Source organism: Diplotaxodon limnothrissa, linkage group LG11 (assembly GCF_057381915.1).
Source record: "Diplotaxodon limnothrissa isolate DT_005_m linkage group LG11, D_limnothrissa_male_GT1.1, whole genome shotgun sequence".
In the NCBI taxonomy this organism is placed as follows: Eukaryota; Metazoa; Chordata; class Actinopteri; order Cichliformes; family Cichlidae; genus Diplotaxodon; species Diplotaxodon limnothrissa.
In genome coordinates, this window is record NC_140606.1 from 9,489,133 (window position 1) to 9,561,221 (window position 72,089).

At 40.8% G+C, this 72,089-nt stretch overlaps 4 protein-coding genes and 1 pseudogene across 4 annotated transcripts in view; 1 reads left to right on the forward strand and 4 right to left on the reverse strand.

Annotated features, from left to right (window-relative positions):
- Positions 1-3,668, reverse strand: part of LOC146622319 (sialic acid-binding Ig-like lectin 14) — a 5,632-nt gene extending 1,964 nt beyond the window's left edge. The window contains exons 1-4 of the mRNA XM_085365049.1: positions 3,620-3,668; positions 3,107-3,457; positions 1,830-2,120; positions 854-1,102 (exon numbers count right to left, since the gene is read on the reverse strand). Coding sequence (XP_085221175.1) covers positions 854-1,102; positions 1,830-2,120; positions 3,107-3,457; positions 3,620-3,668 — 940 coding nt within the window. The remainder of the gene's footprint in view (positions 1-853; positions 1,103-1,829; positions 2,121-3,106; positions 3,458-3,619) is intronic.
- Positions 3,669-20,233: 16,565 nt separating this feature from the next.
- LOC146622320 (sialoadhesin-like) lies at positions 20,234-22,814 on the reverse strand. Its single transcript, XM_085366803.1, has 5 exons — positions 22,800-22,814; positions 22,287-22,317; positions 21,848-22,060; positions 20,752-21,042; positions 20,234-20,304 (listed from the first exon to the last, which is right to left on the reverse strand). The coding sequence occupies exons 1-5, from the start codon at positions 22,812-22,814 to the stop codon at positions 20,234-20,236; spliced, it is 621 nt and encodes a 206-aa protein (XP_085222929.1).
- A 590-nt stretch (positions 22,815-23,404) lies between these two features.
- Positions 23,405-29,731, reverse strand: LOC146622321 (E3 SUMO-protein ligase KIAA1586-like; annotated as a pseudogene).
- An 18,409-nt stretch (positions 29,732-48,140) lies between these two features.
- Positions 48,141-48,425, forward strand: LOC146622322 (histone H1.3-like). Its single transcript, XM_085365094.1, has one exon. It carries the CDS (start codon positions 48,141-48,143, stop codon positions 48,423-48,425), a length of 285 nt encoding a protein of 94 aa, XP_085221220.1.
- Positions 48,426-60,321: 11,896 nt separating this feature from the next.
- LOC146622323 (myelin-associated glycoprotein-like) lies at positions 60,322-61,763 on the reverse strand. Its single transcript, XM_085365051.1, has 5 exons — positions 61,718-61,763; positions 61,228-61,623; positions 60,839-61,132; positions 60,557-60,656; positions 60,322-60,358 (listed from the first exon to the last, which is right to left on the reverse strand). The coding sequence occupies exons 1-5, from the start codon at positions 61,761-61,763 to the stop codon at positions 60,322-60,324; spliced, it is 873 nt and encodes a 290-aa protein (XP_085221177.1).
- Between the last annotated feature and the right edge of the window lie 10,326 nt (positions 61,764-72,089).

Sequence of the window (72,089 nt, forward strand, 5' to 3'; positions counted from 1 at the left end):
CTGTATCATCCATGTGCTCTCTGGCAAACTTCAGACGGGCCTGGACATGCACTGGCTTCAGCAGCGGAACACGTCTGGCACTGCGGGATTTGATTCCCTGCCGTTGTAGTGTGTTACTGATGGTGACCTTTGTTACTTTGGTCCCAGCTCTCTGCAGGTCATTCACCAGGTCCCCCCGTGTGGTTCTGGGATCTTTGCTCACCGTTCTCATGATCATTTTGACCCCACGGGATGAGATCTTGCGTGGAGCCCCAGATCGAGGGAGATTATCAGTGGTCTTGTATGTCTTCCATTTTCTGATGATTGCTCCCACAGTTGATTTTTTTCACACCAAGCTGCTTGCCTATTGTAGATTCACTCTTCCCAGTCTGGTGCAGGTCTACAATACTTTTCCTGGTGTCCTTCGAAAGCTCTTTGGTCTTGGCCATGGCGGAGTTTGGAGTCTGACTGTTTGAGGCTGTGGACAGGTGTCTTTTATACAGATGATGAGTTCAAACAGGTGCCATTCATACAGGTAACGAGTGGGGGACAGAAAAGCTTCTTACGGAAGACGTTACAGGTCTGTGAGAGCCAGAGATTTTCCTTGTTTGAGGTGACCAAATACTTATTTTCCACCCTAATTTACGAATAAATTCTTTACAAATCCTACCATGTGAATTCATGGATTTTTTTTTCACATTCTGTCTCTCACAGTTGAAGTGTACCTCTGGTGCAAATTACTGACCTCTGTCATCATTTTAAGTGGGGGAACTTGCACAATCGGTGGCTGACTAAATACTTTTTTGCCCCACTGTATGTTTGAATGAAAAGAAAAATCTCTTCTGTTGTTATATTTCTTGTATTGTTTACTTACATAACACATTGAGCTGCACGGTGCTTGATTTGACTCGTCCTTCCTCATTGACAGCAGTGCAGTACACGGCCTCTGAGTTTCTGGAGACATTTGACATTGTGTAGGTTTGCCCCTTATTCAGCAGAGCACCAGTTTCACTGTGCCACTCATAGCTGCTGACAGGGTTTGCATCACTGGAGCACTTCAGGTGTGCAGTCTCTCCCTCATTAACATCTGACTGGTACTCGACCTTCACATTCACTGGAGCATCTGCACAGAAACATTTAACCCTTAATGTTACTGTGCAGCATTTTAGTTTATTTTTCATACAATCAGGTCAAAGTTGAGCTTGTTTCAATATTTTGACGTGGTGTAGCAATAAAAGAAAACTTCAGAAACCAAAGAGATAAACATAAATGTTATGACAAAATATCAAAGCCAATGTTACATATCAACCAGAAACATTTTATGATTTTTTTCTGTTCAGATTTTTTAAAAAACATTTAATTTTCAGTCTCTTTGGTTTCATTATTACATTTTTTTGCCCCGATAAAAAAACAACAACTAAAACTTTATATAAAACTGTGTCCCATCTTTTAAAAAGTTCTCACTAAATTACAGCATTTACAATATTTAAGGGATTCTTTTTTAATAATAATGGATTGGATTTATATAGCGCTTTTCAAGGCACCCAAAGCGCTTTACAATGCCACTATTCATCCACTCTCACATTCACACACTGATGGAGGCAGCTACAGTTGTAGCCACAGCTGCCCTGGGGCAGACTGACAGAAGCGAGGCTCCCATATCACACCATCGGCCCCTCTGGCCAACACCAGTAGGCGGTAGGGTAAGGTGTCTTGCCCAAGGACACAAAGACCAGGACAGAGAGCCCAGGGATTGAACCGGCGACCTTCCGGTTACAGATGCGCTTCCCAACCCCCTGAGCGGTCGCCCCGTTTTTAACATCAACATGTTGTTAAAGCTGCACACTTACATTTTACTTTAATTGTCTTGGATGGTTCCCGCTGCTTTCCTCCGTGGTATGTAACTCTGCATCGTAAAGGTTTGTTGTTATCAGTGCGGTCTGAGCGAAAGGTCAGAGTAGATGTTGCTTTCCACTGGCCATTTTGAAGATTCTGTGTCTGAAAATGTTGCTCTCCAGAGTGACTCCAGTGGAAATCAGGTGGATTTGTGGGGCAGGAGTGAGACACAGAGCAGAATGCAGATACAGTTTGACCCTCCTTTACCTCTTCTTGCACAAAGAAATCAGTGGGATTTGGTTCACCTGTTTTAACGAGAACACATGAACATCATATAACTGCTGTAATGCAACACATGGCACTTGACGCATGTGGCAGTTGATGTCATGTTTTATAATGACTGGGCTTGTCTTTATTGATAAAACATGAATAAGAGTCCATTGAGGTGACCAACACAAAAAACATTAGCTTTTTCACAAAATCTAAGAAGGTAAAATGTGGGAAAAAAACATAAAAAAGATATTTCCTGCCTCATTTAGGTTGTTGTCTACGGAGCCCCGCAGGGGACATGGGAGAGAAAAAAATTAAGACGGACTTTTGCGAGATCTCGCAAAACAAACTCGGGATCTCGCAAAACTTTTAGCCGCATTCTTCGGACGCCGGCTCGAAGCCGACCGGGAGGTCGAGGCACGATGTGCCGGGAAAGCGGTGTTCCTCCCGGCTGTAGTGGGTCTCAACCTCCCGTTAGCTCGAAGCTAAGAATGCGGCTAAAACTTTTGCAAGATCTCGCAAAAGTTTTGCGAGATCCCGAGTTTGTTTTGCGAGATCTCGCAAAACTTTTGCGAGATCCCGAGATAGTTTTGCGAGATCTCGCAAAAGTCCGTCTTAATTTTTTTTTCTCCCATGTCCCCTGCGGGGCTCCGTAGTTGTCCACAGGAAAAAATAAATAATTTATTTATTTTGCTTAAAAATATAAGATTTAAAAAAAGTAGGGGCTTCATTTGGCATGATTTTCTTACTGTGTCTGCACTTTTCCCAACCAAATTATAATTTTTGTAAAAAAACAACAACAACAACTTGTTAACTGTGTGGTAACATCACACATCTGCTTAAAGAAATTTGATTAAGCCTATTTTAATACCAAAAATGAAGAACCTGAAAACATTTAAAATTAATTTATATTAATTGAGCACATATCTTTCTGAAAATAAAAAAAAGCCTAGAAATAAAGAAAGGCTTATGAGACCTACAAAATGTCATTTTTTACAGTATTAACTAAAATTTTACTTACCGATCATTGAAATAGAGACTTTGTTATCAGAGTAGGAAAACTTGTTTGGACCTTCTAGTTCAATCCTGAAAAAGAAAGGTCCGCCATCACTTTGCTGAAGATTTTCAATCATCAGAGAACAGTTTTTCTTGCTGAGGTCTCCCAGAAGTTTTGTTCGTCCCCTATACTTCTCCATAGTGTTAGACTCAGTTGGATGATAGATGACTTGGTCATCAATCCTCCAAATCCCTGTGAATGTATGGGCCGCTATATCTGGGTAGTTATAAGAGCAGGGGATCACCACACACGAGCCAAGGAGACCTTCCACTGAGGATGGCACATCAACTGTCCAGGATGATTCCGTTTGAGTGGCTGCAATAAATTGCACAATAAAATGGAGTGAAGTGAGGCGCAGAAACAGGACAATCGATAAGAGAAAGAACGCTTAAATGCATGAAACAAAATGCACATTCCCCTGAATTAGTTCTAGAATTTCTGAAAATAACTTCATACAAAACGCAGAACATATCATACCTTTGAAGCAAATGCACATGAAAAACACAAGCTGCTGTAAAGCATCCATCTCGTCTTCTAAAAAATAAAGACTGCATGGGTGCTTTCATTTCCTCCAGGGGAGAAGTGAAAGGTTTGGTTTCCTTCCTGCTTGTATTAGCCATTGCGTTCGCTTTACCCCAAAGTCCCATGCATGTATTATGGGGAAAGCTTGTTTTATTAATTTATCAATGGACTCTTCACTGGATTGATTATAAGTAGTTTCAACACATCTACAGAGCTATTTGTTAGTATAAGCTCAGTTTTCCCTTTGAGCGAACTTTGAACGACCCCCCCCCACACACACACACACACACACACAAAAAACTCACCAGTTGACCTAAAAAACAATAGACCACAAAGTATGAGACCAAAAAAGCAGCAAATGAGAGGCTTTACATAGCTGTTTAGTAGGCATGCTTACATTTTACAGACCATGTATGATATATGCAGTACAATGTATAGAAGCATCAGTAAAGCAATGTGTGTCAAATACTAACAGCAAATTACCAAAGCATCAAATTAAAACAGTACACTGTGTCGTGTGTTTAACTGGTTCTTACACAATCCCAGAAAGAAATAAAATTGTTTTGCTTTCATTTCACAAAAAAGGGTTAGTTTTAAATCGGCATGTTAGTCTCATTTCCTCTTCACACTTTGAGAGACGAGACAACTCATATACTTGTACCAGCAGCACCAAGGCTCCTTTTGTTTACTCATCACAACTAGGTTTCTTTTTTTTTATATTTTATTTTTTTTTAATAAGCAACCTACAGCGGGGAAAATAAGTATTTGACACATCAGCATTTTTATCAGTAAGGGGATTTCCAAGTGGACCATTGACACAACATTTCCACCAGATGTTGCCATCAAGCCAAATATTGACGTCATACAAACAAATCAGAACATATAAGTATACAAGTTAAACCACAATAAATAAAGTGAAATGACACAGGGAATAAGTATTGAATACATGGAGATAACAAGGGGCAAAATGACATAGAAAGCCAGGAGATCACCTGAAATCTGTCAGTATTGATAGAGAAATCCTGTCCCCTATCAGTACTAATTGATATCAGCTGCTTTAGTCCTAATTGATGGCCTATAAAGGCTCCTCATTACCCAGAAGGCACACAGGAAAGACTTCATGATGGGTAAAGGCAAAGAACTCTCTCAAGATCTTCGTAATCTTATCGTTGAAAAGCATTTTGATGGGAATGGTTATAGGTGCATTTCCAGAATGCTGAATGTTCCTGTGAGCACTGTGGGGGCCATTATCCGGAAATGGAAAGTGCATCAGTTCACCATAAACCTGCCACGATCAGGTGCTCCACGCAAGATCCCTGTCCGAGGAGTCCAAAGAATAATCAGGAGGGTTCTCCAAGAGCCAAGAACCACTCGGACAGAACTTCAGGAAGACCTTGCATCAGCAGGTACTGTTGTTTCAAAGAAAACTATAAGCAATGCACTGAACTGCCATGGCATCCATGCACGCTCACCACGCAAGACTCCATTGCTGAACAAAAAGCATGTCAAGGCTCGGTTAAAATTTGCGCAACAGCATTTGGAGAAGCCTGTGGATTATTGGACGACTATAGTATGGTCAGATGAAAGCAAAATTGAACTTTTTGGCAGTCATTCTACACACCATGTTTGGAGAAGAAATGGCACTGCTCACCACCCCAAGAACACCATACCAACAGTCAAGTTTGGGGGTGGAAGCATCATGGTTTGGGGCTGCTTTTCAGCAAGGGGTACTGGCAGACTTCATATTATTGAAGGCAGGATGAATGGAGAGATGTACCGGGACATTCTGGATAAAAATCTGCTGCCATCTACCAGGAAGCTAAAAATGAAAAGAGGGTGGACATTTCAGCAAGACAATGATCCCAAACACAAGGCCAAGGTAACAATGAAGTGGTTTCAAAGAAAGAAAATCAAGTTGCTTGAATGGCCCAGTCAATCACCTGACCTAAATCCCATAGAAAATCTATGGAGAGAACTGAAGATTAAAGTTCATAAAAGAGGCCCAAGGAACCTTCAAGATTTAAAGACCGTTTGTGTGGAAGAATGGGCCAGAATCACTCCTGAGCAATGCAGACGACTGGTCTATCCATACAAGAGGCGTCTAGAAGCTGTAATCACCAACAAAGGCTTTTCTACAAAGTATTGAATAAAGTGTGTTCAATACTTATTCCCTGTGTCATTTCACTTTATTTATTATGGTTTAACTTGTATACTTATATGTTCTGATTTGATTGTATGACTTCAATATTTGGCTTGATGGCAACATCTGGTGGAAATGTTGTGTCAATAGTCCACTTGGAAATCCCCTTACTGATAAAAATGCTGATGTGTCAAATACTTATTTTCCCCGCTGTATATGAACACAAATAAACCAAAATAAACAAATAATCAAAAATAAACAAACGGGTGTACCATCTAGTGTGTATACACACACACACACACACACACACACACACACATCCTTAAGCATACGTACACATAACTACATACATATGTATTCGCCTATACCCTCATACATACTGACATGAACATATATACACATAACAATTCAGAAATATGGCATACATAATTACAGAGATTCAAACAAGATCGGGTCTCCTTGACAAAATGTAATGTTTCCATTTAACCCAAATATCACTAAATATGTCAAATTGGAGTCTATTAATGAAGGTAATTCTTTCCATTTTAAACATCCCATATACAATCTCATACCAGTCATTTAGTGATGGGATTTTCACACTAAGCCATTTCTTGGTAATAGTCTTACGGGCAGCCAGACTCAGAATACCATACAACAGCTTGGACGTACATTCACCGAGTATAAATATCCAAACAAAAGTTCATCCCAATTAAAGGGAAGTTGCATACTAAAAATGATCTGTAACTCAGAATGAATCGATACCCAAAAAATGTTGATCAATGGGCAAGACCAAAACAGGTGGAAGTGTTTTATTCCTTGGGCCCCACAGTTTCTCCAGCAGCTAGAGTGATTAGAATAATGTTTACTTTGTGCAGGAGTAATAAAAAATCTACACAGACTCTTCCAACCAAAACATCTCCATATATTAGAACTAGAAATTCTCCACTGAAAAGCACACTGCTGATACCAAATGTCATTTGAAATTGCTGTATTTGTTTCGCTTTCCCATTTTTTTTTAATGTAGGTAGTATTCCGCTTCTTAACCTCTTGCATACCCTTATACAGTCTAGAAATCACCTTGAGGCCGGGATCTGCCTGGTAAGCCTTGACAAATATACTCAAAACAGGTAAAGAGAAAAGATCTGTTCTCTTAGGTATAAAGTTATGTAGGTGATGCCTAATTTGAAGAAACCTAAAAAAATCTGTTTTGCTTAACTGGTATTGATCTTTTACTGATTGGAAGTCCCTAAGAATTCCCTTATCGTAAAACATACAATATGCCATTAAGCCTTGTCCTGCCCATTTTTTATATCTTACATCTAACTTATTGGGTAAAAAATCAAAATCAAAAGCGCACCATCTTAAAATCCTAACCTCTTCATTCCAATCATTCTTATTAAGAAATTGTAACCAAAGTTTTAAAGGCAGGTTAATCCATTGGTTTCCTTGATTAATTTGTTTTTTAATGAGTGTCACATCCCCTAAGCTTGCCTGAATTGGAAAATCTCTTAAGGCCACTGTTTCTATTTCTATTTCTTTCCATCTCGCTTGGTAGTCTACATTACACCAACACACTAATATCCTCAATTGAGCTGAAATATAATAATCTTTCAAACATGGGAACCCCAACCCCCCTTTGTCTTTAGCCAACTGAATAGTTGATACTTAATCCGTGGTTTTTTCCCCTGCCATATGAACCTAGAGATTATTTTGTCCCATTCCTGAAATTGTTTATCAGTTATTTCAACTGGGAGTGTTTGGAACAGATAAAGCATCCTGGGCAAGATATTCATTTTAACTGTATCAATACGTGATTCAAAATTTTAAAATGGTAATAAATTCCATCTTTTAATATCCTCATTTATTTTATAACACAAAGGATTAAAGTTTGCATTATATATCTTAGAGAGATCTTTAGTAATATTTACTCCAAGATACTTCATCTGCTCCGACTCCCAGTTCAAATTGACTTTAGACTTAATTTCCTGATTTGGCTTATAATTGAAAGTTAATATCTGAGTCTTCGATATATTTAGTTTATAACCTAATAGTGAGCTATAGGTCTCCAGAAGAACAACAGCTTGGGGAAAGTGATGTTTGGATTTGTCAAGTAAATCAAAATATCATCAGCAAACAAGGAAATCTTATGCTCTCGACCCATGATCTTGACTCCAGTAATATTATTGCTTTGTATAACACTTTGACTCAGGGCCTCTATGAAAAGAGCAAAAAGTGAGGGACTTAAAGGGCTCATCACAACTAGGTTTCTTCTTGTGGAGCTGTTAGCGTTAAATGAATTGGCCGCATAGTCATTTATGGATCCTCCTTTAGAAAAAAGTATTTCACACATGTATGGATACACCTTGTTGCCACAAGAAGAGAAGGAAAGCTAAGAGTGTGGAATGTGTAATATGTATAATGTTATGTGCAATGTGTTATGATTGGCAGATGGACAGAAGGAGGTTAAATATACTGTGTGTGCAGGACACTAGTTGGAAGTGAAGCAAGGGCAGAAGTATTGGATGTTGATTTGATAGGTAGAGAAATAGAGTAGCAGTTCTGTTGATTGTATGCGAATACAGATGTTGCTGGAAATCAAAGATATGATATTGAATGCTGTCAGAGAGTATGACCCACGACTTGGATGTCAGTTTGAAGACAGGTGAATTACTAATTAAGTTAAAAGTTAAAAGAAGTGACTGCCCTTGTACATATACTAGTATTCTGTGTCCACTCTCCTCTGCTCTTCTCCCTCCACACCAGGGGTGTCGAACTCATTTTATATGTCGGGCCCATACAGCCCACTTTGAGCTGAAGTAGGACGGGCCAGTAAAACTCCAGTGTAAAGAAGTTACACATTTAACAGTTGTTCTAAATGATTTTAAAAAAGCTGCAGTAAGAAAAAGTTCTGTTAGCTCTGTTTGTTTGTTTTTTTAAAACTGCAATTGTAAAAAACTCAAATTTCTAAAGGGAAAAAACAAACAACACTGTGGTGTGAATAAGGCACGATGGGACCACAGATCCATGTTTTGAGCCATCTTTATTTAACATTTGCATCACACCACCACAACCCCACACCAACCCCTGAGTCCCTGTGTTTTAACACAGCGGGTGTGATTGCGGATGCCGTGCAGGTGCGTCCGCAAGGCACCGCAGACCACACCCCACCACAGACACAAAATGTTCTGTCTTTCACAAAGTTACATAGGTTTCATTGCTTTTGCAATTTCCCATATGGAAAAGATTTATATAAATCTTATAAAGTTTGTATCTGTCTTGTGTGAAACTTGTATGAAAAGCATACAAGAGTGAAAACAGATATAAGATCCCTTGAAAATTTTTATAAATGAAACTTGTATGTTTTGGATACTTACTAAAACAAAATATGAAAGTAATGAGAAAGTGGCCACTTTCAATGAGTAAATCATATAAGCCTTATATGATTAGGCCACATCTTATGCAAGTCTTTTATAAGATTTTACTATTTCTTTTCCATATGGGTTCCCATAATTTGTGAAAGGTAAAATTGTTGAATGTAATGTAGCAGTTGAATGAATAGCAGAATTGCAATACCGACCTTCTTGTCTGAGGTCACTTATTGAAAAAAAGAAAAAAAAAGGCAGCTGACAGCACTGTAAGCAACGATAGACTGGCATGTAAAAAGCAACTGATTATGGCAGAAAATATCAATTTTTGATGGCAAACTGATCTAGAAATGAGAAATAGAGCTGTGCACGAAGTGTGAATTTATCATGGAGGAAGCAAGACTGCCAAAGTAAGAGGGAAATCATGACAGTGTTTTTCAAACGTGGAGTATAGCTTTGGTCTTCTTTGGTTACTTTGATGACATGGTTATCTATGTTTCTTTATTCGCTCTCTGTCTCTGTGTTGTGTTTCTCATTTTATTTTGGCAGTCTTTGTCTCACATGCATTGTGTTCAGTATCACTTCCCCTGTCTCTTTTTGTCATGTTATCATTTGTTCATCACGTCTTCCCACCTGTTGCCAATCACCTCATTATCCTGTGTGTGTGTATTTAAGTCATCAGTTTCCCTCTGCTTTTTGTCATGTCATCCACTCTTGCTGTCTCTCCCTGGTTTATCCCAAGTTCCTAGTTTCAGTTCCCAGTTCTTAGTTTTTGTACATTTATACTTACAATGATTTTGTTGGAAGTCCAATCATAGCCTTGTGCTGGCCAGTTGCAGACACACTGGTGGTCCTTTGCTGGCACATGTGTGGATTACCGCTGGCAAACCTGGTCTGGGCCACCAAAGGGCCATCATTCTTTGCGGTATGTGGGCCATGTGCAAGTTGTGAGCAGCCACGGACCAGTTGCAGACACACTGCTGGCCCTGTTCTGGCCCAGAACAGTTTCAGCTCTGGCCCCAGATGTCAGCCTAATGTGTACCCTAATTAAGCCATGTAATAACAACATGTGCATAATAGTGCAAAAGTAACATGAGAAAACTCTGTTCAGACAGTGAATGGACTGATTCTTATATAGCATTTTTCAACTTTCCCAGATTACTCAAAGTGCTCTATACAACATGTCACATTCACCCAACCACACACTTTCTCTTAACTGAGTGCTTCCTAACTACATTCACGACATTCAGACTGGAGAAGCCAGGAATCGAACCACTAACCTTCCAATCAATAGATGAACTGCTCTACCGCCTAAGCTACAGCCACCTGCTGTAGGTGGTGACCAGCTTCCAGGGAGGTATGCAAACTACCAGGTAATTAGAGTGGTGATCTGAGAGACTACAAAGGTCACAAGAGAACAAGATAAGTTTAACATGGAACTAAGCACAAGAAGCAAAAGACCTGCTACAAACGTGTGGTTAGTTGACCACCTGGTGAAGAAGAAATGTTGCCACTGGTCTTGAATACTGCCTGTATATTGGCCTGGATCTCCAACAGGTGATTATAGCAGGTGTTAGACACAGTAAGCACAGAGAGAGACTTATTCACACTTACCCAACTGTGTCCCACTGTATCCCACTGGGAGGTTTGGGAGAGGCAAAATGGGTGGAAATTAAATGTGTGCATGGGGATATTTGCAAGTATTCTGTAGTGCCACTGCAAGTAAAGTTCAAGAGAAAATTATAGACTTACAGCTGTAATTAGCTCTTGCCTTACATACCAATTAATCCTGGGAATGGATTTGCCTGGGTTTAATATGTTACAGGTTTTTCTGATTGCTTAAGCACATTTTTTGTAACTATTGGCTAATTTTGCAAAACTCTTCACACAAATAAGAAAACCTGTCACCCAATCATCAAAACATTGTAGTTCTCTTGCAAAAGCAAACACAGCTAGATTAACTCTTCACACCTTCGTAAAAATGGTGTTTCCGTATCAAACAGTACACACAAGCCATCATCTACTAAGCACACAATGCGCCAACTGCACACTGATGATATGAATACAAAACACATCTGGCTTTTGCTTTCTCTGTGCACAAGGTAGGCTATGTCAGTTTGAGCTCATACTTCTGTCATAGATCCATAAGCATAGAGGGATCCAAACTTCAAGTACTGGTGTTTATTCAAACACATCAAAACAAACACAAGTGTTTATTTCCAAGTATAGGATTATTTGCAATCGCCATAATGACTATATGGGTTACTTGGTCTGCAGTGAACATGCTTCCTCTGCCCCCAGCATCTGGTCATCTAGCAATTCTGTAAAGTAACAATTTCAGTATTTTTACATCAATGGTATTGGTGTGTTTCTCATTGGCATATGGCAGTGCTACAAATCTTTGTGCGAAGTGACTGTACTAACCGATTCTCATTTCAAGATGTCCTTATGGTACTTGCTACAGTGTAGCGGCTCGAGTTAGGCTGGACCCGTTGGCCAGCTACCCTCAGGGTCATTCCACGGTTGATTACATGGTCCACTATTGTAGCTCTGATGTCATCAGCAATTCTATTTCTTACTCTTCCTACCCTTCCTCTCCCCCCTCCTCATCTTCCTCTCCCCCCTCCTCGTCTTCCTCTTGCTCCTCCTTGTCCTTGTCGTCCTCTTCATCCTACTTCTTCACCTCCACGTCCTCTTCCTCGGCCTCCTCTACTTCTCACTCTTTCTGCTCCCTCCATTGTACTCCGCACACACAGCTTACCTGTATTATAGTGCTTAGGCTGATTGCAAAGTGAACTAATTATCTAAAAAAGTTTTCACATGTGAAAGTGTGCCAGACAGTTGGCAAATTAGTGTTAATGATAGCCATACATGTGTATACTTTTGCTAGGAGTGTGTTGGAAATTTGGTAATTGAGTGTTGTGCAGTGAATTGTGCCTACAGTTTTGCAAAGTGTGTGTTACAAAATTGCAAACTGAGTGCAAAGCAGTTTTTGTGCTTTTAGTTTTGCAAACTCAGTGAGTGGTTTTGCTATAAGTCTTAATAGTTTTAGAGATTGTGCTATAGGAATCACAGTTAGGGTTTAAACATTCAGAAAAAACTGTAATGGGGTAATGTTTAGGGGTGCACTCTTGACTGGCATGTACATGGAGTGTCTGCGCTGTGCTTAGTGGTGATGTGACATCAGCAGACACTGACTCCGGGAAGAAGGAAATTCCATTGGTTCCGGTTACTCGCTCCATGAAAGATATTCCACTGTAGTGGACGATACTTTACGCCAGGGGTGTCAAACTCATTTTACATTGTGAAAAACAGAGGTTTTATTAGAGAAGTATTTTGCAACTTGACATAATTTAGGAAAAGATGTAAAATCTTTGGTATTGAATAGCAGAAATTAGGCTTGTCAGAGGTTGTTTTTTGGGGGGAAAAAAACAATGGCCGACAACACTGTGCACAACAGTAATACACATGCGAATAAGGCAGTAAATATAGATTTTTTTTTAATGGGAAACTGGTCTTGAAGCGCACCGAGAGAGAGAGAGAGAGAGAGAGAGAGAGAGAGCTGTGGTTTTCAGATGTGAAGCATCGTTTCGGTCTTTTTATGCTGCTGGTTCAGCTAATTTTAGTTGGGGAGAAACGAAACCTTGAGTTTCATCTCTGAGAGACAACACCAGCATTTTCATCTCTGTGGCATGTGAAGCATAGTTTTGTTTTTCTTTTGCTGCTGGTTCAGTAAATTTTGGTTGGGGAGATGTCAGCTTTAATTGTTTATTGCTTAATTACTTCATGTAGTATGAATGGCCATAAAGGATGTTTTTATCAGTAGAAAAAGCTGTAAAACGTATGAGAATACAATTAAAAGTTCGAAAATTATGCAAGTGCTTGTTTGTGGTGATGAAACAAGTTACAAATGGCTTCAAGTGCACGTTCAGGCCTGCGAGACTCCTTTAGACACTCAGACACTGAGCCATGGCTTTGCAGACATTCCTGCATTTCTGCCATTCAAAGGCACTTTGTATATAGTTACTTTTATGCAATATTCAATACTAAATACTTTATTTCATAAAGGCGTTATTTGAAAAAATATCTTTTGCCCTCCACAACAGAAAAAACCCAGTCTGCCTTTGCATATGATTGGCCGCATGCTGTGCCCATCAAAATAAAGTCCCACCCCTGTCTACCCAGCTTCTCAGCAGGACTGAAGATTCAGCTCCAACATAAACGATTAATAGTTGAATTGAAGACATGTGAAATTAGCTCAAGGGCTGGATGGGCCATACGTCTCACACCCCTGCTTTACACAAATGACTGCACCTCAACAGACCCATTCATCCATTGTCTGTCAAAATAGTCAAGTATGTGTGTCATGATGATCATCTGACTCATCAAGGATTGCAATGAGTCAGCAGACTGATGTAGGGTTGACCATCTGGCTCTGTGGTGCAGTTAAAACCAAGCCTAGTATGCTCAAAACTGTAGTGATGACAGTGGACTGTGGCCCTTCTCCATTATCCCGCCTCACTGTACTCAACAGCATTGTGTCTGCTGTGGAAACCTTCAGGTTTTTGTGATCTACACTCTTCCTGTCTGTCTTTTTTCCCATGTAGTAGTGAAAGCTTATCTTATCTTATCTTTTGACTAAAAATACAAACTTCAGAAAAACCCATTACAAGTATTGCAAAAGCACATTTAAGTGAAAACACACATTTTTTTATTCAGTGATTGTATATGATTACTCTGTGCACAGAACTCTCAACCCATGTGTTGCCCCAGCATTACTATCGACCACATGAGGCAGGTCACCACCCCAGCCACAAACTGAGGGCTCAGAATTGGTGACACTCTGCATGATAAGAGAGACATAGTGTTGGACCAAAAGTGACTCTATGGCCTACAAACTATGTCTAGATAGTACTGTAAGACAATTAAATGTTGTCACTTAAGAAATAGAGTATTTAACAAGTTCACCCTTTGACCTTCATCACCTCTAATGATCAATTATTCAAAATGTGTCCGCCTACAAGATTTGTTTTTGGATAAAGTTCAGTGTTATTGTCTGTGCCTTTTCATGTTTTCAGTTTGTAAGAAATAATTTTAATGGTGCAGATTCACTCTTGTGGAGTCTTTATAATCACATACAATTATTTTTTCTGGATATTCCTGATTTTTTCATTTGACTTTCTCCCAACCAATGTTACTAATTTCCTTTACTATTCTCATGCATGTCATCAAAAGGTTGTATGTTTTGTAATTAAAGAAAGGACTTTACCTTTGTCCTTATGTTAAGTAAATGTGCTCAGAGGAATGACAAAGAAAAACAGTAATGACCGAGAATTTTAAGAGTTGGCTTTGTTTCTTGTTAAAATAGAGTTGGGTCAGGGTTTTATTTATCAGTCATGCTGATCAGTTCCTTATTTTATTTATTTTTTCTTCAATAAAGCACATACATCTTGATCGATGACCAGAAGGAAAGGTTTGTTTGAGTGAGACAAAGTGGAACATGTTACTAATGATGAAGGCAACTTTACAAACGTTAAAAAATGAAACAAACAAACTATACAAATGTTTGCTTAGGTTTGTTCTGTCAACTAACCAAAGACAATTTTAAAAAAAAATCCCTGTGACAATGTTCTTACATGTTAAAATGGTTCGTGCACGATGACAAAAATAGAATCTTTTTTACTTCTGCTTCTTTTTCACACAAAAAACCCCCAGGCATCATCCATTTCAAATTTGTAAATTAGTCTCATTTCCTCTTTGTGAGCTCGGAGAAAAAACCACCATTGATGAGAGATACTATGACCAACACTTCATATACTTGTACTAGCATCACAGGGCCTGTTTGCCGTTACTTCATCATAATCCAATATCTTCTTGTTAACCTGTTTTGCTGATAGTATGGTTCACTGTGAATTTAGTGAATTTGTGGATCTTCCTTCCAAACAAAGGCAAGGTTAAGTGTTTCACATGTATTTGTTGCTCACTTGGAAATGTAGTTCATTGCAAGGGAATCTGTGAGTGAGTCTTATGTCTTCAACTTCTGTTCCCTGAAGGAGATAAATGCAGTGTTGGACATCATATCCCCCACATGTCCTGGCTGAAATTATGTCAACTCACATCCTTTAAGGCAGATGACCTCTAGTGTTGGGTGTATCAGATTCCCAAATAATAAGTTACTGTAACTGCATCACATTTAACAGTAATGCAGTAATGTAACGCATTAATGTACTAAATTCAGTAATTATATTAAGATTATACTTATGTTGTTACTTGCATTACAAAGTTTCTTCAGTTATCTGTATTCTGAGTGTATTGAAAGGAACTTTTGAGCACAACTTTTGAGGAGTGGCGATAAACATATTTTTAGTTTTATTGTACAAAAGTTGGATTTAAATCAGGGGAACACGGAGGATGGTCCAAAAAAAGTGATCTTGTTCTGGAAGAAGTCCCTTGTCGTGCAGGCGTTGTGTATTGTAACATTGTCCTGTTGAAAAACCCAGTTGTTGCCACACAAACGAGGGCCCTCAGTCACGAGGAATGCTCCCTGCAACATCTGGACATAGCCAGGGACTGTTTGACGCCCCTGCACCTCCTGAATCTCCATTGTTCCACTGAAGGAAAAAAGCACCCCAGTGCCAACTGCAGTGCAAGTACACCCTGGGGCTGCAGTTGGCACCAGTAAAGGCCTTAATTTGTGTCAAGAATAGTCCAGTGTCTTAACGGACAGACAGTTGGATCAGAACTGTACAAGAAACATTGTATGACCTAATTGAAACTGGAATTTATCTTGGTGTGCTGGGACTACTGTCTAAAGTTTATATTGTGAACTTATAATTAAATAACAATGCCTTTCAGGTAATTTTACTGGGTAACAGAAAAGTAATGTAACAAGTAGTCTAACAAATTATTTTGTGTAGCAAATAATTACCCAACATGCCAGATTACTTTTAAGAAAAGTAACAAATAATGTGTAATACATTCCTTATTTGAGAAACAACCCCAACGCTGATGACCTCCACATCATAGTCACCACGGTCATCCCTCAGTTAATAGCCAATCTTCTAACTGTGTGGGCCATCCCTCTCCACCGGGGAATAGAAATTACAGACATAACAATTTGGTACTTTGGTCAGTTCACTTGGGCAAACACATATAGTAGCTGTACTTTTCTAATCACACCCTCAGTCTGTAATGCAAAGTCTTAATCACTAAATATGGTGACATGTTTTTAGTTATCAGTATCGATTATAGCAATTGCCTTGTCCTAATTTACATAGGAAAATGACCTGGTAGTTTATCATAACCAAAAAAATGTTAGCCATATTGAATGTTTTAGGACTCTCATTACAGTCACAGGTGGTAAATATTGAATTTGTTTGTTTTGTTTGTCTGTGAAGATTCTCAGTCATCCAGGTCATCGTAGTCAAAGGAGGTTGCAAAGAAAAGCATCTGGACTTCTTTAAGTTACTTGAAGACGTTTCACCTCTCATCCGAGAAGCTTCTTCAGTTCTAAGGTCAAATGGTGGAGAGTCCCAGATATAAACCTAGTGGGAGTATCCCCCCACAGAGGGACAAAAGGACCCCCTGACATTCCTCTAATCGCCTGAGCCAAGGTGTGAAACAGGGTGTGGGTCCCAATCAGCCAGAGTTTCGGGTGAGCTCATTGTGAAACCTGGCCCCACCTTATCATGCGAATTCCCGAGGTCAGAGTGTGGGGAGGGATCTCAAAACTGGATTATAGATGGCAGACAGTTGGTGTCGTAATAATGTACACAAGGGGAGGGAACTTTGTTTTGTTTGTTTTGTCAACTGACCAGAGAAACCTCAAAAAAGACTCACCAGTCTTCAGCTGTCAATAAAGTAATATTAGACAACCCAATGAAAGCAATAAAAGGAAAATAGGAAGAGAGTACAAATTTTAAATCTTAATTTTAATCTATAACAACAAAGACTGGACCTCATATTGTATGTGACCATTGTTTGTGCAGAGCACTGGATTTCTTTTACTTACTTGCCAGCATGCAGTCAAATGACATGACTTGTTGCATGATTTCTTTTCACACTTCTTTTCACACTCAAAACTCCCTGAACCAGTATATTTTAAATAGATCAATTCTAAATAGGACTGGTCTCATTTCCTCTTCATAAATTCAGAGAGACAACTGCCTTCTGAAGAGAGATTGAACAAAGAAGCCTTCACAAAGCTGTACTAGCACCACATGGACTATTTGCTGTTACCCCTTCACTCATCACAACTGGATATCATCCTGTTGATCTGTTCTGTTGAATTCAAGCTGAATTCAGTTTGATAACTGTCATGGTCCCTGTGCCTGCCCAGCCGGCCTCACAAGGCTACACTTGTGTTTTTGCTTTTTCTCTCTCTCCCCTACCTCTCTGCCTGGGCGGAGCTCACAGCTGGCTCCCACCCTTGGCTCACACAGCTGTTGGCGATCAGCTGATGGCGATCAGCTGATTACCGATCTACTATTTGAGGCTGGGTCACAGATCCTCTCATCGCTGGATGATTGAGCTACTGACGTTAGTCTTTCTTTTGGTCTTATACCTTTACGCCCTACCTTCGTGATTTGTGAGTGATTTCTCCCTTCCCTATTCCAGTTTATCTTCCCGGACCTGTGACCTCCCTGCAGTACGGACGTGTGTGAGTCGGATGTAAGGACGTGAGCGAGCGTGAGAGAGAGAGAGAGAGAGAGAGCCTTCCCTTAATCCCCTGGAACCCTGGACTTTCCCCCGTCACTGTATATAGTATTGCACTGGTGTGTAAATAAATCGTGTTCTGATACGTCAACCTGCTCTGCGCTTGAGTCCCTGCTTTCAGTTTGTGACAATAACTCTTCTCCACACAGAAGGCATTACAGTTTTACTCAATCGCTTTGGCTCAGTTCTAACAGCAGAAAATTAATTCTCACTGGTCTTAATGAAGCTCTCAAATCACTAACATATTTCCTCACCCACATCAGACATTCTCATAGAAACAGCTACGATTTCGCTGCTACATATATTTTCCATTGTCTTGCATTTCTCACTTGCAGCTGACAACTCATTAAAAAAATTTGCACTTTTGTCAGTCACAGTTCAGATTGGTCACTTTTCTGAATACTGTCCAGCATTACTTTGGTGTTTTCAATCACATTACTTCAAACTTTTTGTTCAAATATCTATGAAAGAGGAAGCACAGTAGCACTCTATCAGGGGTTTTCTTGCAACAAATAGAAAATTGAGTCTTGTGTCACAGCTTCCCATCCAAATTTGCCTTTCAAGCACATCCCAAGGCCTCTTCAATGAGATCTGGTGACTGGAGACCTGATGAGTTGTGGTGTATCTAATCTAACAGGTGTATCTAATGAAGTTGTTGCTGAATATAGATGGAAATCCAGAGGCCAAAATGTCTAATTTTGTCATGCCCCCTAGGGTGGTTGAAAATGGATTAATGGATGGATGGAGATAAAAATGCAGTGTAATCCCACATTAAATTTGGACATGTGGTTACCCATATCTGTGAAGGTGTTAATGTTAATGCTGATGCAACATATTCATGTAGCACACACAAAGAACTCACAACATTCCTAACATACATTTTATGGATTATATTTCCACATATATTTCTATACTCTTAAAACATTAAGAGTTACGTGTTCTGTCATTCTCATAAAGACAAAAGGCACATCTTCTGTTGTTACTGTCTAATTAATAACAAAGTCAATAATAATCAAACACTTATAAAAACATATTCACTGGTCAACAAATATTGAAATGGTAAATTTTCAAAGCATATCACATCAAAGCAAAGCACAAATTGGCCTTTCCTACATATACTGTCTATGTTTTAAAAGAAATTTGAATTAAAGAAAATAGAAAAACTGGAATATAATACTTAAGTTCGACATGATAAAAATACACGGGAAAAAAGGCCATGTTGGATTTATTTGATTCCATAGTGGACATTGGTTGCACACAAATGTTTTGCTTTGGCAGAAACTTAAACACATGAGTTAAATCAACACAACGTATTCATATTCAATAAACCTGTGCATTTTGTGTTCAGAAAATGCGATTGAAGCATGTTTAGATGAAGTAAGTTGAGCTCTTGGAATATTTTTATCCTTCTCAATTTTGTCATTTTATTTCAACACTATTCAATAACCTTTACCCCAGTACTTGGTCACTTAAATACTACATGTTGTCTTCATTTTACATAATGTTCAACAAAGTCTAATCTGGTTTGCACCAGATTGTGGATTTGAACTCAGGACCTTCTTACTGTGAGGCCACAGTAGTAATAACCATGCCACCAATCCAGGCTTATCAAAAGTAGGAAAGCAATGATTTCAAGGCTTGATGCAGAATTGTCTTCACATTTTTATCCCTGACAGGTTAAACCACATTAAAAAAGTGTGTGTGTAGTTGTCTGCCTCTTATAACTTCAGTGATTTTGAAATCTCATGTGATCTTGTTAATTTTATGTGTCCAGCAACTAACCACTCTTACTAGATTGTATCATGCCATCTCAACAAAAACAAATTAAGTTGAATTTTGTACAGATCCTACATGATTTAATTTCGTTCAATATAGAAACATGAAACGTTTGTGTTCAAATTAAAAGGTAAACTTTTTGTAACGTAACAACCACCTAATTCACTTCTTTTGGTTTACCAAAAAAATAAAGGCGGCTGCTTGACTTGACTGAGATGGATTCCTTCCTCAAACCACGATCCAAAGCATGCAAAACTGAAATCCCGTGCAGTGTCGCGAAATTTAACATTGCTATATTATTGACTTACTTCACTCGAACATGATATGAACAATTTAATCTACCCTCTCTGCATATTATGTAGTTTCTACACTATATAGTTACACTTAATTTTAAAGCATGAGGCAATTGTGTTAAATACACGCAAGATGCTTACATAAATCCAAGAGCTGGCCAATACCTTTTTTTCAGTGCACGTACTTTCTATCCCTTATGAGAATGTTTTAATTTAGTCTTTCTAAATAGCATATGACATCATGTCTATGTAGATTCTCAGTCATCCAGGTCATAGTAGTCTAAGTCGCTTGCAGAGTAAGTGACTGAAAGTCCACTTGCTTCCTTTCCAAGTTCCTTATATAGTTTAACCCTGTCATGCATGACATGGTTAAAGAGGGTTATGACAACCTCAATCGGGATCTTCGAATTAAGTATGTTTATTTATCTTTAGGCATAGAAAGATGAATAAAAATATTTAAGACAAAAATCCTGATTGAGGTTGTCATCATTCATGCATGACAGGGTTAAATAACAAGAATTACAATGAAACATGTCATTCATCTACAGTAACATTAAACAACCAGTGGGTGTCAGGTTTGGAGTGACACATTAGTGTCCAATAGTGATTTATGTGCAAGTATACCATCAACACTGACACAAATACAAGGAAACAGCCTTTGAATAGCTGTCCACTGTAGTGACCACTATGCGTGAAAGGGATACGACACTGAATCTCATCTTTATATATATTTTTAAAAAATTACAGTGTTTGAATGATTTTTTTATCATCAGCATGTATTTATAATTAAATACTTACATTTTATTTTAATGATCTTGTATGTTTCCCGCTGCTTTCCACCATGGTATGTAACACTGCATTGTAAAGGTTTGTTATGATCAGAGCGGTTTGAGCGAAAGGTCAGAGTAGATGTTGAATTCCACTGGCCTTCATGAAGCTTCTGTGGTTGATCACGTTGCGCTCCAGAGTGACTCCAGTGGAAATCAGGTGGATATGTGGGGCAGGAGTGAGACACAGAGCAGGAAGCAGACACATTTTCACCCTCCTTTACCTCTCCTTTCATAGATAAACTGATGGGGTTTGGTTGATCTGTGTTAACAAGGTAAATCAGGAACATTATAATCACTTTAATGGGGACCACTTAATGTACTGTGAAACTGATGTTATATTTTATAAAGCTTTGAATTCTGGACATTCCTTTTTATGTTAATGATATGTATATAATTTCTTTATTTTTTAAATCATCCTTCTGAGCTTTCCAACACCCAACACTAGCAAATAAATATGGGGTGAAATAATAGGAAGTTTTTTTTTTTTTACTTTAATCCACAAAAAATGAATCAGATTTGGTTAAAAAAATAAAAATAAAAAATAAAATGAAAATGATGGGAACTTCACTTGGTACAATTTTGTCTTTTCATGTCTCCACGAGTTTTCCTGCTTTTTGAGCTTTAGGATGAAAAAATACACAATTACATAAACATGTCTGTATTAACTGAAAACCTTCGTTTTAAACTTACATAGTTATACACTTATGAATTGAGTCATAGAAACCAACACTGCTACATGATATTTGATATTAAAGTGATCTTGTAGGTTGAGTTGTCGTTTTGCACAAATGCGTTATTATTATTGACCTCTTATGACCTGGCGTTAACATATGTGGACATCACTTTTTTTGTCTAGTCCGCAATCTTATATTTTGCTCTCAAGGGCCAGATATCCTGTTCTCACAAACTACATCAGGTAAAACGATAATTCTTTGTTTTTAAATTTATCAGGTCCCAATCAGCCCAAATAGCAAAGAAAAAATAAAAATGCATGCCATGAAAGAGTTCAGGTCTTAGGAGGTTAAAGTGTTATTGAACTGTGCACACTATTTATTTATTTGTTCGTCTCCTATATTTCTCCAGAATTTTAGATTCAGTTGGATGATAGATGACACGCTCTCTTTCCGTGGTCTTCCAAATCCCTGTGAATATGTTGACTTTTTGGTCTTCTCCAGCTGGGTAGTCATAAGAGCATGGGATGACCACACATGAGCCACGGAGACCTTTAACTGAGGATGGCACATCAGCGGTCCTAGATGAGGCTTTTGTTTGAGTAACTGTAACAAATTATGCAACAAACAATGATTAAATGAAGTACAGAAACAGGACAATCAAGCAGAGAAGGAAAGTGTAAATGCATAAAACAAAATACAAATTCCTCACAAAAATTGCTTGAAAAATAAACAACATCGTAAGATTTTAAAAAGTAGACTTTTAGATTGAAGAGTTTTTGTGTTGTACAGCTTATCACTAAATATATACATTGTACAAACAGCATCATACCTTTGAAGCAAACGCATATGAAAAACAAAATCTACTCTAAAGGATTAATCTCTTCTTCTCTTTGCCGCATCTAAAAGAAAGTGACACAGATATGTTAGCGTGCTATTATTTCTTTGGGATGAGAAGTGACTTGTTAGTTTGCATTCAGCTTTATTATGTCTCAATATTGTTTCATATATGGTACAATGGGGAAGTCAATATGTATCAAAATGCATATATTTTCACCCATACCATTGTTTTATAAAAGGGGAGTTATCAGATTAACAGAAGAACAGATTAGAGGTCTGAAACAAGATAAAAATATAAATAAATACATAATTATTTTTGGTTCAATTCCACCATCAGGCCGGGGTCTTTCTGTGTGGAGTTTGCATGTTCTCCCTGTGTTTGCGTGGGTTCCCTCCAGGTACTCTGGCTTCATCCCACCATCCAAAGACATGCAACCTGTGGGGATAGGTTAATTTGATAATCCAAATTGCCACTAAGTGTGAATGTGCGAATGGTTGTCTGTACCTGTGTGTTGGCCATGCGACAGAAGGGCGACCTGTCCAGTGGGTACCCCGCCTCTCGCCCTATGACAGCTGGGATAGGCTCAGTGCTTTAAGTGGCCCAAAAGAGGTGCCGGTACTCTATTTTTTTTCTGCCTCCCCTGAGGTAACAACAACTATATTGAATGGGTTTTATATACAACAGTCAACAGACAACTTTATACAAAATAATAAATCATTTTATTAGTTTGTGGATTTGCTTGAGCTAGAAAGAGCTACTGAACATAAATAAAATGTGCAAAAAGGTATTGAAAATTTTTTTTAACAAAATGTACATAAAATAAATTATAAACTAATTTGTATTTTGCTTTCTCTTGAGTCCCTGCTGGTATCAGCAGCAGCACTTGCAAAGTGTACCTGCAGAGCTTGGTAGTTCTCCCATACATGCTTTCACTGTTCTCTCACTTGAAGCAACCCAACGCACTGATAAAACACGGCCTATCACAAGGAGACGTTGTCCAACATTGTGAGCACTCTCGGTTAACTCCCTTTGGTTTTTTGGTGATGCATGGTAGAGGGAGTAAAGCTGATCTAAGAATATTTTAAAGTGGTTGATTCCTCCTACCTCCTTCAAAACATCACAAACTGCCAGTTCCAGTCTGTGATTGGAACAATGCCAGACAAACAGGTAAGGGAATTTGGAACAAAGCTGCACAGCAACTCCTGTCTGTGAAGGTTCTCACAAACTTAACAATGTGGTGTATGCTGTACAGTGCAGCGAGGAATGCTCAGACCTCTACATTGGAGAGACCAAACAGCCACTTCACAAGCGCATGGCACAACACAGAAGAGCCACCTCCACAGGACAAGACTCAGCAGTCCATCTGCATCTTAAGGATAAAGGACACTCTTTCGAGGATGCCAATGTTCACATTTTGGACAGAGAGGACAGATGGTTTGAAAGAGGAGTGAAAGAAGCCATCTATGTCCACTGTGAGCGACCATCTTTGAACAGAGGCGGGGGTTTACGACACCAACTCTCTGCCATCTATAATCCAGTTTTGAGATCCCTTCCCAGACGCCTTAACGTCCACTCACATCCTGGGCCATCTGACCTCAGGAATTCGCATGATAAGGTGGGGCCAGGTTTCACAATGAACACACCCGAAACTCTGGCTGATTGGGACCCACACCCAGTCTCACACCTTGGCTCAGGCGATTAGAGGATCATCAGGGGGTCCTTTTGTCCCTCTGTGGGGGGTTTCTCCCACTAGGTTTATATCTGGGACTCTCCACCATTTGACCTTAGAACTGAAGAAGCTTCTCGGATGAGAGGTGAAACGTCTTCAAGCAACTTAAAGAAGTCCAGACGCTTTTCTTTGCAACCTCCTTTGGCAGCAACTCCTGCTTTCCTCCCAAGCATCACTGAGGCTCCATCACAAGCAAATGCCAACAAATGTTCCTGTAGGTAGTGAGGGTCAAAGCCATTATTATGAAGACATCCTAACAGTGCTTCAGTGATGTCCTTTGCTGTGGTCCCCTGCAGCTCAATCAGTTCAAAAAATATTGTGTCTGGATTTTCATTGGAAATAGCTGACCGCAGGCACACGACAAGCACAGACTTTCCACTTATTGTAGTGGATTCATCAATGAGCACACACAATTTTCTTTCATTCATCACTATGTCATTGACTACCTTCTTTTTCATTTCAGCTGCAATGTGATCCAGTATATTTGCACATGAGTTATTAGAGTGCAAAACTCTGCCCATCTTGACACCATTTAAGACTTGCAACTGGACATCTATTGGCATGTCTGTAAAGGGACGCCCATGCTTGCCAATCTTATAAGCTGTTCTAAACACATTGCAAGTTGAAGCGTAGTCAGCCTTTCTCATATCTTCAATGTGTTTTTGCATTGTATTTTGTGTTGCCTTCTCTTTTATTTCAACTGCTTTCTTGTGATAAATTGAGTCTCTGTGCTCTTTTATTTTCTTTCGTAGTGAGTTTTGTTGTGCAGCCTTGTCCCTTCCAAAAGACGAGATTAAGCACCCACTCCACTCCTGCGACACTCTCTGCCCTTGCTGCATGTCCACGCGAGCACAAACTTGACTACACACACTACAACCCAACTTTTGATTTCTGCTGATCAGCCACTTGTAATTTGTGGAGAAATACCGGACTTGTGCTTGGGACCAACATTCTGGCCACTCATGCTCGCTAACGCGGCTGTTGTCATCGGTAGAAATGGTGTCATTCTCGTCCTCGTCGTCGCAAAAAGTGCCGTCGTCCGCGGCTGCGGCACTAGTGCAGCTTTCATTAGCTTGCGTGTGACCTGCAGCGATATCATTCTGGCTTGGTGGGGGGTCAGCCAGCGAGTCCTCTGATTCTGACCATGTTCTTTTACTACTCACAGTCTGAAGCCAGGAGAGCATATTAAGTGTTCATTGTTTTTGTATTTTAGCCGAGCAGCTGTTTGCGCGTTTTACACACCCTCTCCGGACCACGTTGAGTTGTTGACATAACAACGGCAAAAGCGACGCATGCGCTTTTCACTTGTAAAACACATTGGTGTATGGGTAATGTAGGCTCTGCTCTCGGTGGGACGAATTAGGAAGCGTGCTTGTGAAGGGCGCTCTGAAAAGCGGCAGCGCAGCCAAACGATTATAACAGATGTGCAAATGAGAGTACCGGTACGCTAAAAGCACGTTCTGGGCGCATGGAGAGGTGGCGGTACTCTCAAGAGCTATATTTAGAAGTGGCGGTACTGAGTACCGGCGCGTACCGGCCCACTTAAAGCACTGATCCGAGGTGTTCCCTAACATCAGCTGTTAGGGAGCATTTTGACACAGTATCTCACAATGATAACATACATCTTTAATCAATCACAGATAGGCTTATTCAGGACATCATATGGGTATTCTGCAATTTGGTACATCTTTATGTTTATATATCGACTGGCATGTAGCCCATATGTAATATCACAGCAGGGCTGCTGTACATTGAATAACCAGCAGGTGTCAGTACTTCCAAATGAGCTGTTGAATGGGTCTTCATGTGATCTGGATTTTGGCAAAGCACAAAGGCAGATAACACGGCAAAAAAGGCAAAATGTCATGAGAATTGGACATATTCTTGGAAATGCTAACTAAAGAAATACACAGGAAACCACCAAACAGACAGGACAGACACCTATAGGGAGGTTGCAAAAAAGAAAGAAGGAAACTAAGGACTTAAATAATCATTAGTTAATCGGGAAGATAGAACACACCAGGCAACACAGTTGAATTAGATCATAATAACAAGACTAGGGCAACAGAATTGAAACACAATGCACGCAGGACAAGAGACTACCGAAAGAAGACAGGACACAAACAGAGATAGACCCAGATTCCAGATACATAAACTTAAACACAGAGGGAAGGAGTAAACACAGACATGTGAATAACAGGAAGACCAGACAACCATAGAGACAGGGCACAGAGTAGATACGGAGACATGACCAGGGCCAATGATGAAGATAACTAAATATTGCAAACTAAGGAGAGATCAGGATATAAAAAGATTATAGTTTCATGTTTAGTTTGTAGTCTGTAAACTAGACACAAACCAAAGGTAAGTCAACACCGAAACAAAGACTGACACTTCACAGACCCAGAGAAACCATACAGGGGATATGACAGACTGGAGAAACTGAAGGTAAACAAGCACAAAGATGCTGAAAACAGGACATGGAGAGAAGGACAGACTGGTCACAAAAAGAAGAACCAACATATAACAAGAAATCAAGAGCTATAACTATCAAACTCAGAGGCACTCAAACATAATATACTCAGGAACAAGAACATAAATACTTTCTGAATTTCAAGACAATTTATGATAAGTCCATAAAAAACTCAAAATACTGAGTGAAAGGCAGCAGCTGAGTATAAACAATGAAATACAATCAATTACAAAGAAGGGACAATGGCAGCAAATAAACTGAGGGGAATAAGATATGACCAGAGATTACAGAATAAATCAAGAATTGAAGTTAACCTTTACCTGGATTACTTAAGAACTTTATAAGTCACAGAATCAACAGTTTCCAAGAAGTTTGGTTTCTTAATTGCAGTTTGAGTGTGATTTAGAGAGTGGCTAGTAAAGATAAAAAAAACAAACAGAATGCAAAAAGTCATAGTTTGCTCATAATAATCATTAATAAATAGAACGCATCAAAAAACAGGCGCAGATTTTTACAGTCTTAGTTTCTGTTCTGGCAGGGGCTGTCTCTGGTGGTGCCCACATGGATGGCAACAACAGCATCTGATACACACACTGGATGGGAAAACCTGTTACACCACGCTGCTATGACACCCAGCCTAACGGAGGGTGGAGGCTGCTGGATATCATTGGAGCATTTTGTGGAGGGGCTTCCGGGAGGATTGGCAGACTGGGTCAGATGTCACTGGCCAGCGAATCCAAGGGCCAGATAGAATTGTAATCAGCCAGTGGGCACTATGTCTGCCACCTCTACGCCTTTGACCAATTGATAAAAAATGATGGTCAAGCGGCCTGCCCTTCTGTATTTTGTAAAGATTATAAGTAAGTTGATACATTTTTATAAGTTAACAGTTATATTGTAACTGATTATTGTCACCGTCCCTCTGTCCTTGCTGGCTGAACCTGCCATTTCTGTTTGTTTCCCTACATCCTAGAGCTCCCTGTCTCTCTCTCCCTTTTATGTGTGTTTCTGTGTTTGCCTGTGTCCTAGGTTTTGTACAGCGCTGGGGTCTGAGAGGTTCCCTCTCTGGAGACAGCCACACCTGCTGATGATCATACTCACCTGTTGCTGATGAACCGATCACAAGCGGTTGTTGATCAATGGTCATGACAATTTGCATATTAATGTTTGTGTTATTGAGTTATTGTGCAAACGTACTATTTATAACAGGAGTCTCAAACTGCAGTCCTCGAGGGCCGGTAGGGCTGCTCAATTAATCGAATTTTAATCACGATTACGATCTGGGCTTTCAACGATCATTAAAAATGACTGAGCCGATTATTAGCACCTCCCTCATGCTTTACTCTCGCGCTGCTCCGTGTGGCAAATCGAGCGCACCTCTCTGCATTTCGAACACGCTTCACAACAATTAAGAGAACCCGAGGGAAGCTCGGAAAGCTAAGCAGAAGTTATTTGGAGAGGAGAGTGCCGTTGATTGAAAAGAGAGGTAAAAAAAACAAAAAAAAAAAACTTCGGTGGTGTGGAAACATTATGGGTTCGCGGAGTCAGACGTGGATCAAGTAGACACAGTGTGTAAACTTTGCTACAGTGTCGTAGCTGCACCACAGAGTAACACTGCAAAGTTCACTAAACATAGATGTTTACATTTTTCATTTATTTCTTATATTCCAAACATTTGCACTGTTATCAGTATTTGCACACTATTTTATATTATTTTTTATCAATCAATCAAAGCTTTATTCGTCACATGCAGGTTGCCCTGCAGTGAAATGGGACTCCCCCCCCCCCGACCTTACACATATGTGCTATATGTGTAAGGTCGGGGGGGGGGGGGGGGGGGGGAGTCCCATTTCACATTACATGGGGATACAGGTCGGAGATCGGTAGAATCAGAGAAAAAAAACATTGAAATGTACACTACAGTGGGGAAAGTGCAAGAGGAAAAAAGAGACCCCTACTCATGCTGTGCTTCCATGGTAGGACAGCATGAGAACAGGAAACAAAAAAACTCCTTTGCACAAAAAGCACATAAATGTCCACAGCATCACATTGTGAAGACATGACAAGCCACAGGGGTGGGTGGGGGGTGAGGAGTAATCCGAAGTGAACGCAGCAGCCACCCTGCACAGCGCTACCATTCCAGCGCGGCACACAGCCCGCCGCGTTCCCTCGCAGGAAACAAGCATCGAAGGCGTTGGAAGGGGAGGGGGGATGAGTGAGTGCCTATCAGTGTAAGTGTGTGTGTGTGCGTGTCCATAGTTCAGCTGAGACAGTGTCCTTCGGCCTATCAGGCTAAGTAAACAGTCCTCCAGCCAATCCAGGTGTAAAGTCATTATTCAATACATTGTTATTGTTAACCCTTTAAAGCTGGTCAGAGTACACTGTAAAAAAAAAAAATTGTTGCGAAAACTTAAAAACTCAAGGCAACCCACTGCATTTACATTTTTAGGTTCTGATGGATAACATATAATTTCAAGTTTAGGAGAAAAGTTGCTTCAACTAATGTTTTTGTGTTTACAAGATTAATAACTGTGCTTTTTCTTAACTCATATTTTATTGTTTTTTATTGTGTATTTCCTTAAGTTTACACAAGGTATTAGCTTTAATTTTGGCAACATATTTCCTAAAGTTTACAAAATATATTTTTTATTGTTTTAACAATGTAATTCCTAAAGTTTACACAACATACTTTTTTTGTTTTGCCAATCAATTTCCTAAAGTCTAGAAAAAGTATCCTTTATAGTTTTCATAAGGTGCTCCCTGTTGTATTAATGAATGAATGTTGATTTTCAAATAACTTTATTGTGTTCAAACACAACTGCACCACTGACAATGTTTTGAGATGAGCCATTTTTAACATACCGACAACATTCAGCCACAAATAAAGTCCTTTTCCAAAAACAAAAACAAAAAAAGGCAAATTTTTGTAATAAATGTTACTCATCCCATTTTAAAGGTGTGGTATTGTCAGTCAGAATATCAAACCTATCTTGATTGATAGTCACTAACAAACAGATCAAAACATAAGATGGCAGGATGTGAACTCTTCTATCTGGTTTCCATACAGCAAACAAATGTGTACTTGAGTTCTTTTGGAAACTCCATGTTGAGCCCATAAAGTAGGCCAAACAGGTAGGCAAAGGCAGTGGGAAGGTCTGTCAGATCATCAAGAATAATGTCCTCTTCCAAAACAATGGCAGTGTTGACCCCTGTGGACTGCGAGTTGGGTCCCATGCAGTCCTCCAGAACAGTGAGGATGCCCACCGTAACACCGCGGGTTGCCCTCTCAACTGGATCTGTATCCTATGCAAAATTAACAACAGTACATATAAGTGTCTTGTAACACAGTAAGGGGAATTGTTGAAAAGAATATATCAATGGACCAATAGGCTCGACTATAGGAGCACAGGGGTGTGTTCAAATGAGACACAGAGACAAGAATGTAACTCAAAAGAACCGGCCAACTTTAGTGACATAAACCATAAGGTTGACAAGCACAGGTTAAAGACACTTTACAATGGTAGAAAGGAAACTTACAAAAATTAAAAGAAAAGTAAAACACAAACTACTAAAGCAATGACTTGGCCAAGTGTTATTTTTGGTTTTCAATGTTCGGGTTTCAATGCTCGGGTGCACCCTAGTAACCTGACTCCTTAACTCTTATAGAACAGATTACACAAATCCAATGTACATTCAAATGAAAATCTCACACTCTTTTCACATGTGGAGAATGTTCTACACAACAGCTCATTATTTAAAGTCCCAAATAAAAAATGTCCAAGGGGTAAAGTCCAAAAAATTCCCAGGGTGTGAAAGAAAATAGGGATGAGAGAATGTCAGTCAGTGGTCTTATGTATAACCAGCTGTGCGTGAAAGTGTGAGTGATACAGTCCTACCACACCGCAACGTGCAGCAGATCATCAAGTGGAAAAGAAGCGAATCTCAGTCTCTCTAAGTCCAGGTGGGAAGGCTCGCCATCTATTTCACCGGAGGAATCCACCTCAGGAACAATTCAGCATACAAAAAAAAACCTGACCTGTCAACAGACAGGGTCAGAAGAGCAATTCAAATATTAATTATGCTGTTCTAGCTATAATTCACAACTTAGGATTTTGTTTAAATCACATTCAACATAAATTTGCAATAAAAATACTCAATTTTGCAAAAATAAAACATTTCTCTTACACAAACTATGCATTAAACCAAGTAAAGTCAGTGCATATGCATATATGTCGCATATGCGACAATTATTAATCAAACAATTGAGATTAATTCAGTTTCTCAACAATAAAATGTGAAACAGACGTGAACTAACTGAGACATACAACATGTGCTCACCGATCTCAGCGCATCACGGCCGAAGACAATGGCATAGTGTCTCTCGGTCGGAAAATGCAGGGCTCTAAATAACGTAACAGGACATGTTTTCTCTTTAATAACCGTAATACGACATGAAGGAAAAATAAACATAAGTTGCGCTTCAAGTGTTACCTTACTTCTGGAAGCAGATTGAGATGAACTTCCAGGCAGTTGATAGCAACCAGAGCTAACAAAGGCTAACAGTTTAGCTCCACGCGGTACTTTTTAAAGTCACCAGAAAAATGCAGCATTTGCCTGCTTACTCACTGTGGCTACTTTTAACATGAAAGGTAGCTGATAACCAGTGAACTTATGTGCAACACAGTTGGTTGCAACTTATATCTAATACTTTTTTCCAGCTCAAAAGCTTCAGTCTCTCTTTTCTCCTGCCAGCGCGCGACTACCTCCACACATAGCAGCAAACACAGAGCACGTAGGTGGGACATACAGCGGCAGACTGCTCTCCCATTGGTCAAAACATACTGGGACCTGTGCATTTCGATTGGTTGGGCAGGCTGTCCATCTCTCCTCATATCAGTCCTTAAAGTGGTACCCTCATTATATGTGGGTTACACCGTAAACCAAAACTGAAGATTGAGAAGATTTGCATACTCACCAGACATGTTAAGAAGAGTTTGGTCTCGTCGTCGCGAACAAATATCGGTAACCCTTCCAAACTGATGGTTCGTCAATGCTGGACTATGTTTGAGACCTAAAACACAGAAATCAAATAAGACTCAGTCTCATTTATAAACCTACCATTTTGTTTTAAAAACACATTAAGTGTTGTTGCTAAAAATACAGCTTTAAGAAATAAGATGTTAAAATTAGTTATTCCAGATAATTGCTCATGGTTTTGTCAGGGTTTTTTTTTTAAGTAATTTTGATGCAAAACCAATGTAGCACACTTATGAATACATTTATAACAAAAAGTGGCACGAGAGTTGAACTGTCCGTCATGACCTGCCATCTGCCAAACACACAGCACTGCTTGTTATCTTATAATCCCATTCAGGAGGACACTTTTTTTGAAAACTAACAATTTTTATATCAATTTGGGAACTTCGGGTTCATGCACAAGTTTTGCAAACAAAGTTATATGGTACTATTTACCTAAAAATGCAGGCAAGGCCTCAGGCGTTTTTTATATAACCATTTAAATCTATTTACAGAACAATCAGGTGTTCTGCATCAAATAAGAAGGCACACAAATTATTTGTGCCAGTCCAAAAAAATAGTTTGTGTTCGGTATAAGACAGAAGAGAACAGCACAGGCCTAAACCCTGCAGGTCTGACAACAGGAGGTGTATCAGTCCGGTTTTCCATGTGGGAACAGCGTTTACACTGGAATCTGCTTTTGATGGCTTTTTTGGAGCAAATGTGACATTCAGCAGTATAACTGACACACAATACAAAACAATAACTACACTACACATTAACTCTAGCCTCTAAACACGCTAAACGTCACTAATGTCTCACATATGAAAACGCACGCTCTCTTTCTTTTGCTCGCCCACTTTCCGTCGCGGGTGTCACTCCTAAAACTACCCCTTCTCCCTAAACAACCAAGTGCCGCATGTTGCCATATCATTTTTTTTTGATTGGCTGACATGGTAAATTCTAACACCAATAGGGAAGGGGTGTTTTTTTGTTTTGTTTTTTTTTTACTCACAAGTGAAGAGTGTTTGGTAGCGCGGGCCGTAGAAAACGTCGTTTTTGCCGTTCTTCCCGCTATAAACACCACTGTTTTGTTCAAAAAACCCAAACAAACAAAAAAAAACAAAAACATTGTGTGTATTTTTTATCATAACTCTGGTTTTACGTGGCCTATCGACACAATTCAAAAACTGGTGTATAGTCTTTCAGGATCTTACAAAGCTTCAAACGACACATCGACTTTTAAATTAGTCGTCGATGATTTTGATAGTCGATGTAATCGTGACTAGTCGACTAATCGTGGCAGTCCTACCTGTTTATCCTGCATTACCTGTAGAGTAAATTCAGTATTTTGCAGCAAATTTTACAAGATAAAAAACATAATGTCAATTAATCAATTTATTGATAAGCACATTTAAAACAACACAGGTTGACCAAAGTGCTAGTTAAATTTTTTTTTAAAAAATTACAGGCCCGATATCTGATTTAAAAACATGAGGATTTACATGCAACCTTTAAATTTCCAGTTTATCAAATCCCACGGAGCAGTTCTTACCTTCAGGGAAACAAAGGCTACATTCACACTGCTGGTCTCAATGCTGAATTCCGATTTTTTGATCAAATCCGATTTTTTTTGTCTGCTTGTGACAGCAAACGCGCTCTTGTGTGAACCCTCAAAGCGGCCCACCTTCGCAAAAGAAGACGTCACACACAACGCGTTCTGTTTAGACCCAGTCCAAACAGTATTGTTTGACTGATGGCCCTTAATATAAAGACTTGTTTCGGACTTTACGTTTCCTAATTTAGCTTTAAGTTGTAAAGTAATTTTGTTATTTACATATGGCCTAATAATTATCCTTATTGCTGTTTTAGAGAGGTGCAGTGCTTCAAAGGATAGATTTCTGTCAGAATCTGCAGATTATACAGTAGGGCCTGCAAATAAAATGTTCACGTTTCTCCAATACTGTCTTCCCAAAAGTTTCACTAACATCCACAATGAATGGCCAGGAAGCGGTCACGGTGTCTTCAGCCGGCACTGATAATTGGTGTCTGTCTTGTGTCAGTGACGTAAAAGACGGATTTAATGCGACATGACCATTCAAACAGCAGTCGCTTTCTAAAACATCAGATTGGACCTCTCTAAGATGGCGCCGAGTATGGCAGCCTCGTCGCGAGCTCCCCCAAGCAACAGCTGTTTTCTGTGCTTAATTTTACTTTTCCTTTATTTTTTCACGACTAGCACATGTCTCCTTGTGTACGACCGACAAACCTTACTGGACATAAAAGACGGACTTTCTTATAACTTTCCGGAGTTCAAGTTTTGCAACACGGACCCTCCGTTCGCAGACCCCCCATTCATCTCACCTGAGACGCCTTTGTTCTCTGGCCCTGGAGGCCGCAAACGCCGACGCAGAGGGAGAAGATCTGGCGTTCTGGTTCGACTGAGACGGCGCACTAACAGACCACCGTTACCCAGTTTATTACTGGCTAATGTGCAGTCTCTGGAGAACAAGCTGTGCGAGCTTCGGGCACGGATCTCATTCCAGCGAGAGATGCGGGACTGCTGCGTGATCTGCCTCACAGAAACCTGGCTATCGGACAAGGTACCGGACTCCGCAATACAACTACCGGGGTTCTCTGTGCACCGCACGGACAGGTCACAGGATCTTACTGGGAAAAGCAGAGGCGGTGGTGTATGTTTCATGATCAACAACAGCTGGTGTGATTATGCGAACGTGCACCCGGTAAAATCCTTCTGCTCACCGGACCTGGAGTACCTGATGATTAAGTGCCGGCCATTCTGGCTACCGAGGGAATTTACAGCAGTGATTATTACGGCTGTTTACATTCCCCCACAAGCCGACACTGACCGAGCACTCAGGGAACTGTACAGCGCGATCAGCAGTGAGGAAACTGTACACCCAGAGGCAGCGTTTATCACAGCCGGAGACTTTAATAAGGGAAACCTGAAGAAAGTCTCACCCAAACTCCACCAACACATCCATTTTAACACTCGTGGAGACCGGCTACTCGACCACTGCTACACCTCTTTCCGGGATGCGAACAAAGCCCTCCCCCGCGCCCCATTCGGCCAATCAGATCACCGCTCCATCCTGCTCCTGCCCGCCTACAGGCAGAAGATGAAACAGGAAGCTCCAACCCGGAGGGCGGTGCACTGTTGGACGGACCAATCGGAGTCTACGCTGCGGGACTGTTTTGATCACGCGGACTGGGAAATGTTTCACGTGGCTGCTAGGGACATTGATGAGTACACAGACTCAGTCTGCGGATTCATCAGGAAATGCGTGGAAGATGTCGTCCCATCCAGAACAGTTAAATCCTTCCCAAATCAAAAACCCTGGATTAACGGAGATGTTCGCGCGGCACGGAACACCGCCTTTGCCTCCGCGAACACATCGGACTACAAACACGCACATTACCAACTCCGGAAGACGATCAAAGCAGCCAAACGTGAGTACAGGGACAGGGTGGAGCAACAGTTTGACAACCCTCAGAGTACAGTGGGGCAAAAAAGTATTTAGTCAGCCACCGATTGTGCAAGTTCCCCCACTTAAAATGATGACAGAGGTCAGTAATTTGCACCAGAGGTACACTTCAACTGTGAGAGACAGAATGTGAAAAAAAAATCCATGAATTCACATGGTAGGATTTGTAAAGAATTTATTCGTAAATTAGGGTGGAAAATAAGTATTTGGTCACCTCAAACAAGGAAAATCTCTGGCTCTCACAGACCTGTAACGTCTTCTGTAAGAAGCTTTTCTGTCCCCCACTCGTTACCTGTATGAATGGCACCTGTTTGAACTCATCATCTGTATAAAAGACACCTGTCCACAGCCTCAAACAGTCAGACTCCAAACTCCGCCATGGCCAAGACCAAAGAGCTTTCGAAGGACACCAGGAAAAGTATTGTAGACCTGCACCAGACTGGGAAGAGTGAATCTACAATAGGCAAGCAGCTTGGTGTGAAAAAAATCAACTGTGGGAGCAATCATCAGAAAATGGAAGACATACAAGACTAGGGCTGGGTATCGTCACTGATTTCTAGAATCGATTCAATTCCGATTCACAAGGTCCCGAATCAATTCGATCCACGATTCGATTTAATTCGATTCGATTCGATTCAATTTAAATCTGGGAAATTTTGACAGTCAGAAATATAATTCAGATCAGTACATTTACATATTTTTGTATCTATAAAAAGGAAGCTGACACTCGCAAGACTTTATCCAAGCTGTGAGCATCACAGCAGATGCCTTTGTGTCAAAGTAGCTGAAGATAAAACACAGAAAAACATGTAGGTGATTTTCCTGGCCTGGGATTTTATAAAAAATATTCTGCAGTACATCAAAAACGAAAGAAAACCATTAATTAATCAACATTACCTCTGACGTTACAGCGGTTTTATTAGAGACATGGCTAAGCATTTTGCATTTTGAATAATTTTAAAAAGTTTAAATTTGTTCAGTATTGAACAGCAGAAATGAGGTTTTCTTTTCGGAAGAATGTAAAAGGGAAAAAAACAGCGGCCGACAGCGCTGTAAGCAACAGTAGACTTGTGCGTAACAAGCAAGCGAATAATGAAGAAAGCGAAACTGTTCGAGAGAGAGAGGGGGGGGGGGGGGGGGTGGGGGGGAGAGAGGGGGAGGGAGAGAGGGAGAGAGAGAGAGCTGCGCATCGCAATGGAAGCAAAACAGTAAAAGAGGGAATTCATGACGATGTTTATGTGAAGCGTTTGGATCTTCTTTTGCTGCTGGTTCGGTCAATATTGTTTGGAGAGACATCAAACTAACAGCCTTAGAATCAGCGCATAAAGGGCGTGAACACAAAGCGCGGACCCGGATCAGCGAGCTGTCGGCTTTCACTTTCAGCCCCGACTGTGAGAAAGGCGACATCTAACTGATTCTGATCCGCGGGTCACGCCCTGTGTTTAAGTCTATGTGAAGAATCCCTGTACCTGCTCTCATTTACTGTTTGGTGGTTCTTGAAATTTTGTGAGATGTCACCAGAGATTCTGGCATTTCGGACACAATAAATTTATATTAAAAAATCGATTCAGGATTTTAATGAATCGATTTTACGTTATCCAAGCCAGAATCGATTTTAATCGATGAATCGATTATAAAAACCCACCCCTATACAAGACCACTGATAATCTCCCTCGATCTGGGGCTCCACGCAAGATCTCATCCCGTGGGGTCAAAATGATCATGAGAACGGTGAGCAAAGATCCCAGAACCACACGGGGGGACCTGGTGAATGACCTGCAGAGAGCTGGGACCAAAGTAACAAAGGTCACCATCAGTAACACACTACAACGGCAGGGAATCAAATCCCGCAGTGCCAGACGTGTTCTGCTGCTGAAGCCAGTGCATGTCCAGGCCCGTCTGAAGTTTGCCAGAGAGCACATGGATGATACAGCAGAGGATTGGGAGAATGTCATGTGGTCAGATGAAACCAAAGTAGAACTTTTTGGTATAAACTCAACTCGTCGTGTTTGGAGGAAGACGAATACTGAGTTGCATCCCAAGAACACCATACCTACTGTGAAGCATGGGGGTGGAAACATCATGCTATGGGGCTGTTTTTCTGCCAAGGGGACAGGACGACTGATCCGTGTTAAGGACAGAATGAATGGGGCCATGTATCGTGAGATTTTGAGCCAAAACCTCCTTCCATCAGTGAGAACTTTGAAGATGAAACGAGGCTGGGTCTTCCAACATGACAATGATCCAAAACACACCGCCCGGGCAACAAAGGAGTGGCTCCGTAAGAAGCATTTGAAAGTCCTGGAGTGGCCTTGCCAGTCTCCAGACCTCAACCCCATAGAAAATCTGTGGCGGGAGTTGAAAGTCCGTGTTGCTCGGCGACAGCCCCAAAACATCACTGCTCTCGAGAAGATCTGCATGGAGGAATGGGCCAAAATACCAGCTACTGTGTGTGCAAACCTGGTAAAGACCTATAGTAAACATTTGACCTCTGTTATTGCCAACAAAGGTTATGTTACAAAGTATTGAGTTGTATTTTTGTTATTGACCAAATACTTATTTTCCACCCTGATTTATGAATAAATTCTTTACAAATCCTACCATGTGGATTCATGGATTTTTTTTTTCACATTCTGTCTCTCACAGTTGAAGTGTACCTCTGGTGCAAATTACTGACCTCTGTCATCATTTTAGGTGGGGGAACTTGCACAATCGGTGGCTGACTAAATACTTTTTTGCCCCACTGTATGTGGCAGGGACTAAACACGATCGCAGACTTTAGAGGGAAAACCAGCACACCGCAGACCACGGCCTCTCTGTGTGAGGATCTAAACGTATCCTACGCTAGATTCGACACAGCGAACACCATGAGACCGGACAGTGTGCGCACCACGGATGACATCAGTGCGCACACTGTGTCTGAGGAGGATGTGCGGAAGTGCTTCAGGAAGGTGAACGCACGCAAAGCTACAGGTCTGGACGGGATTCCCGGCCGCGTCCTCAAGTCATGCGCGGCTCAGCTGGCTGGAGTGTTCACGCACATCTTCAACCTTTCCCTCTCTCTGTCTGTAGTCCCAGCCTGCTTCAAAATGGCCACCGTCATCCCTGTACCCAAATCCTCCACCATCTCCTCATTGAACGACTGGCGACCTGTAGCCCTGACCCCCATCGTGAGCAAATGCTTCGAGAAGCTGGTCAGGGACTTCATCTGCTCTGCACTACCCGACTTACTGGACCCTCTACAGTTCGCATACCGCCACAACAGGTCCACTGATGATGCCATAGCCCTGACACTACATACTGCCCTGTCACACCTGGAGAAGAGAGACACGTATGTGAGAATGCTGTTTGTAGATTACAGCTCAGCATTCAATACCATCGTTCCCTCGAAGCTGGACAGGAAACTGCAGGATCTAGGACTGAGCAGCTCCCTCTGCAGCTGGATCCTTAGCTTCCTGTCTGACAGACGCCAAGTGGTCAGAATGGGCAGCATCACCTCATCCCCCATCACACTGAACACTGGTGCTCCACAGGGGTGTGTACTGAGCCCTCTCCTGTACTCACTCTACACCTACGACTGCACAGCCACTAACAACTCCAACATCATTGTGAAGTTTGCGGACGACACTACAGTGGTGGGTCTTATCACCAACGGTGATGAGACGGCTTACAGGGAGGAGGTCAGCGCCCTGACCCACTGGTGTCAAGACAACCATCTCACCCTCAACGTCGCAAAGACAAAGGAGTTGATAGTGGACTTCTGGAGGTGCAGAGAGGTACACACCCCCATCACCATCAACGGCGCTGCTGTGGAGAGAGTGAGCAGCTTCCAGTTCCTTGGGGTACATCTGGCTGAGGATCTTACGTGGTCAGTACACATAAACAAAACAGTGAAGAAGGCGCAGCAGCGCCTCTTCTTTCTCAGGAGACTGAAAAGATTTGGCATGAGCCTTCGCATCCTCAGGACCTTCTATCACTGTGCCATTGAGAGCATCCTCACTGGATGCATCACCACCTGGTATGGCAACAGCACCGCCTACAACCGCAAAGCTCTCCAGAGAGTAGTGCGGTGCTCTGAATGGATAATTGGAGGTGAGCTTCCCTCCCTCCAAGACATCTACAGGAAGCGCTGCCTGAGGAAAGCGGGGAGGATCATCAAGGACTCCAGTCACCCCAGCCATAAACTGTTCAGACTACTTCCATCAGGAAGGAGGTTCTGCAGCATCCGGTCCCGTACCAGCAGACTGAGAGACAGCTTTTTCCATCAGGCCATCAGACTGCTGAACATGTCATAGACACCTCACCTCCACTACTGGAACTTCAACATTATGCACTACATACTGTACAGTAACGCCACTGTTTTGCACATGTCTCACTCTGTATATTTTTATATATTTTATTTATTGTTTACTCTATTTAATTTGTAAAATATGTGTATACACACACACACACGTAGAAAAACATTTAGTAGACACATCCAGAATTTTTATTTTTTTTTTACATATACTATTATATATTGTACATATATTTATTAGTTTCAGATTTAGCCATTCGTATATTTTGCCTGTTTATGTTATTGTATTTTGCACAACTCTGTTGCTTGTGAAGCTCGCACACAAGAATTTCACTCGCATGTACTATACCAGTGTACCTGCACATGTGATGTGACAATAAAAAAATAAAAAAAGTGAAAGTGAAGATATGCATCGGATTCAGTACCACATACGAAGGTACCGGGTCGGATTTGAAAATATCGGATTTGTGCTGTTCACACTGTCATACCATGGTCGGATATCAGTTGCATAGGGTCAAAAAAGTCATATTTGATGTGCTTTCACCGGCAGTGTGATCGTAGCCAGAGACAAAACAAAAAAAAAAAATGAATGGGACCAATTAACCACCAAGACAACTGTTAGAGTTTGTATTGTTGATTGTCATTTATGCTTAGAAATATTTAACCATAGATGCTTAGAAGTATATAATCATTTGTAGATTGAAAGAATGTCTCATCCTACACTCAGAAAAATAAAAGGTGCCAACTGGAACCAAAAGTGGTTCTTTAGACTGATGCCATAGAAGAACCTTTTTTGGTGCCACAAAGAACCTTTCAAACAATGGTTCTTTGAAGAACCATTTCTTTCAGTGGTTCATTGAAGAACCTTTAAAGGTGCCCCAAAGAACCATCAAGAAATGGTTCTTTGGGGCACCTTTAATGGTTTTTCAATGAACCTTTTTAAAAATGGTTCTTTAAAGAACCATTTTTAAAAAGGTCCTTCAAATGGTTCTTTAAAAGAACCATTTTAAAGAACCTTTTTTGAGTGGTTCTTTAAAAAACCATTTTAAATCTTTCAAAATAAAATGCATCATAAATTGAATTTGAGTAGGGTAAAAATAAATACGAGCACAGCATAGACATATATTAATGGTTTATTGTCATTTTGTAGTTACCAAAAGACAAAAAGGCATTTTAACCCTCAGCACAACATCACTACTAATACATGTCACATATTAGTGTTTTAAACAGTAATAATTTAATATATTTGCTATACTATAAATAAATATATATAAATACTATAGCTACAGATAACACAACAATACATTTATTGTTTAATTAATAAAACATCAGAAAGTGATAAAACACATTAGAAATAGCAATAGCTTCATAACAGACCAATAAATCAACACATTTTCATCAGCAGATGTTTGCATGTTCAGTAAAAATATTTCAACAACAAGTTTATGATTAAAATGATCAATGAACTTTAGCATTACGCTATGTAATGTACGTTTCATGTTGTACTCATGGTCTTTTGTTAGTCCAGTTTAGGATAATGTCCCTGACGTATGTTTCATATCAAATACAGGGAGTGCAGAATTATTAGGCAAATGAGTATTTTGTCCACATCATCCTCTTCATGCATGTTGTCTTACTCCAAGCTGTATAGGCTCGAAAGCCTACTACCAATTAAGCATATTAGGTGATGTGCATCTCTGTAATGAGAAGGGGTGTGGTCTAATGACATCAACACCCTATATCAGGTGTGCATAATTATTAGGCAACGTCCTTTCCTTTGGCAAAATGGGTCAAAAGAAGGACTTGACAGGCTCAGAAAAGTCAAAAATAGTGAGATATCTTGCAGAGGGATGCAGCAGTCTCAAAATTGCAAAGCTTCTGAAGCGTGATCATCGAACAATCAAGCGTTTCATTCAAAATAGTCAACAGGGTCGCAAGAAGCGTGTGGAAAAACCAAGGCGCAAAATAACTGCCCATGAACTGAGAAAAGTCAAGCGTGCAGCTGCCAAGATGCCACTTGCCACCAGTTTGGCCATATTTCAGAGCTGCAACATCACTGGAATGCCCAAAAGCACAAGGTGTGCAATACTCAGAGACATGGCCAAGGTAAGAAAGGCTGAAAGACGACCACCACTGAACAAGACACACAAGCTGAAACGTCAAGACTGGGCCAAGAAATATCTCAAGACCGATTTTTCTAAGGTTTTATGGACTGATGAAATGAGAGTGAGTCTTGATGGGCCAGATGGATGGGCCCGTGGCTGGATTGGTAAAGGGCAGAGAGCTCCAGTCCGACTCAGACGCCAGCAAGGTGGAGGTGGAGTACTGGTTTGGGCTGGTATCATCAAAGATGAGCTTGTGGGGCCTTTTCGGGTTGAGGATGGAGTCAAGCTCAACTCCCAGTCCTACTGCCAGTTTCTGGAAGACACCTTCTTCAAGCAGTGGTACAGGAAGAAGTCTGCATCCTTCAAGAAAAACATGATTTCCATGCAGGACAATGCTCCATCACACGCGTCCAAGTACTCCACAGCGTGGCTGGCAAGAAAGGGTATAAAAGAAGAAAAACTAATGACATGGCCTCCTTGTTCACCTGATCTGAACCCCATTGAGAACCTGTGGTCCATCATCAAATGTGAGATTTACAACACAGTACAGTACAGTACACCTCTCTGAACAGTGTCTGGGAGGCTGTGGTTGCTGCTGCACGCAATGTTGATGGTGAACAGATCAAAACACTGACAGAATCCATGGATGGCAGGCTTTTGAGTGTCCTTGCAAAGAAAGGTGGCTATATTGGTCGCTGATTTGTTTTTGTTTTGTTTTTGAATGTCAGAAATGTATATTTGTGAATGTGGAGATGTTATATTGGTTTCACTGGTAAAAATAAATAATTGAAATGGGTGTATATTTGTTTTTTGTTAAGTTGCCTAATAATTATGCACAGTAATAGTCACCTGCACACACAGATATCCCCCTAAAATAGCTAAAACTAAAATCAAACTAAAAACTACTTCCAAAAACATTCAGCTTTGATATTAATGAGTTTTTTGGGTTCATTGAGAACATGGTTGTTGTTCAATAATAAAATTATTCCTCAAAAATACAACTTGCCTAATAATTCTGCACTCCCTGTATATGTCATATCAAAACAAGCCCACACCTGCAGTTGTTTCAGTTTTTCACTGGTGTTTCCTGTCAGCTGGTCAACCTCACATCCATATCAGCCAACCAAATGACAAGTTCCTCCCTTTGTGCTTCAAATCCCTCCCACTCTGAGACAAGGAGCTGAAAGAGATAGAGAAAAGAGTAAATTATAAAGAAGAGAAAAGTGAAACCCTCCTCAGAAGGTCTGACTCGCATACCTGCAGTTGACCTGTGATGGACTCCAGTTTGGCGTTCACGTCATCCCTCGCCGATGCCAACAGCCGAGTCTGCAGGGTGCCCTGGAAGAGCTCAGTTAATGTTCGACTCCTCCTGGTCAGGCTCTCCAGCTGGATGAGCCGAGGTCTCCCCTCTCGCCGCTGCCTCTGAACACAGAAACACAAATTGCATCTGAAGCAGAAGGTGCAGATTTTTTTTGCTATTCTTTTCTAAATCCAGGCTAGATCACGTGGAGGTATTTGGAAAACTTTTTTGGCCAGCGGACAACTGTTGTCTTGCAGAAAGTCAAATCAAACATATGCGATACACAATCAATTCACAAGAACACATAAAAAAATAAGTCCAGTTCTTGCCTGATTTCAAGTGAAATCTGCATCAAAACAGGGTGACAGAAGTAAAACGAGAGCACAAAGCCTCACTTTTTACAAGCCTGCTATTACAGTTCTCCTCTATGCAGACGACTTTCCTGTTTTCAAGGCACAACTTGGATCTGCTGTACGAATCTTATGGATACACACTAAATGAAACAATAGTGTGCATGACTCCAGATTCTGATCCCTCATCCTAATATGGTCCCAACATAGCAACAGCAAGAAAGCAAATGTTGAGGCTTCAAAATACAAAGTCCATAAACCAATGGCTGACATGGGTTTTATCATAAGGGTGATAAATATACAGATTTCAGTCTGTCTTAGAGATTTGATGTTCATTTACCTGCAGATGCACTATACGTACCTGCTCCATGGTTTTTCACAACATTTTGCACATCACTATTTAATACAGGAAGTAGGTGAACTAAAACAAGTCATCGTTCTTTGTGAGAGGACCATATTAATGAAACCAACCTCAATGACATCATAGGGATCCCTAAAGATGCTCCTGCTGCTTTTCTTCCTCCTCATCCTAAGCTTCCTTCTCCTTGTCCTCGCCTTCCATCCAATTGTAATTCAACCTAATTGTGTTTCTCCCCCTCCTCTTCCTCATTTTGTTGGAGCTGTGAACACAATTAATGTGAATCTGGATTAATTTGTGCAAACAAGAAAAATCTACAGCTTTTTGGTCAGAGGTGCTCTTGTGATTTAAGCCGGGTAGAGTAGATTTATGTGTTGATGCTACCTGCTTCAGCTCTGGCTGCTGAGTGATATTTACACCCTGGCTGGATTACAAACTTTAACCATGTGCTGAACTTTGGCCCGGCGTTGATACCTCTTGTTAGTATAACGACCTCTTCTTAGCTTGTATGTATGATGTATGATGGTGGATAAATGAAATATACAAAAAAATTAACTATATTACAAAAGAACATCTACCTTGGAAACATCAAATGACCGGAGCATAACTTGTCAACTAGTCCGAAACTAAGTTATGCAGGAACAGTCAAAGACACACCTTCTCATGTCACATTTCTATTCATTTCTATATAATTCGATTAGACAATAAAGAGTCATCTAATCTAATTATTCATTCAAAACACTTATGCATAGCTGTATTTTATACAGCTCATACAGAATTCAAAGTACAGGTTCATGTGAGTATTTAATGTACGGCTCAGATCTACAGAATTTCAAGAGTTTCTAGAGCAGACACAGAGCTCACGTCATAACAGGCTTCAGGCGCCATTTTAGTGACTTTAACAATATATTAAATTTTAATTTCGGTCTAGCTGACATTAGGTTATGTACGCAGCACGCAATTGAACCACATATTTTAGAAGCCAAAGGTTCAAATTAGCTGGGAGCAGCTTCACTTAATTATAACAGTGGTTTTGTTAGGAAAACAGTTGGATACTAAATTGCGTTGACCTCAACGGCTAACGTATCTAGCTAACCGCTACTGTTAGCACAACATTAACAGCAAGCTACAATGACGAGTAACAAAAACAAAACAGTAATAAGGTTTTAATGAAAATGTTTTACCTTTTCTAACAGTCCCAGAATCCACAGCTTCAAAGTCCAGCAGGTACTGAAGACTGTTATCCGTTTCGCTGTCACCGTCCGTGAGTTTTTTTTCCCGAAGGTCAAGGCCCGCCGCTCGCACACTCTGTCTGCGCATGCGCATCCCAACGACTGACCCCCTCCGTCCGCTCCCGGGAGGTTATAGTATGACGTGTTCTGACGTCTCTCTCTCTCTCCCTGTCATTTATTTGGCTCGAAACACATATTAACAAATTGATCAGTGATGAACAACTACTCAGATCATTTACCTAAGCAGTGTGCTTTGTCAAAACGAAGTCTGTGTCCATTACACTGACATTCTGTTCTGCAGTTGTTATTTACTTGTATTTTATAATTTGACTTTACATACTGCTGGGTGGTTTGTAAAGTTTATTATTATCATTATGCTATATTTTCAAAAATATATAATAATCTCAAAAGTAATGCCTTGGAGTAGAAAATAGTAATGCTTTATTAAAATTTAAAACTAAAGTACAGTATTTGAATGTGTGTATTGTGTCTATTGTTTGCAATTATTTCTAACTTTTATTTGAATATTCAGTTTCCTACCATCTTCTCTTAAAGGGTAATTGCCAGGTATCCCGCCCTTCCCCTTCGCACACACATGCACACAAAGAAAACACACAGTATAATTCACAGCCTCATTATAGTGAATAAATATTTATGACATTTACACCATCAAACTTAGATTTGATAAAGAACCTTTTGTTCTTTAAAGAACTATTTGTAATAGCTGAAGAACCATCCACAAAATAAAAAGGTTCTTTGACGTATGATGGTTCTTTAAAGAACCATGAAGACATCTGAAGAACCATTTAAGAACCATAATTTTTCTGAGTGTAAGAGGTCTGTAACAACTCTGTGTGGCATGAAGAGGGGGTGAGTTCACTCCCCTAAAGAGGAGAGATCGTATCTTCCTTTGCTGATTTATGGTATAGTAAACACACGTATATCTGTTTAAGTATAAGAGCCTTTTGTTTAGATAAATGAACTGCTGGACTTCCTTACTGTGTTATCTAGGATGAGGGGGGTCTACCCTCTTCCTGACCAAGGATGTTTGCTTGTGTGCTTTTATGACCCTTTGATCAGCAGTACCCCCCCCCCCCCCCCCCCCACACACACACAGGCAAGGTACTCTTTGTGTGAATGTAGACGTCATATGTTAATGAACCTATGCATATTCATGTAACCTCAATAAAAGGACAGTGGTACGGGAGAACGGACGAGAACAACTGGGGTCAAGCGAAGGAACGGTGCCTGTCCGGTTCTCTCCCGTGCACGAGAAACATGAAGAAGCTTGCCTACTTGTGTCTTGCTTTGCAGTGTAATTATATTGTCTTCAACGTTCCAGCGGATAGATTCAAGCTACAAACCTATCATTAATTGGTCCTTCGAGAGCCGGAGCCCTGGAGTCGACATTCACCGAGGGGAGAAGAGGCACGCTGAAAGACTGACGTCAGCCAGGAAGTTCCTGTGGATTCGCTGTCTGTCTTTTCTCCTCGATGAATGGCGATCGGCGGGATTCGAGGCTATACTACACGCTAAGCAACACCAAGTAAGTTTAAGTCTTTGCCGCTGTGTGCAGCAAAGCACGCATCCACTGTGTGAGGTTGCGTTGAAAGTCTTTATCACTGTGTGCGATAAAGCACGTGCGTCCGGTGAGTGTCCGGTTTTGAAATCGCCCTGGGTGTGTGTCCCGAGCGTCCCTTCATTGGGTTTTGTCGCGCGACTGGGTGAGCGTCCCACAACTGGGTCAGGGTCCCGAGCGGTCCGGTGTGAGTCCGGAGTAGGCCTATTTTGTGTTATTGTCATCTTCGTCCTCGTCTCGTTGTTGTTGTTGTTGTGTGAGTGTGTGCGGAGCAGAACACGTGGTCTGTGACACCGACTGTTGTTGTTATCATGGGTTTCTAAGCAACCAAGAGTGAGTTGGAGGGAGACAGACGTTTGTGCTGGACTTTGCTCCTGGCAGCTGACACAAAATGTTAACTCTTTAGCTTGCCCTGATCGACAACAGCCTGTGTGCCAGACCATAGACGTAATTGAGGTGGATAGTTGTTAAAAGTAATCTACATTAAGCTTGTGGTTGCTTAAATTCAGTACAATGACATATGAGGAGAAGTGATATAGGTAAATATTTAAACTAATGAAGTGCATAGAGGCACTTGACCTGTGAGGAAGACTGTCGTCTTATTATGAGCCATTGTTGAAATATACAGCACGCCTGTGAAAACAACTAATATGCTGCAACTACTGTGTGATGTTGCATTGCAGTTTTCTTTTCCTGAGCTGATGAGCAGGCTACACATTATCAGATCGAGAGCTGTCTGAGAACTACTCAAAGAGAGGAAAACAGAGCTATGACTCGTGTGTGTGTGTGTGTGTGTGTGTGTGTAGCATCAGCATCATGTTTTTGTTTATTTGTTTTGTTGGGTTGAAAATAATTAAATAAACGTGTGATCATGCCTATGGATCACCATGGCACATATCTCCAGCCATATGGTTTATTTATGCAGATGAAAAAGTGAGTGTGAATGTGTCTGACATCACAGTGTTTTTGTGCACTGTGCAAAAGTAATTGCCTTTGATTGTGAGTGAGAGCGGTGATTTTGCGGATCACAAGCTATTATAAAGAAAAAAAAAGAGTGAAAAAGAGACAAATTACATTGTAGACAAAGAAAAATAATCACAGGAAAAAGGTTTTTGTGTTGATCAGCCGAAAAACAACTACAATGTCATTTTCTGCTTTTAAGAAAGGATTGTTCACAAAAACACAGAGAGAGAGAGAGAGAGAGATGTGTGTTGATTAAGCAGTGATGATGATAATGAACATGTCTTAGTTTGTCACTTTCAGGTCAAAAGCCGACCTGTATCAATTTTCCACAAGCAGCGGTCGGACGAAAATTTAAACAATAGTTGTTAAACAATAGTTTAATAATTGGAAACGTTCAAGCCAAGTTTCTGGCTGACTTATTTATAGCACGATCTGTCTCAAAACTCTCACTCTTACCTGAAGAAAAACCTGATCAGCAGCGGCAGTATCGGAGCAGAGGCTGCAGAAGCAACCTAACAAAGCACAAGAGAAGAAGAAAAGCAAACCCATCTTCCTATCTGATTGGATGAATTCCACGGAGGGGCGAGCAAGATGGCGGCGTGAAGAGGAGTTTTTGTTTGAACTCTTAGAACGAGACATTTATTTGACGTCTTTCTGGCTTTCGGGACCTTTTGGAGATCAGCGCGCTAAGCTTGCTGGATCTGAGGCCAGGTTCGGCGGCGGCAGCATGTCAACATGTTCAGAAAGGACTGAGTGACTCGGCAAGCCACATGCGGCTAGCATGCTGGCTAGCGACCATAGCTACATGAAAGAAATGGACCCTGAATGATGCGCTCAACGTGCCGGCTGTGTCGGAAAAGCTCCATCATAAACACGCCCTGTGCAGAGGTCCAAGCCGAAGAAGGTCGGCCCCAGCGTGAGCGAGCTGATCGTGAAAGCCATGGCCGCTTTCAAGGAGCGCAACGGCGTGTCCGCGGCCGGTCTCAAGCAGGCTCTGGCTGCCGCAGGCTACGATGTGGACAAGAACAAAGCCCGTGTCAAGACCGCCTTCAAGAGCCTGGTGGCGAAGGGCACTCTGGTGCAGACCAAGGGCACCGGGGCCTCCGGATCTTTCAAGATGAACAAGGCTACTGAGACCAAAGCCAAGAAACCGGCAGGACCTGCTAGAAGTCGCCCAAGAAGGCAGCAGCAGCAGAACTTCAGCAACCGCATCAGAGGACAATAGAATGAGAGTGGTGAGAACACAAATTTTGTTATTAAATGTGGGAAATCAAAATTTGGGTTAGCAAACCTGGGGAAAAGAAAACTGACTGCTTAAGTTGGAAAATTGTGAAGGAGTCTGAAACATATACAAACATATACAGAATCACACAGAACAGGCATTAACCCTACTAACACAAACACAAGAGAGCTTATGAAGATTAGACAACATCTTCAGCATGTGAGTCTGTTTATCATCTTGTCCAAGTCACTTAGTGTGATGCAAAGACCAGTGGACTCATAGCACATTGGTTAAGAAATGATCAAATAATAGTAGAGAAATGTGTAGGAAAGGCAGAGAACATGCTCTGCTGGATATGCAGCTCCACAGACATGCATTAAACCTGCCTAAAAACACAAACACACATGCAATGAAAATTAGCTTGTTATCTTTCATCAGTGTTAAAATAGTGTCAATTTAGCAGACATCCATCCATCCATCCATCTTCATCCGCTTTGTCCGGGGCCGGGTCGCGGGGGCAGCAGCCTAAGCAAAGAGGCCCAGACCTCCCTCTCCCCAGCCACCTCCTCCAGCTTGTCCGGGGGAATACCAAGGCGTTCCCAGGCCAGCCAAGAGATATAATCTCTCCAGCGTGTCCTGGGTCTGCCCCGGGGCCTCCTCCCGGTGGGACATGCCTGGAACACCTCACCCAGGAGGCGCCCGGGGGGCATCCTTGTCAGATGCCCGAACCACCTCAGCTGGCTCCTTTCGATGTGGAGCAGCAGCTGCTCTACTCTGAGCCCCTCCCGGATGGCCGAACTTCTCACCCTATCTCTAAGGGAGAGGCCAGCCACCCTTCGGAGGAAGCTCATTTCCGCCGCTTGTATCCGCGATCTCGTTCTTTCGGTCACTACCCACAGCTCGTGGCCATAGGTGAGGGTAGGGACGTAGATCGACCGGTAAATTGAGAGCTTCGCTTTTACACTCAGCTCCCTCTTCACCACGACGGACCGGTGCAGCGTCCGCATTACTGCAGCTGCAGCCCCAATCCGTCTGTCGATCTCCGGCTCCCTTCTCCCATCACTCGCGAACAAGACCCCGAGATACTTGAACTCCTCCACTTGTGGCAGGAACTCATCCCCGACCCGGAGTGGGCACTCCACCCTTTTCCGGCTGAGAACCATGGCCTCAGATTTGGAGGTGCTGATCCTCATTCCCGCTGCTTCACACTCGGCTGCGAACCGTTCCAGTGTGAGCTGGAGGCCTTCACCCGATGAAGCCAACAGAACCACATCATCTGCAAAAATCAGAGATGAGATTCTGAGGCCACCAAAGCGAAAGCCCTCCGCCACTTGGCTACGCCTAGAAATCCTGTCCATAAAAATTATGAACAGAACCGGAGACAAAGGGCAGCCCTGGCGAAGCCCATCACCCACCGGGAACAAGTCCGACTTATTGCCGGCAATGCGAACCAAGCTCTTGCAACGGTTGTATAGGGATCGAATGGCCCGTAGCAATGGACCAGACACCCCATATTCCCGCAACACCTCCCACAGGACACCCCGAGGGACACGGTCGAATGCCTTCTCCAAGTCCACAAAACACATGTAGACTGGTTGGGCAAACTCCCATGCACCCTCAAGTATCCTGGAGAGGATAAAGAGCTGGTCCAGTGTTCCGCGACCAGGACGAAAACCGCATTGTTCCTCCTGTATCCGAGGTTCGACTAACGGACGAACTCTCCTTTCCAGCACCCTGGCATAGACTTTCCCAGGGAGGCTGAGGAGTGTGATCCCCCTGTAGTTGGAACACACCCTCCGGTCCCCTTTCTTAAAGATGGGGACCACCACCCCGGTCTACCAGTCCACAGGTACTGCCCCTGATCTCCACGCAACATTGCAGAGGCGTGTCAACCAGGAGAGCCCTACAACGTCCAGAGCCTTCAGGAACTCGGGGCGGACCTCATCAACACCAGGGGCTCTGCCACCAAGGAGTTGTTTAACTGCCTCAGTGACCTCGCCCCCGGAAATTGGCGGGCCATTCCCCTCATCCCCAGACTCTGCTTCCTCCTCGGAAGACGTATCAGTGGGATTAAGGAGGTCCTCGAAGTATTCCTTCCACCGCCTGACAATTTTCTCAGTCGACGTCAGCAGCGCTCCGCCAGCACTATACACAGAATTTAGCAGACACTTGTTATCAAATACTGAATTTATCCAAGAAAAAAAAATTGACTCTCTAGGTTGCAGGACAACAATTTAAACTTTTGTGGAAAAAAGAAAAAAGATCCTGGTTTGACCAACCAGAGATCAGACAATAAATTTAGTTGTTGATATAGTAAATTGGGAGAAGCTTCCTGCTTGATTGAGCAGCATAAGTAATTTACTGTATGAGGGAAATTGTCTTTTGTGATACTATTTTGAACATGCATTTCTGTTGTCCTGTCAACTTAGTGGGTTAATAGCCGATATGCAAATTATTTGATTGGTTTTTAGATTAATGAAAGGTGACTGAATTCTTGCACAGGTGACTGAATTCTAGCACGAGTGAATGGGATGTGTTGGAGTTTGTTAGAGTGGAGACTCTAAAACACTGAGTTTCCTGTTTTGATGTGCGAGTGAATCCTGTATTTAGATACACAACTCTGAATACGTCAGAACAAACGTCTTTTGTGAAGTGCATGACAGCATGTCACATGTTTTATGATGAAGGGAAAAGGAAAATTGAATAAAATAGATCTGTGGCCTAAATGAGTGAAGAGCACAGACCTGGTGATTAAACTCATAGTTATGTGGTGTGGTGTGTTGTGCAGCTGATGGTTGGTTTGGAGTGAATCTAGCTGATGATTCTTCTCCTGTTGTGAAGTTGATGAGGAGTTTGTGTCATGACTTAACAAGGCCTTTTTATTTTGATACTTTCACAGTGCACTGAGAGTTTGGTTTGATAATCTTTGTTATTTTTCATTTTTATCTTTTGAACAGGCACTGATTTTGTTTGTCTATTTCTTTTCTTTAAGCAGATCTGCACGTCAGAAATTAAAAGTGCTATTTTCTCCACATTAAAATGGGTTCTGGAGAAAGCTACTTATTTGGGACAATTATTAAATGAGTGTCCCAGCCTAAAAAAGGATTCAGCTATGTAATCCGACCTAAAGTTCCTCTTTTTCTTTTTGAGATGACGTCATTTTGCTGGAAGTGGAAACTAAATGCGACGACAGGTTCCACTATCAGCAAAGAAAGAAAGAATGAATGCATGAATGAATGGAAATAAAAAAGAAAGCTGACTGACTGGTAAAAGAAGCTGTGAGAAATTGTATACATCTGCGCAGTGCTAACATTTGCATTTTCTTTTCTACAGCATTACAGTTCTTCATGTGGTTTGATCACATGATTTATACCAGGACAACTGGTTGATGTTTTTCCTATTACAGGATTTTTGGGTTTATGTGTGAGGAAAACTGTGTTTACCGGTTATGAGTGGTGATGCTGTTACATTGTGTTTTTGGGAAAATGTGACGGTTACTTTGATGATATGAATAACATATTTTCCACAGCAATGGATGGTTGATTTTATGGTGTTTTTATGGCACCTCTGGAACCCGTTGACCTGTGTCTGACCTCCGTCTGACCACAGTCAATGTGTATTGCTAATGTTTGTTTCTTTGGGAATGCTGTGGAGGATTCAGCTGAAACGGACAAGTGACATGAGTAAAACAAATGAGAGATTACGGTATTTATGGAATAGTTTATTATGGGCTCATTTGCTGGCCACTTTTGGACCCATAATAATATATGAGTGGAGTGACTTTGCTTAAGAGAAGTCACTGATTACATTAATGTTAACTGAGCACATGGGATGATCCATGTTTGAGGCGAATTATGGTAATGATAGTGATTTAATGATTTGAGAAAACCTGCACATGACACTTGTCTTGCCCGTGCTGAATGCTTATTACTCTTTTGATATAATTGTTTATAAGTGTGAAGGTTGATTTTATTTCCAGATCTTGTGTATGCAGGCTCCTGGTGGAGCCAGTTTTTAAGACGGGGATCCAGGTTTGGTGAGTTGACGCATGGTTGTCCATGCGTCAAGAGGTGGGGTCCAGAATTAATATTAAACAATGTTTACTATTATTGTTGCAGTGATTTGTGTGATTAGCTGTTTATTTACAAGTATTAAATCTATGCAAGTGGTGCATCCATGTTCAGATGAGGCTTTGATGGCCTATAAGTGGAGTTCACTGAACTAAAGAATGTGGTTTGATGATTGTTGACATGCTCTCCAAATAGAAGTCTTTCTGAAATACAGGTGCAGCAGTGAGAAGCAGAAACATTCCAGGCATAGCCCAGGCAGTGGTTGAGGTCAAAGGTCAAGCTGGTTGGGGCCCATCATGAAATCAGCTGAACTAGGAGGAAGGCAGAGAAGCTGAGTGTTTTGAGACAGATCAAGCAGGCCCAAAATCAGGACTATGCATGACGAGAAGGAGTGCCTGAGAGGATCGTCCACAAGATGGGAGCTGAGGCCCGGAGAGAGACTTCAGGAGGATCAGAAATCATCTTTAGCACAGCAGACATGACACAGAGAGCTGTGCTACTGAGCTCCAGGAGATTTTAAATAAAATGAAAGATTCAATATTGACGCTGAGGAAGACAACTAAGGTGTACGACGTGCTCTGCCTTAAACCTTCAGCAGCATTGGAACATGAAAACTCGAAGGATGAGGGAGCGTGCCAAGCTCCATCGACAGCGCAGAAGGAGTTCGAGGATGACATCATGATTCTGTGAAAAGCACAGGAACCAGAAGCTATGGTGGTGATGACAGCAGTTTCCTATGAACATCACCTAATGCTGTACCACTGTACTGTGAATACGATGATACCCCGAAGACTGCTGGGATCATAACAGCAGTAAGACAACCCTGCACCCTTTCCACAGAGGGGTTTTTCTGCAGAGCGTGGACAATTAAGGAGTCATAAATATCCCCCCTCACAGAACGAAGGCGTTTTCAAAAACACCCGTGTACGTGTGGACGTAGCCTCAGTCTCTGACTGGAAGCGCTAATTCGTCATTCGGCTTTTGTCAGACTAAAGTAACTGTTAAAACTGTTTGAAAAGCTAAGCTATACAACAAGGAGAGATTGAGAATTTCCTTTTAGTTCTCAGTTTATTTGATATTGACAAAAGTTAGTCAGTTTTGTCTGTTCTTCTGTAACACAAACTAAGATTTATTTTTAGAATTAATATTTTGTTTCTAAGTGGAATTGACAATTTAGTAGTCTGTTTCGTTTGTTCTATTTTGAAACTTAAACGCTTTAGCGGCTGCCTTTTGTGTAGTTTGCAATATTTGCCTTTATTTATCTGAAAAAGTCTCATGTTCCTTAAGTACATCTACCCTGTTGAACTTATTATGGGAAATAAATAATATAATAAATAAATAAAAACAAGCTGCTGATTATTTCACATTTTACTTGTGAGCAACGGCACATTTAAATCTTACAAATATAGTTATTTGGCTTATATCGTGATAGATATCGTTATCGCCTGAAATGAAAAAAACATATCGTGATATGAAAAAATCTCATATCGCCCAGCTCTAATTGAAACTGTCAGACATGAGGTATTCATAACTGGGAACTTTTCTAGCATAAAGGTCAAAAACGGGGGAATGTTAGAGTTTGTATTGTTGATTGTCATTTATGCTTAGAAATATTTAACCATAGATGCTTAGAAGTATATAATCATTTGTAGATTGAAAGAATGTCTCATCCTAAGAGGTCTGTAACAACTCTGTGTGGCATGGAGAGGGGGTGAGTTCACTCCCCTACAGAGGAGAGATCGTATCTTCCTTTGCTGATTTATGTACTCTTAGGTACTCTTTGTGTGAATGTAGACGTCATATGTTAATGAACCTATGCATATTCATGTAACCTCAATAAAAGGACAGTGGTACGGGAGAACGGACGAGAGCAACTGGGGTCAAGCGAAGGAACGGTGCCTGTCCGGTTCTCTCCCGTGCATGAGAAACATGAAGAAGCTTGCCTACTTGTGTCTTGCTTTGCAGTGTAATTATATTGTCTTCAACGTTCCAGCGGATAGATTCAAGCTACAAACCTATCAACAACCTAAAATAGAAATACTGATGAACTAAAAGCACAAGCAAACTGAAGTAGGAAATATAACACAAACAACATAATAATGAATAAAAAAGACTCAAAACTATTAACAAAAAACACTGTGTAAACCACCCAGGGACCATAGCGCACACATAGTTTGTGTGCTTTCGGATGTTTGTTGCATTTGAAATTACCTGCAACTTAAACATCCTTTAACTTTAACGTCCCTTTATGCTTGCTACTCTTTTGTAGCTCAAATTCAAATTTTATTTGTGACATTCACAATAATACACACAGTCCGACATGCAGTGAAATGCTTATTGCTGTGCAAGTCCCGAGAAGAAATAACTTCAATGATACTGAAAACAAACAAACAAAAAGCGACTTTAACCCCTGACTATGGTGCACGGTTTTGCCTTTTTGATCTCTTTTTATGCGACATCTCTGGTAATTAATAAACGAACAGGACTGTGTATCATGTGTTATTGTTTAGGCTTAAATCGGCTCACAGGCACGTGAATAATTCCCTAAACCTTTCTCTCCACCTTCTTCCTGTTGAGAATAGATTCTTAATGTACATCAAAGGTAAAGAGAATATAGTTTGTGATTGCTTGCAACATTATAATATTGCGGTTAATGAGTGTAAGAATACAAAATAGCAAAAAAGGCCTGGGATGGGAACAAAGAACTGAGGTACAGGGCAGAAGGACAATCAACCCCCACCCCCAGGACAGTAGCAAGAGTTACTGAGGGTGAGGAGCAGACAAAGGGCAAACGGGCACTACCTTAAAAGGAGATGGGGGTCAGGGTGTCAGCACCCTTGGCCACTGTACTAGTGTATTTCCATTGTGGGGGTGTTTACTGTAGGGGGGAGGAGACCAGAGGTTATAACTGTACTGTTGTGTGGAGTTCTTTAGATCAGCCTTTAGCATAGGACTGCATAGGAATGCAGTGTGCTGATCTCCAGATGCATCTGTAAGAATAATGGGTAATAAAAGGATTGTGTAAAACATGGAAACATCTCAGGGTGATCTCTACCAGGACCAAAAGAATCGCATAGACCGGCGTTGTCTCGACATTCCAAATGAATCTTTTTATCTACAAGCTGTGTGAGAAATTTGATTTGTTCATCATCTCCGACTCTTTCAGGAGGATTTTCAATCCTTCCAGCTGGAACCACCCACTTCACTGGAATACTAGAAAGAAGCACAGCTGTCTTACTAACATACAAAAACATGATCAGGATAAGATGGTGGATGAAAAAAAATCCTTCACTGGAAATGGGACAGGGCCGTTTCTAACTTTTTTGAGGCCCTGTGCAAGATTTTGTTTGGCTGCCCCTATTTTATAACATTATACAGGGAGGTTACAACTCTTAAAGATGATCTGTGGTGATGCATCAGCGAGGTACACTTTAAAAAGAAAAAGAGCTGGATATGTGAATCTAAAATTCAAATAAACATTTTTCATGTTCATCCAGCTATTCAGTCAATTCAGTGTCCTGCTATTTGTAGTTTAATTTTTTAAATGAGATGTTTGTTATCGTATTGCATAAGTATTCCTCACACATCAATCAGATGCTACACAGTATAATTCTACTGACGACAGGACATGGAGACGACAGACTGGAGACAAAAAGAAGAACTAACATATAAAAAGAAATCAAGAGCTATAACTAACAAACTCATGGGTACTTAACCATAATATACTCAGGAACGAGAACATAAATAATTTCTGAATTTAAAGACTATTTATGATAAGTACATAACAAATTCAAAATACTGAGTCAAAGGCAGCAGCCGAGTATAAACAATGAGTTAAAATCAATTAGAAAGGACAATGGGAGCAAATGAATGGACGGAAGTACAGAAAGACCAAAGATTACAGAATAAATCAGGAAATTAAGTCACCCTCTACCTAGAGGATTTAATAAAGTCACAGAATCAAAAATGTCCAAGAAGTTTGGTTTCTTAATTGCAGTTAGAGTGTGAATAAGAGTCTTTGAGTTTCAAGTATAGTTTTCCATTACTCACGACTCTGTTAAGACTACAGATAATCTCTAAATACATCAGATTTTTATAGTAATCTCACTTCCTCTGCACAAGTTGACACACACAGACTTATAGCGAGACAAACAATTGTCTCTGTCTTGTGCTGTAGTGGCATCACAGGGCTTGTTTTCAGTAACCCTTCCCTGTCTTCTATAGAAGAGCCAGTCCAATTGCCATTTACAAATCACAAAATATAAGAGAGATGCATAACAAACAAGTCATTCAAACATTTCATGGTTATTAGTATATTGTGTTTTAAATATCTTTAATGCATTAACCAATGATAAATGAACCTTTGTGACATGTGAAGATGAAATCTTAAAATAAATGGAAACTTTCTTTAAATCATGGTTAAGAGTTACGTTGGGTGAGTGCTGAGTATTTGTATATGTGTGCATGAGGGTGGGAATGCATGTTTGTGTCTGTGTGTGCCTGTTTGTCTGTGTCTATATGTCAGGTCGGGTCTTAGATTCCACCTTTCTGGGAACTCCCAGGCCCTCCAAAGTATGGAGGCCTATCTCCCCTCACCACACTCCCTGCCGGTGACTGATGCCCTCGGGGGTCGGTGCGTTGGTGGTTCTTGGTGTCCAGGGCTGGGTGCTCAGGTATGTACCAGCTCACTCCCGGTGGCTACTTCAGCCAAGTAGCCACCGAGAGGGCCTCTTCCAGGGCGTAGAGGCCCCTTGGGCCTCTGGGCCTGCGGCTCGGTTCACTCTAGCACGCCAGTGCAGCCCCCTCTGGCTTCTGCTCTGTGACTACTGGGTGACCACTCGTCTGAGGTTCTCCTCAGCTCTTCCCAGGAGGGTGGCACGGATGCCCCTCTGGTGGTCCTCCTTGGGCTCTCGCACTCTGGGGCCTCTGGATATCTGGAACCTGGATCTCCTCCATACCTGCTTCATGCCCTGGGGGACGGGGCTATGGCCCTCTACACCCTCTAGCAGACCGTTACATGGGGAAACCTTTTGAATACAAGCGCGCTGATCCACACAGGTGTGCACACAGGTGTTCACTGTTCATAGACATAAACTACACCTTTCTTGGCTGCTACTTCAAAGCACATTGTGCGCTGTCTGTCCTGCGTGCTGCACAACAACATTCAATATTTAGTATTTACTGCTGTTTACACTTAGCTAGATTAATGCGATGGTGTTGTGTTTAGTATGTTGCTTTGTTTTGGTTTTTTTTGCTTGTTTTCTCTTCTTTTTCTCTCAACAGTTGATCCAGGAGATTGTTTTTTCTTTCTCTTTTTAAGTTTCTCACTGTCCCTCTTCCCTTCTGTTTTTCTTTTCCTTCATCTTTCTTTCTCCTTTTCCTATCCCCCAGTCATATCTGTCCTGTCTGTAACAACTGAAAATAAAATAAAATAAATAATAACAACAAAGGTCGATCAAATGGACCAATACGGCAAGGCCGTGATGATCCATTTGGCAAAGTAAATCCCTTGGGTATCCTTGTTGATCTTCAGACAACAATTCTGACGGCTAAAGAACCAAATGGGACAGGCAAAAAAAAAAAACAAAAAACAAGAGTTATACACATGCCTATGAGAAGACCAGGGCCCGTATCCCTAAAGCTTCTGAGAATCCTCTCAGAGAGCTCCTAACTTAACCTAAAAATTCCTTGCCAGGAGTTTTAGCTTAGAAGTGATTCCAGAACATTTTCAGTGAACTCTGAGCAAGGAATGGATGGAAAATCCTATCTTAGTGAGGAGGTGTGGTTGACCCCGTTGCTAGGTATGAGTCATCATTTCAAAAGCCGTGATTGGTTGATCCTACAAGTTTGATGGAAATGAGCTTTTGGTGATAACGAGCAAAGGATGTACCCTCAAATCAATAAACATAATTATACACTCTAATCTTATGCTGACTGTAATTGTAAATAATATTTCACATTCAAGAAAATATCTGGAAAATGAATAGTAAGCTGTAGGGGTTATAGCCTAACATTAGAATCTAAAATATGTGAAAACTTAAACTCATTACACCCTGTTCAAATAATGATTCGTGTCTTATTTGCTCATATTAATATCCTAGCTGGCATATTTTGTACTTTCACTCCCATATGGACCCTGTTGAAAACAAGATGGCCTATCTCAAGGGGCTGTCCTTAATGAAGTAGAAATCACAACGTTACAAGTCCAGTGTGGTCTTAACGAGGGTAACACGGCTCAGCTTTTAGCAATGTCTGTGATTGCAGACCCAAGTCATCACTGCTGCATTGTTGCATTTTCCCGGTTGCCAAATACCTCAGGGTTGTGATTACTTTCGTCTCTGGTGTAATAGTGTTGTGGCGTCGAGTTGGTGAAGTAATTGCATCTCTAAGGAGATCCACCACAAACATGATTCCTGCACGATCCAATCTGTAGCTTCTCAATAATTCCCTGTCATCCAGTGTTTGCAGGACATCTCTCCTGCCTCTTCTGTTGGCCATTTTGTGCAGCTGCTTAGGGGAACTCCTAAGCCACTAAAAGTCCTCTTCCCTGCTCTTAGCAGATCTTGCCTTAGGAGCCCTTTTAAGCGTTAGGAATCTTGAGGAATAGCTTTTATATTAACTGGGATTGTCGTGTCACTTTTAGGGGAAATTCTAAGAAAACGTCATGACTCTGAGAATTTTCTTAGAATTTGGCCGCTAGGAGCCACTTTTTGCACAAAGATTCTTTAGGGATACGGGCCCAGGTTTCTTGTTATTTGAGGTCTTCCTCAATTTAACAGTAACATGCAACACACACTGTATTCATATTGTATTTGATCTGAATGAAAAAGGTACTTTACTCACTGTTGAATATTATGTAATTGTAAATTAAATGTAAATTGTACTGAAGGTCTTTATTGTTTAAGCAATAAATTCAGTCTCTGGATAAATGAAGATTTATTGTTCAAAAAGAGTCTTACAGTACTGATACATCTGTTTAGAAAACAGGAAGTGGTGGGCTTACATTACTTAACATTTCTGGCATAAAGCAAAAATGATAGCACATCCTTTCAAGCATGAAAACAAAGAGAAAGCATCACACTAGTTAATGAAAAAGGGTAGAAGCTAATTGTTGAAGAAAAAGCTGTTCCTGTCTTCCTTTTTTCTTATAGCTTTTTATATTATATTTTTGTTTTGTTTTTTAAACATTTTTCTTATTATTCATTTATTTTTACTGAAGCTGATATGCAAATGGGAAGAAGAATGTAACCATTTGACTTTGGTCCCCTTCTTGATTTCATGTCATTGCCTGAAAAGTAAGAAAATACATGTTTGAAGTATATATGTGCGATTTTAAGCAAAGAACAAAATACAGAAACAGAAGGGAACAGGGCTGTTTTGTTTCTGTCCTTTGATCCAGTCGGAGCCTTCAAAGATGTGTGGGAAAACAAACATGAAACACAAGGAACTTTCAAAAAGTGAAAAACAACTAAAAAGAAAAACAAAATGCATAATGTGTCTCTAACTCTACATCAGTTTCTAAGACTTTTCGAAAATATTAAATTTTAAATTTAATATCAAAACAACCAACAAAAATCTGCCCTGTTGCTTGAAATGACTGTGAGACCATTGAGGCATTTGTGCACGGAAAGTTAGCGGTGAAGTCAGTGGAGAGCCAAAAACTCAAAAGCCTTTAATCAGAAGGACTTAGAGTAATTTAATTAGAAATGTAATCTTGAAGATGTGTGTGGATGTAAAATTCCAAATATTTTGCATTTAAAAAATCAAAACATGCATGCGCATTTAATGCTCCAAACTGTAAAAACAAAAGAAAAGAAACATTTTTTTTCTCACCTCCGAGATAACCTGGAAAGCCTGTTCCACATGCTGTGATAAATGAAAACAATCATTATATTGTTATCATATATGATGACAGACTCAGAAACCAACTGCATCTGATCCAAAATATTTTTCTACTTACGTTCCGTATATATATATATTAAAGAGAGTACTGTAGAACTGATGAGAGGAAAAATGTCTCCTCCTTGTTAACAGAAAGCTTGATTCTCTATAAAAAAGACTCACTTGTATTTTTTTTCCATGAAAATCCAGAAGATGCCAAAGAGCAGAGCTGTACCAATCCCCACTACAGCAGGAATGATGATGTGATTACAGTTCTCAATACCTGGAAATAGACAGAGTTGGTATTTGCTTGGGTTTTTGTTTTTGTTTTTTTGCTATTGCTTCTTTAGAATACAGACAACATTCATCTAAACATACTTTTAATAGTGATATTAACATTTTCTTAATCATGCAAAGTTAAGGGTTAAAAAATATATTGGAAGTAAACTACTGAAAGGATCTCACGTTTTACATGGAGTGTGAAAGTTTCAGGTGATTTCAGCCCTCCATTAAATTCAGCAGTGCAGGTTATCTCTCTGTTGTCATCCTTCTCCTCAGGAATAACTGTCAGGATGGACTGTGTCTCCCAGTTTCCATGTTTAATATCTTTATGATGCACAATGACCTTTGTACTATCCATATTCCATGTGAGTTTAGGAACATGAGTGGGGCAGGTGTGGATGACTGAACAGGTGACAATGTAGGGCTCTCCTTGAGTGGCTGTCTTTGGTTGGATCAATGTAGGCTTTGGAGGCTCAGCTGAAAATGAAAAAGTCAGACATAAAGTAAGAGGCAAAATGATTTAACAGAAAACTGGTATAGATGTTTGAAGTCATGGAAAGTTGGTGACATACTGATCATGTCCAACTCAACGCAGTCTTCAACAAAGGAGAACTTGTCCTTGGTGGGGTCATTGTTTTCTGTTCGCACTAGTTCAACCCGGAAACAGAAAGGGCCATTGTCATGAATTCTAATTTGAGTTATTTCTAAGGTGCAGTTGTTCTGGCCCAGATCTCCCACAAGCCTTGTTCGGTCCCTAAAGCTGTCCTTAATCAGTGTAGGATCCTCATGATAGATGTTGCTTTTTTTGTCATTTTTTTCATGCCAGATTCCTCTGAGTCTGGAGGAGGGCAGGTTTCCTCCAGTATGGGAGAATGAACATGGTACCACAACACAGGATCCAACCTGTGTATAAATGCTTTTTACAACCGTGGCCTTCCATTCATCACTGGACACGGAGCTACAGATGACTGAAAGATAATTTTTAAAATAACAAGGAAATTATTTAATTATACACATTAAGCATAAAGAGACTGGAAATAAATAGCTGACCAGTGATGTTACCTGCAAAAAGCAGAAAGAATTCCTTCATAATTTTCTGCTTGGCCATTCTTCTCTGATGTTGGGATGTTTGATTGACACTAAAGAAATCAAAACACTACATTTTACTATGATAACCAAAGCAAACCACAGCTGTCGAAGTGGACTTTATTCAAACAGCATTAATGCCAATAGACATTTATTTATAATTATTCATACAATTTATATCTGACAAATACGAGCCATCATTGTAAAAAGTGATTTTCCTTGTGTGTAATGTCAATAAAGTGCTAAGTATATCTTACAAATAAATAATGGCATTATTTCAGTAAAAGTATCATACATGCTTATATGTATATGTGTCATTTATACAAATGGGTGAGACAGACAATACCAAAAATACAGCCACATAACAAAACCTTCAAGCAACACTAGAGGGCGCACCCTTCATCATCTAGACTCCAATGTTAAATTTTTATTTTATTTTTTGATATACTTTCTGAATGGAAGAAGAGAATATCAGTCTTGTGTAGATTTGAAAATTTGCAGTCTTCAACAAAGGAGAACTTGTCCTTGGTGGGGTCATTGCTTTCTGTTTGCACTAGTTCAACAGAAAGGGCCATTGTCATGATCTTTAACATCGGTTATTTCTAAGGTGCAGTTGTTCTGGCCCAGAAGTCCCACCAGCTTTGTTCGGTCCTTAAAGCTGTCCTTAATCAGTGTAGGATCCTCATGATAGATGTTTTTTTTTTGTGCCATCTTTTTCATGCCAGATTCCTCTGAGTCTGGATGTAGGCAGGTTTCCTTCAGTATGGGAGAATGAGTGTTGTGGTACCACAACATAGGATGTAACCAGAGCGTCAATGCTTTTTACAACATTAGTCTTCCATTCAGCACCTGACACGGAGCTACAGATGACTGAAAGAGAATTAAGGGAATGGCACCGTAATAATGACTTCTCTGCAATTTCTTATAAAGGTATACATTATTTGTAAAGCAATTGTTAACCAAGAGGTGACTCATTATGTTACTTGTAAAAAGCATACAAGTTATCATAAACTTTGTTTTGCATTCCATGTTTCTTGAGGGTCTCGCAAAACACTGCAGGATTTTTCCATGAAAAAAACATACAAATAAATAAATGCATCAAAATCACTTCAATACATGGAAATTACAACACAGTTTTAGAAGTTAGACAACTTTAAAATATATTTATAATAAACAGACATAATTAATATTCTCATATGGACTATGATATTGCCATTTATATTTTGTCTGCACTATTTGTCTCTGAAAGCAGCAAATCTCTCACCTGTCAGTAGGGATGGGTATCGTTTAGGTTTTATTTGATACCGGTGCCAAACCGGTACTTTTGAAACGGTGCCGGTGCTTAAACGGTGCTTAAACCGGTGCTTAAAGAATGGAGAACACAAAATTGGTCCAAAAACCTCTCATGTTCGGCTGGTTTTTTGTAAAAAGATAACAATGTTAGCCTTTTCTGCAGCTATAGGGGATTTATGGTATCACTCTTGGCTGGAAGCAGTGCTTAAACAATGGAAAAAACACAAACTTTGTCCAAAAACCTCTCATGTTTAACTGTTTTCCACTTTTTCTTTGGTCATTTTAGCCTTTTTGGCCAGGGTGAAGGGAGTATCTGCCATCAAACAAGAAGACAGCCGCATGTAGCTATGATGATGTTTGCTAGTTCACCTTACATGCATTAATTTAATAACGTGGTTAGCCTACTCAACGTAAATTACACACGAACAACATTAAGCTACTCACGCAAAGAAGAACGGCTGCTGCCATCATCATTTCTGCTACACTTGCAGGGCTAGGGGCCAGGACTCTCCTCTTCGTGTTTTTGGGAGATGTTGCTAACTCCGGGTCCGATAAAAGGCAACCCACCCGCAGTAGATGTGCTCGGTATGAGGTCTCACAGCAAGCTATCAAATACGGCGCATTTCTCGGCTTTTTAAAAAAACTCTATGCGTCGCCAGGTGTTTCATTGGATTCGAGGTGTTACCTCCTTTGACAGTATCACAGTATCAGCTTAAAGCACTTGTTGCAGGCTGCTGAGTTTGCATATTTTGCTGTGAAGTACAGCCAGACTTTTGACCGCTTTGCCTTGGTCATTTTTAATCTGTTGCTCTGCTCTAAAAGAACGTACGTACCTGGCCCCACCTACTATCCTCAGAAACGTAAAATGATTGGCTAGAATCTAAAGTGTATCACAGCTCAGGAAAAAAAAGCACCGAAATAAAGCACCGAAATGTGCGCTGCTTTTCGGTCTGGTTACTACCGTTTATGTCAGAACGATACCGGTACCCATCCCTACTTGTCAGGTTCCCTGTATATCTACCTTTAATGTCTTTGCCATCATACTGCAAGAAAAGTATCAGGGGTTCCTAAAGTCCCCGATCAATATCTCAGGCTTCATCACAGTGACTTAAAAAAATAGAGAGAAGGTCATGCCAGAGCCAGTGAATTTTCTGGCAAATAGGCTACATGACCATCTTTATTCTCCAACACAGCCTGAACTCTCTTAGGCAAACTTTCTTAAAATCTCTTTAAGTAGTTCTCAGCAATAGTTCTTCAGCATAACTTACAATAATTTATTTTGAGTGCTCCAGTAGATTTTCATAACGTACAGGCTGTGATCAGCTGACCTGCTGCTCTTTGTGGATGTATACACCTGAATTGAACCAGATGTAAGCCAATGTTTCTTTAGTTATCCTGCGTGATTTACATTTTCCACACCAACAGTATACTTTTTATATTAGACTGGCACTGTGCACCAGTCACAGACTGTTTTTTTTTTCTTTTTTTCCCCCCCTTTAAATCCATCACAGTGCAGCATACTAACCTGTTTGTCCTGCATTACCTGTAGATCATTTTCATGGAATCTTTAATTGACATAGTTAGTCTAGCTTAGTTTGTTTTGCAGCAGGTTTCACAATATGAAAAACATAATGTCACATGTATACATTTGATTTAAAAACATGAGGACTTACATGTAAGCTTGAAATTTCCAGTTTATCAAATCCCACCGAGGAGTCCTTACCTTTAAGGAAACAGTCAAAACAAAGGCATGAACAGGACCATTTAACAACCAAGACAACCTAAAATACAAACACTGATACATGATATATACAAATAAACTAAAAGCACAAGCAAGCAGAACTAGTAAACATAACACAAACAACATAATAATGAGTAAACAAGACTCAAAACTCTATTAACAACAAACACTGTGGAAACGACCCTGGGACCATAGCACACACTGTCATGGTCCGCGGCCCGGCGTCCGGGGTGCTGCTGGGATGTCCACGCCCACGAGCGTGGCTGCTAACCCCACACCTGCATCCCATCCCAGGCGATCACCAGGTGGACTATTTAATCCTGCCCTACCTGCTGCTCCACGCCAGTCCGTAGTCGCCTCTCAGCGATCACAACTCGGCGTGTTTTTTTCGAGCCACCTGCCTGTCCACCTGTGATTTGGTTCACATTCAGCTTCGCCGTCTCGACCCCTTTTGGAGCTCCACCCCCCTCTGGTTCACTCGGCCCGGCTATCACCGTGAGACGCACACTCCACCTTCCCTCGTATGCTGCCTTTTTTCCGCACCCCAGTAATCTGTCTCTCTTTTTGTTTTACAGCCTCTCACAGCCCCGCTCTCGGCGTTCCCTGTGCGGTCCCTCGGTTTCGTCTGGTTTCATCCGTTGTTTTTCTGGCTACCCTCACGGGACACCTTTAGTTGCAATAAAAATTACTTTCTTTATTCGCTCCTACCCTAGTGTGTGTGTTCTGCTACTGGGTCCTGCCTGCGCTCGGAACTTCGGTTCATGACACACACACAGTTTGTGTGTTTGCTAATGTTTGTTGGGTTGATAGAAACGTTGCATTTTAAGTTGCCTGCATTTTTAACATCCTTTAACTTTAACATCCCTTTATGTTCGCTACTCTTTTTTAGCTCAAATACAAATTTTATTTGTCACATACACAATCATACACAGTATGACATGCAGTGAAATGCGTATTGCTGTGCAATTTCCGAAAAGACACGAGAATGAAACTAAAATTAAATATCAAGTATAAATTTAAGTTAAAAACCACAAGTGTGCAAATCAGCAGTGTGCAAACCGAAACCGCAACGAACAAGTTTAACCCCTATTGGACACGATTGTGCCTCTTTAATCTCGTTTTATGCGACATCCCCTGGTGATTAATAAACGAACAGGACTGCGTATCATGTGTTACTGTTTAGGCTTAAATCGGCTCGCAGTGACGTGAAATATTCCCAAATACGCACTAAACCTTTCTCTCCATCGTTTCGCCACTTCTTCCAAACTAAACTTTTTCCTACTTTTTTTTACGTAAGAAATTTGATTGGGCAATCCAGTGTCAGTAATGAAAATGAAGAAACGGGCTGCTGCCTTTGCTTCCTGGTCGGTCCATAAGCCCGAAAGTGTGCCTGTCCACCAGGAAAATGCCCGGTTAACCAGATTACCAGTCCAGCCCTGCCTCGGGCCGAGCATGGTTAAAATGTAGACTGAGAGTGTCGCCTTTCGGCTCAACTCTCGCTCCATCACGACAGACCGCTACTGATCGAGGTGGTTACTTTCAACCTAAGCACAAAACTTAAACACAGTTCATACTGTTATCTATTGTGTTGTCATTACAGTACTGTTTTAGCTGCTTCTACTCAGTTGTTTGTCTCTGCAAATCTCTGACACCATCTCCGACTCTTTCGGGAGGATTTTCAAATCTTTCCAGCTGGAACCACCCACTTCACTGGAATCCTAGAAAGAAGTACAGCAGTCTTACTAACATACAAAAACATGATCAGGATAAGATGGTGGATACAAAAAATCCTTCACTGGAAATGGGACAGGGCCGTTTCTAACTTTTTTGAGGCCCTATACAAGATTCTGTTTGGCAGACTCTATTTTATAACATTAAACAGGGGGGTTACAACTCTTAAAGACATTGCTGTGGTGGTTGCTGTGGATGTTTTGGGTGAACTTGGCGTGTACATTTCCTGTTTTAAGCTGTCTGCCAAAGGGGGGCTGCATTTCATTTCAGAGTGCCAACAGTCTGCTATAACTTGAATTCAAACCCTATTTTATACTTTCAGAAAAGGCCTGTTATTGACGTTTATAACACACACACACACACACACACACACACACACACACACACACACACACACACACACACACATATAATTACACCCTGTTGAAACTTTATCTCACCATGACAATGTAACTTCACTAAAACCTTTAAAAGAGGTATAAAAGAGAAAAATGGTGAAACTAATATGTGATATAGACTCATTACATGCAAAGCGAGGTATTTCACGTCTTTATTTGTTACAATTTCGATGATTACAGCTTACAGCTTATAAAAACCCCAAATTCAAAATCGCAGAAAATTAGAATATTACATGAAATCAACACTTCAAAGACCAAGGAACTGGTTGTGAACTTCGGGAGGTCCAGACCATGTCCACTGCCGGTTCAGATAGAGGGAGAGGAGGTGGAGGTGGTCAGCACATACAAGTACCTTGGGCTGTCGGTGGACAACAAATTGGACTGGTCATGCAACACGCAGCACCTGTATAAAAAGGCCAAAGCAAACTGTATTTCCTCAGGAGGCTGGCTCTGCGGTTGGCATGAAGCTGGACACTCTGGTGACAGTGACAGAGAAGAGGACATTAAAGAAGCTGTTGGACATTATGGACAATGCTGGGCATCATCTGCACACGGTCATAAACAACCAGAGGAGTCTGTTTAGTGACAGGTTACTTCTCCCAAAGTCAAGGACCAACAGACTTAAAAACTCCTTTGTCCCACACGCCATTAAACTGTTTAACTCCTCGCTGGAGGGGAGAGGGAGGAGAAACAGGGGGACAGTTGAAGGCGAGAACATCTAATCTGCAGTGCCCTTTTCACTGTGCAGTATTTTTCCATATTAAACGGTGCAATAGACTTAAAATAGTTGAAATGTGCAATTCCCTGTTTATTCCTATTATCCTATTTATCACTATTATATTTATATATGTCTCTGTGTTTATATATGTGTATATCTGTATATATGATATATTTCTATTTCTGCTTACATTCTTTTGCAACTTCTGTCAGTGCTGTGCTACTGGAAACAGAGGAACCCACCCAAGGGATTAATAAAGTTTTATCTAATCTAATCTAATCTAATCTAATCTCTAAATCAATAAAACAAGGATTTTAAATAGAAAAATGTCAGACCTCTGAAAAGTATAATCATACATATGTACTCAGTACTTAGTTTGGGTCCTCTTTTTAAAAAAAAAAAAAAAGGTAAATGGCCTGTATTTGTATAGCGCTTTACTAGTCCCTAAGGACCCCAAAGCGCTTTACACATCCAGTCATCCACCCATTGGTGATGGCAAGCTACATTGTAGCCACAGCTGCCCTGGGGCGCACTGACAGAGGCAAGGCTGCCGGACACTGGCGCCACCGGGCCCTCTGACCACCACCAGTAGGTAATGGGTCAAGTGTCTTGCCCAAGGATACAACAACTGAGACTGTCCAAGCCGGGGCTCGAACCGGCAACCTTCCGATTACAAGGCGAACTCCCAACTCTTGAGCCACGATCGTCCACAATTATTGCCTCAGTGCGGCGTGGTATGTATGCTATCAGCCTGTGGCATGGCTGAGGTGTTATGGAAGAAAAGGATGCATCAATAGCAGCCTTCAGCTCTTCTGCATTGTTCCGTCTCATGTCTCATCTTTCTCTTGGCAATGCCCCATAAATTCTATATGGGGTTCAGGTCAGGCAAGTTTGTTGGCCAATTGAGCACACTAATCCCTGTGTGATATCGCCGTATAACTACCTATATGATGACTTAGACTAATAATGCATGTTAGATAATAAAAGTTATGCATGAATTCAGCTAACACAATTATTTATTGCATATTTTCTTTGGATTTTCTACAATAACTTTATAAATAAATGCAAATCTCATATTGTTACAGCTTTGAAATACAGAACTTTAAAACTTTCCCTCATGAAAGGTAATAAATCAGTCATCAAGACATATTTTATATGCAGTAAAAGACTGTCAAGATAATTCTGACTATAAAGTCAATGTATTAACATTAATTTCCTTTGTCAAAACATGCTGCTGACAAAAGCTGAAAACATGACAACTCAATATAGTAAAGCTATGTGAACCCCCCCCCCCCAAACTTAAAGCAATGTGGTGAGTGACAAAAGGAATGTCATGTGACGCTATGCATGGAAGGCAGAGTTGTGGAGCCAATATTGCAGGACTCAGGTGAGTAACTAGAGTTAAACCACAGCTTTGTTGCTGGAAATCAAAGGAAAGGAAATTCAAGGAACTAGTGATGCTACGTCTGATACTGAAACCCCAAGACCTGTGTTGAGCATAGGGGGCATGTCCAAATGAAGTCCATGTCAAGGCCCTTATCAGGTTACAGAATATGGCATGACCAAACATAAATGAGGCCCCGTTTCACTGAAATGAGGGAACTCTTTATGTGATTCGATCTGTTGAAAATGCAGGAATCGATTTCTTGCTTAAACTGGATCCGAGGTGTTCCCTAACATCAGCTGTTAGGGAGCATTTTGACACAGTATCTCACAATGACAACATACATCTTTAATCAATCACAGATAGGCTTATTCAGGACATCATATGGGTATTCTGCAATTTGGTACATCTTTATGTTTATATATCGACTGGCATGTAGCCCATATGTAATATCACAGCAGGGCTGCTGTACATTGAATAACCAGCAGGTGTCAGTACTTCCAAATGAGCTGTTGAATGGGTCTTCATGTGATCTGGATTTTGGCAAAGCAAAAAGGCAGATAACACGGCAAAAAAGGCAAACTGTCATGAGAATTGGACATATTCTTGGAAATGCTAACTAAAGAAATACACAGGAAACCACCAAACAGACAGGACAGACACCTATAGGGAGGTTGCAAAAAAGAAAGAAGGAAACTAAGGACTTAAATAATCATTAGTTAATCGGGAAGATAGAACACACCAGGCAACAAGACTAGGGCAACAGAATTGAAACACAATGCACGCAGGACAAGAGACTACCAAAAGAAGACAGGACACAAACAGAGATAGACCCAGATTCCAGATACATAAACTTAAACACAGAGGGAAGGAGTAAACACAGACATGTGAATAACAGGAAGACCAGACAACCATAGAGACAGGGCACAGAGTAGATACGGAGACATGACCAGGGCCAATGATGAAGATAACTAAATATTGCAAACTAAGGAGAGATCAGGATATAAAAAGATTATAGTTTCATGTTTAGTTTGTAGTCTGTAAACTAGACACAAACCAAAGGTAAGTCGTAAACGTACGACTGTCCCCACCACTAACTCATGACCCTACGCTGTGTTCACTGCATGATTCCATGTTTTGGCACTGATCACCACCTGCACTCATGTATATATCTTTCTACGTAGCACTTTTAATTCTTATTCTTACTTTTATTTTTTCATGTCTATTTAAGATAAGATAAGATAAGATAAGATAACCTTTATTAGTCCCACACGTGGGAAATTTGTTTTGTCACAGCAGGAAGTGGACAGTGCAAAAGTTATGAGGCAAAAATTAGGATACAATAAGAATAAATACAGTACACAACTGTACAGAATAGAATAAAATAAAATACTATATACAGTAGAATAAAATAAAATAAATATACAATAAGATAAAAATAGAATACAAATACAAATGCTATATACAACTGAGTAAAAATACAACGATGACAGAAAGGATTATTGCACTTAGTATTATTGCATATGTATGGATGTGTGTGTTTGATCAGTTAAAGTCTTTATTATGGAGTCTGACAGCAGTGGGGAGGAAAGACCTGCGAAATCTCTCCGTCCCACACCGTGGGTGCCGCAGTCTCCCACTGAAGGAGCTGCTCAGTGCTGTCACAGTCTGCTGCATGGGGTGGGAGATGTTGTCCAACAGTGATGACAGCTTAGCCACCATTCTCCTGTCACTCACCACCTCCACTGGGTCCAGAGGACATCCTAGAACAGAGCTGGCCCTTCGGATCACCCTGTTCAGTCTCTTCCTGTCCCCAGCAGAGATGCTGCCGCCCCAGCAGACCACACCATAAAAGATAGCAGAAGCCACGACAGAGTCATAGAAGGTCTTCAGGAGTGGGCCCTCCACTCCAAATGACCTGAGTCTCCGCAGCAGGTACAGCCTGCTCTGCCCTTTCCTGTAGAGGGCGTCTGAGTTATGAGTCCAGTCCAGTCTATTGTTCAGATGAACACCAAGGTACCTGTAGCTGTCCACAGCCTCAATGTCCATACCCTGGATGTTCAGTGGTTGCAGTGGAGAATGCTTGTGCCTGCGGAAGTCTACCACCAGTTCCTTGGTTTTACTGGCGTTGATCTGGAGGTAGTTCAGCTGGCACCAGTCCACAAAGTCTTGGGTCAGACCTCTGTACTCCTTGTCGTCCCCATCAGTGATGAGGCCGACTATTGCAGAGTCATCAGAGAACTTCTGCAGGAAGCACTGGGTGGAATTGTGGGAGAAGTCTGCAGTGTAGATGGTGAAGAGGAACGGAGCCAGAACCGTTCCCTGTGGGGCCCCCGTACTGCAGATGACCCTGTCCGACACACAGCCCTGAGTCCTCACATACTGTGGTCGGTCGCAATTTATGACAGCATGTTTGCACTGAAGCACCGCAGCAATTTCCTAATGTTGTAAACCTGCTCAACATTTGGCAAAAAAACCCATTCTGATTCTGATTCTGATTCTGAGACAAACAATTGTCTCTGTCTTGTGCTGTAGTGGCATCACAGGGCCTGTTTTCAGTAACCCTTCCCTCTTCACAACTGAGTATCTTCTTTTCAATCTCATGTGCTGATCAAAATCTCCACATTAAAATTAGTTATTACTGTTCGTCTTAAAATATGACAGATCGCATTTTGATTCTCTTTAAAAGCTTTAAATAGCTCTACAATTAGAATTAAAATCCATCTTTAACTTTAGAGCGTCTTTGTTTCCCAACATTTTCCATAATTTTCCCCTTAATTATATTCAATAACGAAATGGAGTGTGAATGTGTGTGAATGCTAGACAGAAAGCACTTAGAAGAAGGTGCTTGCGCGAATGGGTGTGAATGGGTGTTCAAGTCATGTTGTATAAAGTACTTTGAGTGATCCGGGAGAGTAAATTAAATTAAAATTTTACTGAATACTGAAGGTCTTTATGGTTCAAACAATGAATTCAGTCTCAAGACAAATGAAGATTTATTCTTGAAAAATAGGCTTACAGTATTGATACATCTGTTTAGAAAACAGGAAGTGGTGGGCTTACATTGCTACATGCTCAGTTAA

Bases quoted from the DNA above. Each gene is read 5' to 3' on its own strand.
- LOC146622320 (XM_085366803.1), bottom strand. The intron at 21,043-21,847 runs GAACAAATAAAT...TTGTTAACACAG, and splicing joins TCTGGAGAAATATAGGAGAC to ATCAACCAAACCCCATCAGT. The intron at 20,305-20,751 runs GTAAGTATTTAA...CATGCATGACAG, and splicing joins CAAGATCATTAAAATAAAAT to GGTTAAACTATATAAGGAAC.
- LOC146622322 (XM_085365094.1), top strand. From the start codon at position 48,141: ATGGCCGCTTTCAAGGAGCGCAACGGCGTGTCCGCGGCCGGTCTCAAG.
- LOC146622323 (XM_085365051.1), bottom strand. From the start codon at position 61,763: ATGGCCAAGCAGAAAATTATGAAGGAATTCTTTCTGCTTTTTGCAG. The intron at 60,657-60,838 runs GTGAGATCCTTT...GTCTATTTCCAG, and splicing joins TTTCACACTCCATGTAAAAC to GTATTGAGAACTGTAATCAC. The intron at 60,359-60,556 runs GTGAGTCTTTTT...CATTTATCACAG, and splicing joins TTCATGGAAAAAAAATACAA to CATGTGGAACAGGCTTTCCA.